Source organism: Apteryx rowi, unplaced genomic scaffold (genome assembly GCF_003343035.1).
Source record: "Apteryx rowi isolate R43461 unplaced genomic scaffold, aptRow1 scaffold_78, whole genome shotgun sequence".
Taxonomy (NCBI): domain Eukaryota; kingdom Metazoa; phylum Chordata; class Aves; order Apterygiformes; family Apterygidae; genus Apteryx; species Apteryx rowi.
Window position 1 is genome coordinate 2,204,249 of NW_020451071.1, and position 72,089 is coordinate 2,276,337.

At 43.0% G+C, this 72,089-nt stretch overlaps 1 protein-coding gene across 2 annotated transcripts; it reads right to left on the minus strand.

Moving 5' to 3' along the window:
- Window positions 1-5,887: 5,887 nt before the first annotated feature.
- Window positions 5,888-47,458, minus strand: SYT16 (synaptotagmin 16). Of its 2 annotated transcripts, XM_026088633.1 has the most exons (7): window positions 47,376-47,458; window positions 45,373-46,005; window positions 31,775-31,987; window positions 26,231-26,487; window positions 21,832-22,275; window positions 20,565-20,754; window positions 5,888-8,296 (listed from the first exon to the last, which is right to left on the minus strand). In XM_026088633.1, exons 2-7 carry the CDS (start codon window positions 45,932-45,934, stop codon window positions 7,983-7,985), a joined length of 1,980 nt encoding a protein of 659 aa, XP_025944418.1. In that variant the 5' UTR covers window positions 45,935-46,005; window positions 47,376-47,458; the 3' UTR covers window positions 5,888-7,982. The 2 variants fall into 2 exon arrangements, with proteins under 2 accessions (XP_025944418.1, XP_025944419.1); XM_026088634.1 differs by lacking the exon at window positions 31,775-31,987.
- Between the last annotated feature and the right edge of the window lie 24,631 nt (window positions 47,459-72,089).

The window sequence follows — 72,089 nt, forward strand, 5'->3', positions numbered from 1 at the left end:
CATATTGTGTGCTTGTATAGCTCAGCTTGGGAAAGGAGTACCAAGATCTGTATTACTCTTGATGCATCCTTAGCCAAAGGTAGGTCTCCGAATTACTCAGAATGCCAATCAGCTTGCTACCTGCTTGTGGTCTGTGTTAAGGATATGATGGCAATGAAAGAAAACAAACTCTAAAGGCTCATTATTCTTCTAAACACCAGGACATGCCCGAAGGGGGCTTACAATGCTGTCCTGTAGAAACGCACACCACCAGCTAGGCGTGTTCGCCCACAAGCCGGTGGAGGTGAAGCCCTGTAACACACCCCAGAACGAGCCAAGCACTGCACAGAAGAAACACAGAGTGTACACACACACACACACATACACACACACCAGCCAGTGCATCTCCAGCGTCCAGCTGTAAATGCAACAGTGAGACAGTAAAAACCTACACCTGTCAAAAACAGTATATTGTACCAATATAGAAATAGGCCAATATGCCCTAAAAATAACTTACTATACACAGTATATTCAAACCAACAGTCAAATATACATTGAAATGTGCTTCATGCAAATGCCTGGGGGCACTCTACCATAAAAAAGATTTTCATATATACATATATAAATGCAACACAGTATTTAAATGCTAAGTCTACCAAATGATTACTTCTTCATGAGTTCTCTTCACGATGAATAGGAGACAAAATTTTCTACTGGGATGATTCCTCTAAGTCAATGAAGTTACAGTAGAGATTGCAGCCCAGCAAAAGAGACAGCAGTGACAGCAGAGGCTTACGGGAAGGATGTGGTACTGGTCTAATTGGAAAACTTGTGCTTGAGATGCCACATAGTGACAGCAAGAGATTGAAAAACAGGTTTTATCCTGAGCACCATGAACATAAAATATTGCTGCCAGGCACGGACCTGACTTGGAGCAGATCTCTACAGATATTAATGAAAGGATACGGGAGATGTGATGGTGGAGATAGTGTGAAGGAAAAGCACCTGGAAAGTGTTAACAAGACACAACTGGGATGAGGATAACTGGCAAAATTAAGTAATTTTTCCCTGCTGCTAATGAGGAGAGAAATTTGCAATATTCTCAGGAGCCTGAGAAATGGAATTATTTGGCACAATAAAACATCTTCACTGGAGTTCAAGGCTCATGCTAGTGGGATTCAGCAAAGATTCAGCTTTCTTTTTTTAGTTCATGGAAGCCAAGGGAGTAGGAAGTTTGGGTCTGTGTTGGTAACAACATAAAGTATTATATTTGTTCTAAGTTACGCGTAATGTTCCTCCACAAGCTCTTTTCAGGACATTAGAGTTCCCTTCTCTTTTGTTCTTTTTTGCCTCTGGATCTCCTCATGCGCTTAAGTACCAGGTCAAATTTGTCAGATTCAGGTCTTGGTAAAGTGTTCCAGGGGTGCCACGGTCTACTGCAAACTGCTGAAGAAAATCCCCAAAGAACTGTCTGGAGCAAGATCTTGACCACAATAGCAATTTGAAGCCAAATCTGTCCCTGGAGTCAGAGTCAAACCTCAGGGAAGACGGTGGAGTTGTACCTAATTTGCCATCCACCGCCAGGTCTGGTTTGGTAGCACTGAGAGGTGGTGTTTTTGTGTCTGAGTGGAGCCGCGCTCACACACCTCCATCCCAGGAGTCACGGACCCACAGGCCTGGCCTTTCAGTTATGGTCCGCAGAGGGCACTGTCCAGCTTTGAACACTGTCATGCAAAACCTACGGCCAAGAACAGGTCTTCATCTCTCATTACTCCACTAGATCAGCCCACACTGGATATGATGTGCCTCCAGAGTATCTGGTATCTGTTTGATGCTCATCTGCTACAAATGGGAGGAAATTCATGAGCCAGAATGCTACATCCTCACTTCTTAGCACCCTGCAGGTTCTCCAGGAGCTGTGATTTTTGTTAAACCACACTTTTGTTAAGTAAGACCCAAGGCGCTACTTACCAATTTTCCAAAGCGATGAGCAATTGGCAAGTTTGAATTGATCTTGTTTCTCTCTGGCTTTTGGCTCTCTGTTGCATTAAACTCAGCCGTCTAATCACTTACCGGATGCAATGGGGCAACTATTCAGTTCTTTGCTGTGCAAGATCATACTGGTTACCATGGCCTACCTGTCTCACTGCCATTTGGCACAATCATTTTTCTTCTTTTTTGTCAGTGGCAAACTGTAGGATTCAGGTTTTGCATGTCCTTGTTACAAGGCAAGTACCCAAATCTCCATGCAGGTTCCCAAATGAGGATCGAAAATATCTGAACACTGGGCTTTTATCTGCCCTATGCAAGCATTGGGTTTCCCCTGCTCGGTGTGCAAAAACCTCTCTAGTGACAGAGCGTTATTTAAGATGTTTGGCTCTGCAGCCAGATCTCAAAATTTATCCTCACATGAGAAACGTGGGGTGGGGGGTGGGGGGACAAATCACACCTTCAACCTTCTATTTTGGGGGACCAGTAGACAGAGCACAGCCTGCAGCTCTCCTGTTTCACCCTCTTTTGTACTGTGTGGAGAAGAGAGGGATTGTAATACTAGAAGAGATGAATGGTATCTACGAACTTCTTTATCCAGGCTACAGTATTGACCTGTATCTGCTTCATAAAGGTGAAAAAACATGGATAACTGCGTGGGTTGAGCAGGAACATCTTCCTGCTGCCAGCTGGCAAACAGCTTGGGGATTACAGCATGAGGATTAATAGCCTTTGTCATTTGTAACTGCAGATGCTAACCTTACTCACATGACGGACCGATCTTCTTTGGATTCTGTGCCTGTTTGCTGTTCCAGAAAGATGACCTTGGGCTGCTGTGAGAGACAAAATATTTACACATTCATTTCTTCAGGCCTACAGCGTAGGCTGCAGAAAGACACAAGCTCACTCTGCATTGAAGAAGAAAAAAAGAAAAAAAGCTGTATGACTTCAGCRGATCTGGAGCTAGGAAATCATGCTGAGAAGCTGGATTTCAGCTCAGGCCCGATGCCACTGAAACCAGCTGTGCTCTTTTCTGGGGCACAGACAGAGCAAACTCGCAACTCCACAGCATCACAAATGCACCGAGCCAGCCCGGCCATCGCTTGTTGTTTTCATTTCTTGCACAAAAGCTTGTTAAATCTGCAGTAAATTCCAAATAAACACCCAAATCAGCTCTATTGAATTACCCTGTATGTCCTTCCAAGCTTTAAGATCTCTCAGCTTCTGGCTGCTTTTATCACTAAAGATCAGCCTGAAGACAGCATCACTGTCCGGGGTATGAGGAAGTACTTGCTGGGTAGTGCACGCTGAAAGGGAAAACCTGCCTCGTTCAAAGTGTGAGCTCTTCTACAAACCCCAACTTCTTTTTTTTTCTTTCTTTTCCCCTCAAACCATAGTTGTAAACATCACACTTAGCAAACTGGAAAGGAAATGCTCCTGCATATTAATTCCTGTTAATTCCTTTAGGCTCTGCAGTCCTTTTATAGAACATGGGACTTATGAAAAAGGAGCAAATACACAGCAGGATGTTTCCTCCATCGTAACTCTGTCCATATTGAGTTGAACRGGTGTCACTGTTTTGTAAACAATCAAGTCTTACAGCCCACCACCAACACTCAAACTCTACAAGCAGACTAGAGAGCATGAAGGCAAGGTCTTGAAAGTGAGTATCAGACCTTTAAAATGACTCCACGAGGAGCCAGCTACGCTTGAGCACTGGGATAATGCAATATGGAAGGTCCTTGCCCAGCCTTTCTGTCCATCTTTTCTGCTGAAGAGCAGGAGGTAGCTGAGAGGCAGAGGGATGAAGTGCAGCAATCATACAGATTAAAGGTGATGATAAATATGGGAGTGGAAAGAAAACTCTGCAGGCACGCGAGCTCCAAGGTCATCACCGGCTTTAAATGAAGGAGAAAATGAATTGCCACCAGAGGAAACGCCTGCTCCTCTGCCAAGTGACACCTTAGGCTTTATGCTGGGGAAGCGATCAATAGCAGCTGGCAGCATTTGGTTCTTTGAGTTCAAGAACATCTGAAAACACTCCTGACTGAAGATCGGTCGATTATGTAAAGCACCAAGTTACTTCTCAGGATCTGCCGCTGCTGAAAACACCCGTGAGCATCGTGTGCCCACCCCGGAACCGCACAGCACGCCCACCACCAGGGAAGTGCCGACAACCCCCAACAAGAGGGGTGAGGCAGGCCACAGCAGGGTCCATGTAATTAAAGACACTAGTAGAAAGGAAACCCAAACAAATCAGACCATGATATCAGGCAGCCCAGAGGAAGCCTCTTCAAATGGATGGTTCAGTTAGCTATAGCTGTAGCTCAGTGGGCTAAAAGAGGTACTCGCTTCTGCGGGCATCACTTGAAAGTCAGCATCATTACGGAGAAAATAAATGTCATGAGATCATTCTGTTCTGTTGTCAATACACATTAAAAACAAAAAATAAAGCAACAGCAGAGTACTTAGCAGGACAGGGGTGTGTGGGCTAGAGAGAGACCATGGAAGGAACAGACTGCAACTAGCTAAAAGATGCTGTTCAAGATAGGGAGAAGTTTCCAGAGCACTTGCCCACAATATTCCGGCTGAGAAGACTGGGCCAGTGCAATTAGTTCCTTCCCACACAATAGTTTTCTGGGTTTGGGGGTTTTTCTTTTCCCCTCAAGAGAAGAAGATTCAAATAAGCCAAAAGGGGATCCCAGGCAGGGGTGTGAAAGGGGCATGAATTATCTTTGAGAACACAAGCGCATTAAGAAATCTGCACTTGCACGTGGCCGAGCACTCCCAGCCTTTGCCTTCTGGCTCACGGAGCATCCCACGCCTCTGCCCACGGCTCTTCCCCCACCTGGAGCACTGCAAAAGCGGGGATTGGTCATTGGCGTCCCCATGGATGGAGGCCAGCACAGCACAGGGACATGCGCCTACTGACTGCTCAAGAGCTAAGTGCTGGGTGGGAGTCACGATTCCCAAGGAATATTTCTGGAAATTCAGTCTTCTCGGCCCCTCCAAAAGAAACGAAGGGTTAAAGCAGTGACTGAAAGGGCAGTGGTATTTACATAATAAAGACCATGAGCACAAGCCCAGCCTGAATCAATGTTAGCAATGACTAATTCAATCCATCAATGGGAAGAATTATGGRAACTCTGGAATATGGGAGAGCCGCTGGAAAACCGTCTTCATTTCACAAATAGTCCAAACTGTGAAGAAAAATAAATCACAAAAGCAAMAAAAATCCCAAAATACAGCCAGCAGGCACAAGCACCCCAATACTGTGCTCATGCCAGTACTCCTAAATTCCTCTGTGCTTCAGTAGGAACTTAATGAACCTCACAAACACATTGCTCAAGGCTCGGATGAGCTAACAGGTTTAACAGCAGCTCTGAAAGACCAACGCTTCTCTTGCCTCATCCCCTTTCCCTCCAAATTTCTCTCATAAAACACCAGGCCAAAATGTTGCTGCAATGATGCAGTAACCTGCTTCCACCTGGGAGCAAAGTTATAACATGTGCTCAGATACAAACTTAGTCTAAGTGAGCTATTTTCTCTTGCTTTCCTTTGACCTCCTATATTGTACACTGAAAATATATTTTAAAATTCAATTCCCTTTATCTTCAGAACAGATCTTGATATGAAAATGGTATGGAAGTTAAAAAACAGTTTACTTCATTGCTTTTTAAAATGATCTTTTCCAGGAATTTTTTTTTTAAACCACACTATTATAAATTTGGGTTATCTTCAGCTCATTTCGGAAACACCTTATCAACTTATACTTCTCCTTTACAGAATCACAGAATCACAGTTAACCATTATATTAAGCACAAGCAACACTTTTCAGATGCAAGAAGTTATGAAGAGAATTTCAATTAGTTTATTATACATAGACATCTCATATAATAAAAATTACTTATAAACACTTGTATATACATTTTGTGAGGTTCAGGGAAATAGGATGCAGAGATTCAAAAACACAACTGAAATCAGCCAATGAACCTTTTGAATGTGGCAGTTTCCTCTGTTTTTTTTTTCCTAGAAGAAAAGTACATGGTAAAGAAACACATAATCAGACCTATTCTGCTAGTTATGACCCAAGTGCTCATTTTCTCTCCTGTTGGTAATTCAGCAGCTTTAACAGTGCAGTCAAAAATGTATTTGTTTGCACAGTTATATTTGGGTTAGATACTGCTTTGTGGTGCAAAGCTCCAGTAGTGCAAAGCAGATATTTTGCCAGCTTATCCAGGCAGTGGAGGACAACCCTCCTGCATAGGATCCCACCAGTCTCACTGCAACAAAAGATGCTGGATTCAGACAGGTAAGTGAAAAGAACAGCACTGTAGAAGGGAATGAGGATGTTGTGGTACAGTGGGAAGCAAAAATTGGTGCCTGATTTCAGTAAACAACAAAAATAAACCAAGAAACGGTCCAGTACGGAGAGAGCTTTTCAGCAAGATATTTCCTGTGCCTCGCTATCGTCGGTATGAATGAAGAAATGCCAGTCCACTCCTAGAGAATGTGGGGAATGGAAAACTGGGCAGCTAATAGTATTTGCAAATCTTGGCACCTTACTGCCTACATACAATCACTGCACTAGAAGATTCATGTCCTCTGCTGTGTCACATGCAGCTTCACAACAGCTAACAACTGCTATACTTCCAATAGTCAACCAGCAGACCACTTCTCCCCCTGTCCCTTGACTCCATGACTTCAATTCGCACAGACAGGAACAAAGATTAAAATGGAAAAAGGCATCATAGTCTGAAAAGTAACTATATAAAAATGTCATCACCTCATCCAGCAAGCTTGCTCCTTCCATTGTGTCCAGTTAAAGGCAGGAAGGGCACTACCCTTCTCTCATGTTAGCTCAACAGAGCCAGCCCCTCTAGGAGATGGTCCCCTGGATCCTACTCCTTGCCTGTAGAAGAGCTCGCCCCAAAGATACGGTAACACAGCCTGGCACTCTTTACTGCTCAGTGCCAAAAATGCTCTCTTTTCAGATCCTCAAAAGATTTTACAGGATAGGACATTCAAAGAAAAGCCCTCAGCAAACTGAGCTGTGCTTAACTGAATCACTGAGAAACAATATTTAAAACCTCTCTGTGTCAAACTCGCAGAAATGCTTTTCTGAATGAACTTAACTTTTACTAAACAAGATAATGCATGGTCAGAACAATGATGCAGAAAAGAGCGATTTAGGCACAAAGGTGGATGTGCAGCTTGTTCTGGTCTTTTTTTGGTATTCATGACGACAGAAGCCATGAACTTCAAGTAAGCAACTAAACATGCACTGTATAATCACAATACAAAATTAATACTAGCTATCTCTCATGCAAACCTATGGCAATACAGGCTAACAAGTGCACAGGATACCTAACTAAAAATACTGGTAGTGTTTAGTCCTAATGAATAATATCAATTGCTAGTATAGGAGAACAGTAGCAATGTCTAGGCACTTAAAAGTTGACAGAGAATTCTGTAGTGCTTTCCCATGCTGCCTGAAAAATATATTATCCGGTCTGCAGTGGTATCAAATGTTTATTTCTAGGACTTAGAAACACAATAGTAAAGGAGAAGTGTGATCTGCATGCAGGCTAGACTAATGAGCTATCTGCGTGTCAAGAATATTTGCAAACATCATTAATAAGAATATGAGGAGAGAGGCAAGAGGAGAATTTATTCCAGAAGAAAATAGCATCAGTCTGTGATGACTGAGCCTATGACAAAATGAGCGAGACAATGACCAGAGAGAGGATTTTGTAGATTTTTCCATTGCTTTTCCCAATGGTTAATTATTTGGATGTGGAAAATGCAGGACAACCTGGAAAGACAAGAACTAAACATGCCTCCCAGGCCTTGCCACCTATAATCACCATGACAGCTGAGGCTGAAAAGTCAGGTTAAAGCATACATGACCTGTTGGAGCTCAGCGGTTGCCACAGGGTAACTGTTTCCAGCTGGCTGAGAAGGAGGGAAGAGCAGCCCACAGTCCCAGGACCTATGGGGTGCCCTGGTAATCATTAGGATTCTAGTAGCGTGTGCCACCTGCAGACCTGCATCCCCTTTGTTTCCTTCATTTCTTGCCAATGACTTTGTTCTTCTTCTCCACTGCTGTTCTGACCCATAGAAATCCAGCCAATCATCTCTTTGCGCTTCATGCTGCGTCTGTTGTATATGGAAATCATGAGAGTGACATCGGAGAGCTGGAAGAGGGCAACCTGGAAAATGAAAGTTTCCTTGTAGACAGGGTTGGGCTGCCCTCGACGGATGGAGGTCTTGCAACGAGACATCTCCTGGCCCACTGAGTTGAGCAGACAGAGCTTTCCGTAGGTGTCTAGGACAAAACATGGACAAAACAGAGGAAGTAAAATTTCTGGCATTGGTGATGGACTAAATGAAAGCACCAAGCAGTCAAAAAACAACCCAAAAAACTCCAAGCAGAACAGCTTTGTCTGCATAAGCACTAAACGACGGATGAGAACAGGACTGGACTGTTCTCCTTGGTAAAATCCATGGGATGAGGAGCAGCAGGTGAAACACCTCTTGGATTTCCTCTTATTGTGAGGAAGAAGAAAGGAAGGAAACTGAGATACGTGATTTGCCCCTACTCTCTTGTAAAAAAAAAAAAAGCTGGAAACCTGGCTCCCAAACCCAGCAAATCTGTCGAAGACTGGTCGAAACTATGAGCATCTCTGGATTCTGCACATCAAATGGCATATCTGCACCTTCTCCTCCTCTTCCTCACAACATAGCTTCATGGGAGCTGTCTTACAAGGGCTTCCCTTGGCTGCACTTACCTCTCATCACTTTCCTTTGGAAGGAAGCCTTTCTGACCTACTGTTTGGAATAGCAAACAAAAAGGGGCCTGAAAAAGACGGAGAGGAAACCCGCATACACAGTAAAATGATTTTATCTCACACTAAGGTTTCAGGGCCTGCTCCAAATTCTCATCTTACTTTTTTGTTGGACTCAAGGTCAATYATATTCACAATTCAAGCCAATGCAAGGAGTAGCAGTGATTAGGCTACACAAGGGAGGGATGGTCCATTTCAGACTTCCAGTAAATCCAGCCTTGAAACTCTTGCTGCCTCCTATATTAACTACCTACCTTCACCACTAATAGAGCATTTGCAGGCAAAGCCTTGTGGTACCACTGCTCCACAGGCTCAGCTCAGTGCAAGTTTTCAGCCTCGCTCTGTGCACGGTGGTGGCAGATGACTTGGTTCGAGAAGTCCCATTCTAACCCTTCGTAAATCTGCACCCGAGTTTCTGAGAGTGATTACTATTTCAGAGCGTGCTGAAGATAGGAAATAAATAACAAGCCACCGTCTCTTGTCTACAGCATGTCTATCCTTTTCTGTTCCCGATTGATGTGCTATTTTACGCACTTATCTGCTGAGCAACACAAGGTGTGAAATTACACTTCAGGTGTGAAAACACTTCTGTGTCTCAAAAGCAGGGCTCTCCGCTCCTCAAACTGTTCCACTGAAAAAGCTGTCAGGAGACTGACAATCGAGGAGCAAATTGTGAGTCTGCACAGCTGTACAGCTATCGAGTTACTGCGGAGAAAGTTCAGTCCAATCATTAGCTAGTGGTGCCAATTTGGCACCCAACGTAACATTGGAGATGAAGTAAATCTTGCCAACAAAGACCTACTCGTTAGACGGAAAAGCAGAGCAATTTCAGGCTTCACTCTGACACGAAATAGTTTGCTGACTATAGCTGAGAAGGAAAGAACCACTTTGAACCCAGACAAAGCAGAGTTCAGGCTCTAGGTACTTTACCAAGAGGTGGACCTAGCTCCCACAGTAATATTCAATTTTGGTGACACTGAGGGATTGAATTCTATTACAACTTCAGACCCATCAGAAATGAAAAACTCAAAAGATGACTCTCCTAGCTCAACTGAATGTCAAACCAAGCAAGATAACTAACAGATGCAATTTCCTGCAATACTTGTAGAGATGATACTTTGCACTGACAAACCATAAGGTGCATTAGAAGTATTCCTCATGCGGTGGTTTTGGTCAGAGGCCACTGGGAACTCCCTGGAATTAAAATTAAGTGAGGAATAGGAAGTTTGTGGATTTTTAATGTATTCAGCCTTTTTGTGAGGATGGGACTTCAAATTACTGAAAAATTTCAGCCAGGTTGATTTTGAAACACAATCAGCTAAATTAGGACAATTCCCCATTTAAATTTCACAGCTTGTTTCTTTCAAATTGAAATCTCACATTTTCTACATAATTTGAATACATTTTCCAAACCATTTGCAGGCAGAAAGCTGAAAGGGTTTGTTTCTGCTGGCACGCAAAAGAGCCAGGTTCTGGGACACRGGAATTCATGGAGAGGAGATCCTCTCTATTTGCTTCTGGCCCAATACCTCAGCTATTCTCTAGATACATTCTTGGTCTCTTTTCTCTTTCCCCACCACCCTCCGAGAACTGCTTTGCCGAGTGTGAGGCCTGAATGGGTATTTTGTTGGGATCAGAGGAGGAAATGGTGCTGGGAAGAGTTAATAAGGGCAGAGCTGGGCACGGAGCAGCGGTGGTAAGGCTCTGCCCTGGGCAGGAAGGGGCAGAGGGAAGCCACAGGTACCAGGAGCCCTGAACCCCTCCGCAGCTCCGAGCAGGGCATCCCCAGCTTTGCCAGGGCAGCGGATGGGCAGAGCAAAGAACTGGCATGCAGCCAGGAACTGCTAGCATACGCTCTCACTGCCATCCCATCTGAGCACGGGAATTAGCAACTTGACTAACAGCAGATGAAGTACTTCTTTAGCTCATCTTCCCATCCCACTTGAGGGATCGGTCACCCACGCACGCCTCTATCTGTTTTTCTGAGAAGATGTGGAGAACACTGAAGTCTAAACTTTCCTCTCAGTAAACCCTGCTATCATCCCTCCCTCCTACTGCTGCCAACATTGAGAGCTCTGGTGGGGTTCATCACACCTAACCGCAGGCGCATACATTTGAGCAGTCCCCCTATAGAGTGAACCAAAACACAGCCAATACCACCAATGAAGTATATRGCATAATTCAGCAGTGATCTAGTAAACCAGGCTACCATTTCAGATGGTTTAGGTTTTAACATTAAAGCAAGCACCACAGCTCAAACCTCATAGGATACTACTTCAGGATGGCCCCATCAACTTTCCAGGTGATGAACAGACTGGTTTCTTGCAGTCATAAAGTCTAGAATGTCACATCCCTGACTGAGGCTTCAACTTTAGCAAGTGAGGAGTAGCATAGCTAGCTTTAAAGAAATCCAAGGATTGCACAGATGATGATTTAAACCAATAGAGATTAAAATCAGAAATTATGTTTTTTTCTTTAACATACAACAGAATCTGTTACGTAATTCTGTGTCAAGGCCCTGTTTGCAAAGCACCAAGGTCAGYAGGAGTTATGCAACTATCATCTGGATAAGGTGAGAACATGCATGCTGGAAGGAGACTAAGCTCAGCGCAGAGCCGGTACCAGGAGACTTGGTCACCCCTGTGTAAACACAGACACAAAGCTGGTGGAGGTTACAACAGAATCAGGCTCCTATTCTTCTCAAATATATTCCACTGGGTGTATTTTACCAGCCAAAAGAATCAAGCTTGCCTGAACAGAAATAAAAGAGTAGGTGTGGGTAATATATTTAGCAGCTGAAATTTACTTTGCAGAGCTGGTGCGTATGAGGCAGAGCTGTTTTTCTGCTTCACTAACCGCATTTTAAGATTGTGGCTCACCCATTGCACTCCTGCAGCATCTTTTGAGGTGTCTCACTGGAAAATGCTTCCTAGCTCACCTTGTGGTCCACCTTGGTCCTCTGAGACAGAACATTCTCCCCTCTGGTTGGCTTTGCCAAACAAAACCCATCCTTGGATACGTGGTAAGATTGGTGGAACGACAGCAGGGATGAACTTGCCTATCTGCTGAGGAATGTATGTGTAAGAGCATCTACTCATTATGAAAGCAAACATTTTCCATTTAATTACATGCTCAGATTCAGTAATGGCCTCATTACTGTGGCATCTCAGCACTTTACACTCTTCAGAGTATTTACTTTCATGCCACCTCCGTCAAGTACAAAAGAAGTGAGACTAAGGCTTATATTTTTTAAAGTAAGTGCTCACCCTCCAGTTAGGCACCTATCTTGCTGACACAAAAAAGAGTCAGACCTCTAAATATCTGGGAGTGTTTGAGACTATGAAACTTGCCCACGGTTACACAAAAGTTTGCAAAGCAGCAGGAACAAAATCTAATTTTGCCAAGACCAATTTTAGCACCACTTCCTCTGAGTTCTCCCTTTCTAGACAGACTTTGGAACAGAAGTTCTTGTTACAGATCATTTTTGCTTTAAACCCATCTTTCATCTCTGGGACAAGTGGCCAGATGAAAGTTCATGTATACATAAAATATCAACACCTCTGCATTTAATACCAGAGCGAAAAGTAGTAAATCAAGGAACGTTGCAAGAAGCCAGACACATTTTGGGCTGGCGCTGCATAATCTTACTCCAGAGGTTTGGCCAAACATCTTCTCAGGCAGACTGCTTTGTCTCCATCAACACTGCCCCAACCATAAAACATCTCTTGAGAGCTCATCTGCAAAGGCAATCAGTTTATCTGCGATTCTTCTAATGACCCATTTCAGTTTTCATCCTTCTAAGGGAACTAACTCATAATGACAACTCAGGGGAATAATCAACTATAATTTATGTGTTCCTGTTTTTGGAGCAAGGAGCAAAGTGTGAGTTCTGCTTTCATTTACCCTGAGCTCCACAGTTATCAATAAAGCTGACCTGTGAATAAAAACATTGTAATACAAAAGTGTCCAATCCTATGCTTGATTTTATATTTAGAAAGGAAATAAACAACCAAAGACTCTTGACCTCTTGGTGTGTGGACTGCAGGGTATAATGCAGTGCTGTATGGACTTCCCTGCTCTCGCTCTAGGCAAGCTAGCTCATTTCCAAAAGCAGTATAACCATGTCAGCATGTTGCAATCCAGACTAATAAGACCTGCAATAAAACACAGCCTTGGGCCTACAGCTTAATTTCACCCAGCTGGCAAGCCCACATTCGTAGCCTATATAATAAATAGCAGCATGGTTTGGCAAACCAGGCCCAGATCTAGACTCTGTTTTATTCTATATGGCACAATTCAATGTCAGGTAGAGAGATACCTTAGCTACTCTGACCTGAGACCCAGAAGACTGTTGCTCCATTCATGCATGGCTTTACTTGCCCAGTTAAACCTGCAGTGGGGCAAAACTACTTTGAACTTGATTAACTGCAGCCATAGACGTGCATCAAGAAAAAAGTGCAAAGGAAAATTAGACTCAAAATTTTGTCTTCAACCCCACATTGTGAAAATTTGGATTAAGCCAGAGGCAGCTTGTGGCCTACTCTATTTACTATTTAAGAGCTGGGAGCTGCCTACCACCTCCCTGCAGAGCCAACTTTTTTCCCCCATTCCACCGAGTCTCTTCCACCCAGGTCTCCTCTCCATTGGCTGGCAGCTCTCGTGGAAGGGAGAGGCTGGGATCTGGCAGTCTTCACAATGTGTGAGCTACAGGAGAACAGATCAGCAGTGCCTTTACTTTCAAATGCAGCAGAAAGGAGCACATTGCTCCCTGGAAGCACCGTTTGGACTCAGGGGAGTAAACTGCCAGCATACGTGATCCGTTTTATGCAAGGTAACAGCCTGCAGGACTGTCCGGGAGGAAGGCCTAGGTCTGGCGGCCAAGCGAGGTAGCTTCTGGAGAGCCTCCCAGTTCAGCTCTTCAATGATCCTCCTACTGCTACRATGCCTCGTGTCCACTAAATTTTATAGCAACAACCCTCATCTGACTTCACCTGGGACGTGCATCAGGCTGCGGAGCCAGCTGTCCACAGCATGCTTCCCTCGCCACACTCTCCAGCCCCGAGGACACGTAACACTATTTTCAGTCTGCACTTATGCAGCTAAAGCATAATACAGATACCTCTCCAGATGTACAAGGTGTCTGTCCTCTAATGAGGGCAAACCATTTGCAGCACTTCATACAAAGCATAGTGAGCTTTTTGCTTAGCTGCTGGCCTCAGAGACGGGTGGGAACAATAACTGAGAGCATATCAAAAAGCRTTAATGCACGGCTTCTCAGCAACAGGAACAGAAACACCGCTGCACATAATGTAAAGGGTGCTCAAGCCTAGCCCTCCTCACCTACAGCAATGGTGCCCACAGGCATGGCTTTATTACACAGCCTGTCATCAGGTCTCCTGCAAACGCCGCTCTTCAGAGCCATTGCAGATTTGCATTAAACATTCAGCTCTGACTGAAATTTGGAATTAGCAGAGTTCTACCCTGGGAGCATTTGCTTTGTTTTCGACTTATTTGGCGGGGGAGATTCTTGTTTACTGCTACGGGAGTGGGGGAGGCATCACCGTACACTCTGCTTCAAATGCACTCCTTTGATTCAGGAATATTTTCACTTTATACACTGCAAATATACACTTTTCATAGACTTCCAGAAACACAATACTATTGCAAAATTTACTGGAAAATTGCAAGCTATCGTTGGATGTACAATTACCACAGAACATCCCCCACAAAAATCTCACAATTGCTTCCTAAAAGCCCATTGTTCTGTGGCTTGGTTTTCTGAGCCTAATCAATCTCAGGTCTTGCATACGATGGGAAGAGCTGGAGCAAGTCAGTCCAGCCAGCCCAACAGCAGCCAACACCAGATGCCTTAGTAAGTCTGCACAAATAAGGCATATACCGATTCTCTCCAAAAATACTCTCCCAGTGACCTAACTCACGAACTTCCTCAGCCAGAGGCAGTGTCTCTGTATTTAATAGCCCTCAATGGATTTTTCTTCACAAATTGTCCAGTGCTGTACTGAACTCAAGTAGACTTTTAACATCCCCCGTGTTCTGCAGCGAGGACCTTGACAGCTTAAGTATGTGCTGTGTGAAGAGCTGTCTCCTTCTCTTCCAAACCTGCTACCTCCTAGTTTCATTTTATGCCCCTTTGTTTTTGTATCAGGGAGACAATGAATAATCGTTCCTGATTCACTTTCTCAATGACACTTAGGATTTCACAGACCTCTGTGAATTCCTCCCCCACCTCTCTTTGTCATAGCATTGTAGGAGGCACAATCTATTCAGTTGTTGCTTGCATGGAAGCTGATCCCATGCCCCCGATTGTCACTCTTCACTGTATTTTTCCAGTTCTGCCATATTTCTTTTGAATGGAGGAAGCCAGAACTGTATACAGTATTCATTATGCAGCTGCATAGACATTTATAGTGACACAATGGTATTTTTCATTTTGTTCTCTGTCCATCCCTAACATTTGATTTGCTTTTTTCACTATTGCTGCTGATCCTTGGGTGGACATTTTCCTGAAGGTATCTACTATAAGCCCAGTATCTCACTCCTGACAGGCTCAGAGTCCATCCACATTAAGGTTTAATTCCATCCTCGCCTCCACACAATACCTTACATTTATCCACACTTCATCTTCCATTTCATTGCCCAGCTGCTCATTACTGTGACATCCCTTGCAGCTGGCCTCATCTTTACTATCCTGAACAAAACCTTTTCAGCTTATCTTATTGTAAGTTTATTCAAGGCATACTCAAGGATGGGGAATAAAAAGATACAGAAGGAGAAGTGGTCCTGTACAAGCTCACTGTGACACACTGGTAATTACTCAGCAGTGAGTAATTGCCCCAGCATCTCCACTGCTCTGTCAACCAAGCTCTCTCAACTGAATCCATCCCAGCTCATCCTGGTACTGGTCCCCCTTTTATAACTGATGAGATGAGAGCATAAATTAAAAAGCTTTAGGAGCTCAAGCAAGCTCCCTGTTCAGTGCCAGCTATGCTGGTTAAAAGTTATTTTTTTATTCAGCTTCCTGGTCTGAGTGCAGGCAATTACAGAAATTAACCTGTGCCTTAATTCTCCGAGTATGAAACAAGAATAATAAAACTTTCCTTCCCCCAAAAACATGTTGACAAGATAAAATCCACTAATGACTTTCAAGCACTCTGATACCAGAAGAACGAATACCACATAAGTACCCCAATTTTTCTATATGAGCATCTTCTGTGCTTCTTGGCCTTGCTATCGGTGGCTCAGGTAGTTGTTTGTTTTCAGATAAGTCTTTACTTCAAGAATTTCTCCTGTTCCCAAMAGCAATTCTGATAGCTTGTTCTCTCCCTCCTGTCTTTTCCAGCGTTAATGCTATTGTATTTGTTTAATGGGGTTAATATGCTGCTGGTATAATAATGATCATGTACGGATGTAATTATTATGTGCGATTAATTCTGCAACTGCTGAAAAGCTTGGAGGATTTTTCTTAGATGAGGGAATATCTTTACAATAGTCCTTCTCAAATTGCATTACACACAGACATAACCCCCAAAAGAAATGTGAAAGGGGAAAGAATGAAGACTGTGAATCAGAGGACAGAGCGCTGCACCCAGCAGAGCAGCAGATGAAGGTTAAACACCCTCAGGGCAGAGACCATCTCTCTGTTGTGTGTTTATACACTGACTAGCACAAATGATTCCTGGTCCATAACTACAGTCCCAAGGTACTACCAACATGCAAATAGTACGTAATTGGTTATAAATTTTTAAAGATATATCTGCCAGTGTTGTAGGCTTCTCTTGTTACCTTCTTTAAAGTAAACATCTTTTAAATGAACACACTGGCTTTTGTTCTTCTAAGAAGATACAATATCACACACCAGAATATGAACCCTTATGAAATCTGAACACAGGTTCATGATTTTTACAAGAACTGAAGAGAATTAAGTGCACAGAATGCAAGTCATTAGCACCAAAATAACTACGGTGTCCTCATTTAACAAAACTGTAGATGTTTTTCTGCATGAAGCTTTTTGGCATATACTGATAATTTACGGTCTGATGCTGCAGCCATACTTTTGAGTGCTCTTAAGTACTTTGAGTGATAATGGATCTATTTGTGTGATCAGGGATTGCAGACTCAGGCCTATAATGCAGCATTTTCCCCAGACAACTCCTGGACACCTGTCTTTGACCAAACTATCCTTAAATCCCACATACATGACCTGAAGAGAAGACACTGCCTGAAAGACTCAAGTCTCTGCAAACTGCCCGGTTGTTTCCTAACCCTCCTGTTAAACAAGTAATCATTGATAACCTTGATATTTCACTGACTCAGTTCAACACTCTGCATCCCATTTAAAAGCTGAAGTGAAGTATGTGTCCAGGGAAGACTGAGACACATGCGCAATCCCCCCACCTCCAATCTTTCTTCTCCAGAAAAGCATGTGTTTAACCTCTGCGGTCTCTACCACATTAAATCACCAATGTCCAAGTCCGGCTCCTGCTTCTGCACACAATACAATCCCTGTGCAATGATGCAGGGGCTGAGGAGGGAGCCTGCACGGTGCAGGGGATGTTGAGCTCTCCTGCCCGGGACCCCATGGGGCAGGGAATGGGGCAAGGTAGGAACAACACCACGGGGCTGCAATAGGACCACAGAAAGGTACCCTGCAGGCTGTGTGTGAGTGTAGGGTGGGAAGGGGACAAATTCTGCCCATTGCTCTCCCTCAAGCGTCTGCCCGGTGCCACTTCACCAAAAATACTGCACTCTCCGGTCAGTGGGGACAGAGCTGAATGGGCCCTGGACAAGGCAAAGAGTGTAAAGCAAAAATCCCAGTCTTCTGCCACCTGACTCCTCTCAGTCTTTCCATAAATGACTGCTCTGAGTAGCAGTTTGGGCTTGGCATTTAAGTGTCCCAAAGCACTATTATGCCTGAAATTCCCATGATACTTTTAAAGAAATAAATCATTCCCCTCAGAGCCTCAAACAACAGAACCTGAGGTAGGAAGTATTAGCGGAAACACAAGAGCTATTTTCTCGCCCTCCAGAAAGGGAGATAGCAGTTTTAGTTTTCACCTAGCGACAGACTCTTATTGAACATCTCATTCAGCCACCAGCATGTTTCAGACAGTAACAGCCGGACCTCACAGCACCCCTCCGCAGTGCCTGCAGGACTTACCAGCGAAATTGTCCCCCAGCATCTGAGACAAGTGCTGTTTGTTTGTTTTTTTTCTTCTTTTTAACTTCTTTCAGTTTCTGCTTCACTGGGTTTTCTTCTGCTCACTACACTACTGGGAATTTTACAGGTTCATAAGAATAATGTAGAAAGCAGGAAAAAACAAGGTGACTGAGTAAGAGAAGCAGGTTGTGACAGATTGAGAACTTCCCTGTAATAATTTATGAATTCCCGTGTTTCACCTAATAATTGGTCTAACACAGACATACTGGTTTAGCAGCACAGAAGTTGGTCTGGATACAGAAGGATAGGAAGGAATAACTCAAAATAGCCTTAGCAGTGGAGAACTGTTATGAAGCAATGTCAGGACTACTAGTTTGGGTGGCCGACACAGACTTTGTCTCGCCTACCGAACTGATTTAACTAGGTTTATCTGAAACCCCACAAACACAGAAAACAGAAAATTCAGGCAGGATTTAAAATGGAAACTCTCTCAAATGCCTCCTTTTCTCATATATTGTTTCTCCTCTCTTCTCATCAATAAACATACAAAATGCTCAGCAGGTTGAAAGATGCTTTCAACCAAGCTACTGCACCTCCTGTGCACCCATCAGCTATAAAAGTTGAATGAGACGTATAATCAAGGCAGCTAAACCTTCCCATGTTGAAAGCTAACCTGTGCGCACGAGGTTGATCTGCCAAACCCTATCGTCACCACAGGCCCAGGACAGATACAATTCTCCACGATTCACTGATGAAGACTTACAGGGTTGCTCATCTTACTGCAACACACAGAACTAAACAACATGCCCCCAGAAGGTCTTAAGAGACACTCATCAGGAGAACACCAATAAATTCCAGTAATTTGATCGTGACATTGAAGGCACTGTTTGCATCCTGGATGGGGCTAAGCAGGAGGTCAACTATTTGAGTTCTCTGCAATGAAGCCATTTCGTTTCTGGGGTAAGAGTGGCAACACTACTGATGCTGGACCCAGTCAGTTACCAGAAGAGTTGTGCAGGGCCTGATTTAAGAATGAAAGAGCTGCATAATCTTGACCTTTAGGCAGAAGAAAGACAAAACTCCAAGACCACAGGTAGATATGTGAAAATACACCAGAAAAACTTCAGCAAATTACCTAGGATGTATATCCCGCCTATTTTCATTTAATTTCTGAGAATAAAACCTTAGAATATGTCTACTCTGCAGTATATATAAACATATTAAGCTTGCTTGTTAGAGCGTGCGGTAAGACCCTAGACTTGGCCTGCCTTTACTTTAAATTGACCAATAAGGTCTCAGCTTGAAACCTTTTAACAGAATACATAAATGCAAGGAAGAACAAGTCTTTAAGTAACCCACATGGAGACCTAAGTTGCTATGGCTAATACCAGACTAGCTACGGCTACACTGACTTTGGTCCTGTCTTTGACTGTTATGCAGACTTGCCCTTAATTCTTGAGGGACTGGCTGACTACACAGATTATTTCTGTAGTACACTGAAGTAATTCAACATAAATTTAAGTTTTCATATCCATATACTGAAATATTGTTATATCTAGGCCAAAGAGCACAGCATCTGGCAAAAGCCATTATACCGCTTGGCAAGCTGTAGATATGAGGTCAAATCTAGCAAATGCAAGGAGCTGTCAAAGGCTGTTACCTCTGACAGACAGCAACAACATCACAAAAAATAAACACACCAACAGGCAAAAAAATGTTATTTCACATTTCCATGTGCTGCTGATTTCAGCCAGCAGGCAAAAAGACAAGACAACATGAATACAGAGCTGCCATTCCACCCTGAATGAGGCACCCCAGCAACAAAGCACTACGGGTGCATGACTCCATCTATACCCATGGTCATTAGGACCATCCATCCACCACCCTTCCCAAGGATTAACTGCAACTCAAACATTAAATGCACCTACTGCACGGCAATTCCTTTTTTCTTTTTTTTTTTTTTTTTAATTCAACTTTTGGAGGAAGAGGACTCAACTACTAGGACCCAGGAGAACTACTTTCAAACCTTTTTTCTCCAAAAGTTCTTCCCGTGTGACTCCGGGGAACTCACAGCTGCAAGATCCTCAAAGGGCCCAAAGCACTAGGTCAATGCTCAGCAGGAGAGCAAGTGGGAATAAAGCAAGTATAGCCCGGGGAAACATTTATGGCACTAGGCAGGGCCTCTGCAGGTCACATGGTAACATACAAGCATTTGAAAAGTGTTTCTTTCTTCTTATGAATCTGCTGTGAATTTCTCTTGTGCTTTGGGTATACACCTATAAAAGGGAAGTGTACTAGCACTCTTCCCCCTCATCAGATGTTTTAGAGGTAAATGCAATAAAGAAGGCATTCAGATATTACTGTCCTGTTGGATGTCCTTGCATGATTTCCTCCATTTACACTGTAAGATTTACCAACACACATGTTTGAAATAATGCTTTTAATTTTCAATCAGATACTCTGCAAGGAAACCAAAATCAGAAATGTTGTTATTAGATGTCTCGAGGAAGAAAATAAAAAAAACAAATTTTGACTCAATGGTATTATTTAATAGCAGTGGAAGTACTTACCAGGTGGCCTATTAATTGCAAGGTTTCGGAAATGGCTGCCTTTGATCATCTCCACTGACAGCCGCCCTGTAGTGGCATTGTACGACAATCCCACGAGCAGCTCTGGCRCCCCTCCATGCGACAGGGACTGTGTTGAAGAAGCGCTATCACTGTGAGAAATTGCTGACAGACTAAGCTGAGAGTCTCCACTCTGCAGGGAAAGAGCACTGAAAGTCTCATCAGGACATTCACTACCACCCTCCCTTTAATTTATATCTTGTAGCCTAGTTTAGTAAAGATCTCCCTTCAGAGATGACAATGACTAAAAATCATCTGCATGAATTATGATGGGGCACAAAAAGAATCGGAGCATCACTTTACAAAAACACATCTCTGAACTCTCTCTTTAAAGATGAGGAACTCTGCCTAATGTGTTATTACTAGTGTAAATCAAAGCCTCCGAGATAAGCATATATCCCAGTATGTTAAATGCAGAGTAAATCTCCTTGAAAATGATTTTTGGGTGGAATGCATTTAGCACAATTTTTTTTTTCTCGGTCACACACTGTGTATTTTTTTTTTTGCTTTCTTTTCTTGCTACCATGATGTTCTCTTCACCCCCTACTCACCCAGAGTATGATGTTTTATTCATTTTGCATGCAAAAACTCACACTGAGATTCTTATAGACAGTGAATAATCTCAGAGCTTGTCTACACAAATTGATTGGCATAGCGAGAGCTGGATGCAACTGTGATGTGGATGGAAGGCTATGAGGCAGCACAGTCACTTCCTCATCACATGATCAACCTCTCCACTTCAATCTTCCATGAAAAGTAACATCACTGAATATCTCTGGTAAGATGGAAACTGAGCCCTGAAGACACTCCACTGCACGAAGCAGAGATCCACAAGCTGGTGCCAAACAAGACAGCTCTTGAACTGGAAGTAGTACAGCTCCACCAACATAATGGTGCACAGGAACTACTGTCCTTGTCGAAATGAAGAACTAATTGAAGGTTCTGGGATCCAAGCTACTAATTCTGCCTGCCACAGCATGAGCTGTGTAGATTTACAAGCTTACTAGCTAAGCCACCATTAACAAGGCACAGCTTTGCGTAGGGTAGATACAATCTGTGCTTCCTCTTACTTCAGCTAACTTTTGTGATAGCAGGTGAGATACATGAGTTGCAGCCTAACAGCCCCAAATGAAACATTATCAGACACAGTTAGTCCCCGTTCACCAAGCACACAACTTTAAGGACTCCAAATTTCTTTCAGTAGACTTACACTCAGATTACTCCTTGGCTCCAAGACCAATGTCACCTTCACTTCCCCTTCCTGGCTGATGTTGCTCAGGTAGAACAACTGCTCTCCCATCATCTTCTCGCCAATCATCTTGTGCACCGCATAGAGGCGGAAACGGATAGCATGGCCGCTTAGCTCCTCTGGCTCCAGCTTACTAAAGGTAATTTTATCCTTGAACATGGGGATGGGTCCTCTCTGAACACTTGTCTTTCCCCTCTGTTTCTTGCTGGGCATCAGTACTGTGTGCACTTGCCAGGTGTTCACACCACTGCGGTCTTTGTCTGGGATATCCCTGGCCTCCAGGATAGTAACTACCAGCTTTTGACTTGAGGCCTTATAATCGAAGATGACATCTAAATCACCACATTTACAGATGGGCTCATGAGCGCTGCGACGAACCGGTATGCTGTTCATTTCATCATGTTCCTGTGAGGAGAAGGAAGAAATAAAACCTCCACTGGAGTTCAGCTGCCCTTTGTGATCCCAGCTCTGTTAAAAAAACATTGTTCTCACTTGTACTTGCAAGCGTAGGTAGCTGCTCTGCAAAACAAGGATTCCACTGTTTCTTGAAAGGCTAATGCTAGGTAATTGCCTGATTTTGTGTAATGTTTCCTATACAATCTACTAAGCAACAGCACTTGTTGAAATGTTTCTAACAAAAAGTTTCACCAACCTTTAAATGTTTTGCAGGAGATTGCTAATTTGGCAAAAATTCTACATAGGGAAAAACTGAAACAAAATTATCTTATTTTTTACTTAACTTCATTAATGTCAGTTTTGAGGGATTAATAAAAACTTTTTTCATCTTGTTACAAAAACTGACTTATGCTATTACTGGAATTTTTTCAAAACTGAACTATTTACATTATTGAAACCAAACTATTTAGTCAAACCTAGTAACTCTTTGGATATCTTGTTTCGTAGGGCACTGGAAAATTTCTGCACTATGTTCAGTTTGATGAGGGGTGGAAACCACAATGTCAGAATTTCTTGCAGAATGGAAATTCCATTTCTAAATGCTGCCCTACAATTCAATATTTTTCCCACAGTTAAAGCAATAATAATAGAGAAAAACAGTCTGATCAAATACATATTGATTCCTTTTTCCCTTTGTAAATCTCCCAAGAGAAGCATCTGTTCCTTCTGCTTAGTTTGGATACTAATAGATTCAGAATAAAAATTCAAAATATACAATCAAAACATATGCAAACCTATTCACACACAATCTTTTATCTACTTTTTAAAAAAAATCTTGATAAAACAAAATAAAAACCATGGATGCTCACCTTACCTTTTGATGAGTGGGCGTGTGCATTTCTGCTCAAAAGTGCTTTTTATCTCAGAGCAAGAATGTGCTTCATGTGATAAAGAGGTTGCTATAGTGATCAATGATTTGTATTTAAACATGAGTATACACTGTACTAGGGAAAGATTTTCGGTTAATAGCCAGAAGGTGAATTAAGGCCTGTCACTAGCAGTCTGAGTCACCCTCCTCCTCAAACATTTATCTTCTTTTGCATTTCAAGTAACACGTCTTTTCAACATAGGAATCTTATTGTTCAGAGCATAGATGATGGGACATAATAAGGATTCTGATATAGTTCCCCTGAGAAGTATCTAGGGTGGTCTATGTCTCAAAGAAGACGTTGGACAAGCCTTAAAATCTGTATCTACCTCCCGTTGATCTATTTTTCAATTGTTCATATTCATCTACCTTAAGTGCAAAGCTCCAGCTTTTCACATTTACATGAGTATTTATGGGATTTGTGCATGCGAATACAAAAGTCAGCGTGCACACATTATGCAGAACTTCTGTCGTACATCTTGCAGAAGTAATGTCAAAGAGAGAAGAATCACCTCTATTGGACAGCACACAAAATGACTTGGTTGCCCATAAAAATGTCTTTCTGTATGAACACCAGGCTTCAAAGACAAAAATGCAAGGCAGGCCAGGCTGCCTGGAGAGAGCGTGAAGTTATGCAAATGTAAGTGATGCTGTGTAGCTGTCAAGTTATTTTTGTCTGGTTGCTGAAATAATATTTAAGAAGGAAATGTAATGGGATTACACTTGATTCATGTTTCCCTCCACATGTTCATCCCTCCCCACTTTCATCTGTGCATTTGCTCTTGAGGAGATGGAATCAAGGCACGTTGGAGAATTGCTACTGAAGCATGGAGAAAACTGCTCACAGCATAACTTTGCTTTCATCTACACGCCTGAGCTGGAGAACGAGAACTCTTGTGCGTCATCATAAACCCACAGGTAAAAAATGGCCGAGAGGCATTTTCGTGTCCCAACGAAGCTGAGTGTCTCCTCTTCTAGCAGAGTGTAGAGCAGACTGAAGGCGCCAGGTCTTTGACGTGACAGCTAGAAAGGATCTGGATTTCAGGAAATCTCAAGTTGTACTACTATAGCTATGGACATATCCACTGCAGAGAAAACTGCACATACTGGGAAAAGGGAGCAAAAGAGAAATGCTGAACTCCATGGCAGTGACCTTTCCTTGGGCAGTCAGATGCCCTGGGTTGGCCCTTTCAGAGAGAACTGTGCTATCTGGGATTCACCGCTGCACAGGTTTGCAGCACACGACACTTACAGACGCTCAATCTTCTCTCTATTGAAATCATCGCCAGAATTCCCATTGTCTTTCCGAGCTCAGCTGGGGCTGTAAATGCTTTGTGAATGTACTAGCTATACAAACAAACTCGTATGCAAGCGAAGTGTGGGGTTTAGATACTTCCATTTGATTTTATTTCCTGCCCTCTTCCCAGCAGTGTTGTTGTTATGTCAAGCCAAATATACTGATTGATACTGTACGTCTAACCTAGTCATTCAGGACAGAGCCAATATCCATTTCACAAGGTAAAATGAGTCCATTTCTGCCAGAGAAACCTGAGAAAGCAGCTAATTATGGACTAGGCTTGAAATGGTACTTGCAGTTCCACTGCAGGGGCATAAAATTACCATTTTTGTCTCTAAAGAGAGGCCCTTTGAATGGAGCATAATAGCGCATGGACATTTCTGGCATGTCAGAACATTTAGTTCCCGCAATAAAAAGTCTTTCATTAATCCACACAATACCTTTGGATGAGAAGCTACTTGTAGTAGATAAACTGGGACTTGGGCATATCTGCCCCCTTACGCAATAACCATTGTTCGCATTTTTAAAATGCACATACCAGGAGCAAAATGAGGGACATATTCCAAAGACGTACAAGGGGAGGACACCTGAGATTTTGCAGCAGACGTGTACCATGGCAATGTCCATCGAATGCAGAGAAGGAGAAAGGAGCCTCAGGTAGGTCAACAAATAGCGTGTCAGAGGCACACAGCAAAGAGGGGTGAGGACTGCCACCGCACAGCGTTTCAATGTGTTATGGAGTATCTTTTGGGACTGGTTTGTACAGCAAGCCAAAATGCTGTTCAAAACACCCCTTAGGGCTGGCGCATACACACTAAGGAGTTGCTTTCCATCTCTTTACTCAGCTCAGGGCAACATGCTCTGAGGAAAGGAGCATTTCCATCAAAGCCTTGTTGCTCAGAGAATGGAGGTATTCATTTCTACAGCAGATGAGCGGTCTCTTGTGACTCAGGAAGATGTGACCTTTGTGCTGTTCTTTTAATATATCTGATGCAGGCTGGTATTTTTTTCAGAAATTAAATCTTGTGGTAAAATAATAATGAAATTGAACATATCACACAGAAAGAATATGACGGAAAAGGGGGATGCTAAGTCATCAGATGCTTACGGTATCTTAAAACCTGTAATGGTTTCCTGAGGCTTTGAAACGAAAGCACAGCACTAACTAATGGAGGGCAGAGGTGCTTCAACCTCAGACCCCATCTATCTTTAAAAAATGCCTCCTGTCAAAGGAGACCAGAGTGATGGCCACTTGGCTAAGTCATAGACACCCCCGCCAGTTGCCTCCAGCTTTCCAGATGCTTCTCGGTGTCTGAGCCATAGAAACCACCTGGAAAACGAGGCACGGATCTGACCCAGTGATCCCACACCACCTCCCTAGACACACAGTGTGCACACGCAGCCCTGTTGCCACTGCAGCGCATCCCAGGACGTTTGTTGTTAATTGACAGCAAATGCTGTCAGGCATTCAGATCAAAGACTGCCGTCAGAAATCAGAGGATAAAACAGCTTCTCTGAATGAGTCTCAGTAATAAGAGGTAAAACATAAGGAAAAGAGGAAACAGAGGTGTGTGCACTCATGCACACAGAAGTACCATTATCTTGCGCTGCGCAGATCATTTTTTCACTTCATTTCTCCCCTAACATTTTGAGCATCAGTGTTGCCTTCCCCCTTACTCTTCCCCCAAAATCCTTCAAGAACAGAGCTACTGTGTGCAATAAAGAACAATTCACTGTACCTCAGGACTCCAAGCTGATGAGCTGTCAGTAGCATCATTTCCTTCAAATCCTTGGTTGGTAAATGCCGTCTCGGTTTCCAAGCGTGCTTCCGCAGCTTGCTGGCTAACGTTATCAGCAATGCTGGACTCCATCCTAAGCCCTCTATGCTGCCTAGAACCCCTATGCTCAGTCGCTGTTCTTGAATCAGCAGATGTATGGTCATCTTCGCGATATGACAGGTTGTCTTGGTAACTCAGTTGGCTTAGTCCACCCAGATCTAATAATTTGCAGCAAGAAAATAATTTCAGAAGGATTAGAAGCAATTCTTTCTCTCCTCCCTCCCCAAATGTGTCTTTTTCTCTTCCTTTTCTTCTTTTTACCCTCATATACAGCATATGGCTGGCAGAGAGTTTCTACTTATGAGCGCTCCAGCACTGGACTTGTGAAATAACACATCTTGTATTAACCAACATTTGAATGGAGTGGACTTGGCTGTTCCTCACTCTCCACATCCTGAACAGTGAAACTGGCTGCCTTTGCTTGAAAAAGTTACCCACCAAATGCAATTATCAAAGGAGTGTTTGGGATGTTCAAAGTGCCTTGGAGCTACTTTGTGGTCCCAAATCAATCACTTCCATGAAAGCACAGATCAGAAAAATTAATGAAAAGCATAGCATATATAAGCCTGATGTCTTCCTTTTATCCAGGAGGAGGAGGAAAGGACAGGAGTATTCTGCAAACACTTTAGGAATAAAACGAGAAACCTCCTGACATCTAATGATTTTGATGACAGGTGTTGCTTTAGGTACAGAAAGAACCAGATTCTGCCTCCAGCACTTTCAAGCAAGCAAGGAGCGGTTACAGTGAAATAAAACAAGTTGTGCTTCCAGACAGCTGGCGAAAGTAATGAAATCAGAATGGTTTCCTTCATTTGGGGGTTGAAAAGTTTGCTCTCAAGAAGGACATTATTATAAAACAATCAATTCTTAAAGTTTGGCTTCCAGTTCAAAATTAAAAAAAATAAAAAGCTGGGTTTAATAGAAAACAATTAGTTTGTTAAGCAAACACGCTGTTTCTGATTCATATCTGCTCAATAAAAATAATGCAAGGGGAAAGGGGGTTATACTTGGGCACCATTTCACAAAGGTAGGCAGAAGTCTCTGCCTCTCTCCCTGGCTGCTTTTTTTTTTAAAAAAACAAAAAAAAACAAAAACAGTTCAGTGATTAGGAGAACCACCAGCAGTCTGTCTCCTTCCTCCTCCCAAGAAGGGTCTCACCTCCCAGTAAAATGCCTCAAGCACAGGCACGTCAACATAAAAATCTGAGACACCTCATAGTGTTGTAATTCTGGCACTCTTCTGAGACATGGGAGATGGTCCTTCAAGAAAAGAGGGATCCGAACTCAGATCTCTCAAATTCTAGGTGAGTGCTCTTCTCAGTTCTAAAATGCAAAAAAACACCTCTTCTCCTCTTCTGCCTCCCACTTGGTAGACCTAGCTCTGAAACTAAGAGCCCTCATTCCCCCCCTCTGCCCTGAGCTGAAACTCTTGAGTGAGGGTAGAAAGTCATTTGATTTTTGCTGTTGCTCCCTATTGAGCAACTCTACAGAGTCAGAAAACAGAAACAAGTAAACATAAGAATGCAAGCAAGAAATAAAATAACAGAATATCCACATATACAAATTTACTGAGACTGAATGGGTACAGGCTCTCCTTAAGGCATTTAATTAGCAAGGCAATGTCTAATACACATTTTAAACAGTGGGTCATCCATCAAAGCACACACCACACAGCAGGCTTTCAGAATAAAAAGCTACTGTAGTAAGAAATTATCCTCACACAATTGTCTTGTGGTTTTGACTCCTGCTGGGATAATATCTAGATCAATAAGAGAGGAATTTTCAAAAACTACATTAAAGCCATAAAGGGCTATTCATAACGGGAAAACTCCAGAAATATATTAACAGAGCAAGCCATTTCCCTAAGACTGAAACACAAAATGAATGTGTTAGGAAAGCAAATATGATATATAGGGAAAGGAAAGGAAAAGGTGATTCACCAAAACCATTTAGTGAAACAGTCTGGCTTTTTCTTTAAATTTAAGGTAGTTTGGTAAGTGATAATCACTTAAAAATGCACATATAAGAGGATCATTGCAGGTAATGGCCCAACTATAAAGACAAGGACAACTATACCTCTCCAATTATATCCATTCTAACACTACATTCACAAAAAACAGTCAAAACAGAAGTGTTTCATGTAAGGGAAAAGGTCATAGCAGTAAAAAGCCTATAATTTACCTGAGAGAACTTTAAGGAAGAAAATGTCAACTGTCTTATGAATAACTGATGTGAATAAACAGCACAGTATCAGGCATATGTTGAAACAGCATTATCTAAATATCTGAACTGTAATTAGCCAAGAGCCCCCACAGAGCAATAGCAGCCAATTCTAGACTTAAGGACAGAGAGCATCGCAGACTAAAAGAGTGTTTTTTCAATCCTGCCCCTCAAATTTTTTTTGTTAAGTCCCATGCGTATACAAGCCAGGAAGCAGGCAATGGGAATACTGGGGAATGTAAATCATCAATAAATCAGGAAAGCCTGTTTTCAAGATTGAAGAATTGCTATGAAGAAACTAGGAATTCTGTAAGATGAAAGGATGAACCCCACCTGCAACATCAGGGAACAGAATTCTTGCAGGTACTGGGCTATGGAAGCATTTCTCCAAAGATACGGGGAAAGTTTCAGCACATCAAATATTGAAAATTAGGCTGGAAAATACTGTGAAGACCCCTCTCACATTGGCAGGTAAATGGCCTGGTTAACCCAAAGTATCTTGCTTCCTCTTTTTCAGTGGTAAACAATCTCTGACTTCTTTAAAGCATTACTATGTGCTAAAGAAACAAATACTGAGAGGCCTCATCAATTCTTACGAGGCATCACCCAAGTTCAAAGATGAAGCCTGGTAGATCTAGCTACATTAACACCGCACAGTCCACTGAGTAGCAAGAAACACTCAGATGAAGAGTTTAATGTGTGCCTGTTCCCTGCACTGACCAGGGGGATGTTTGCTCTGAGGACTGCAGCGAATCACCGTGCTTTTGCAAGAAAAAGAATGTCTTGTCTTTGTGATTTTCCAAAATGAAAGAAATCTGATCCTGGCTTCCAGGCTGTACATAAACATGCTGAAAGTTAAGAGCTTGTTTAAATACCGTCCAGAGGAGGAAAGGATTTCAGTATGGATGTGGGTACTTCTTGACTTGAAATCCTACTAGCTTCTAGCAGTGATTTTCAAGCCCCTCTTCCTCAAAGCCAGGAACAGCAGTAGAGACATGGGTTAGTGGAACTGAGGGATGTTAGCCCTCATATAGTGGTAATTCTCTTTCCTTGCCCATGCTACAGCTCCAGTTTCAAATCACTCCTCAGTACCCCGGCACCAGGTGCTCATTGACACATAATCAAACAAGTCAACCACAGGGAAGTTGAGCAGTGTTCCTGCTCCTGGTTATTTTGAGATTAGCCAACAAAAAGTGCTAAAAAACTTCCCAGAAGAGCCTTTTAGGAGCAGAATCATTATCTAATTACAATAAATCTAAACAAAAATGGCTTGTAAATTTTAGGGGTTAAAGAGAAAAAGGATCTTAAATTTTAAGTGACATTATGCAATCAGGCCAAGATTGTTTAATTTACCACATGCTGTGTAATAGCATGAGAAGACTCCATGTTTCCAGAACTAAAATAGGCTCTTTATTAACAGGGTGATTTGCAGATAGGCTGTGGGTAGCTGGCATCCTAGCCATACAGCTCCCCGGAGCATCCTCCAAACACTTCCTTCCTGCGATGTGCACTCCTCTTTCCAACATCTATTCAGGTTACTACAAAGATTTTTTCATGGGTGAAAAGTTAAAGCTGAATGAATCCAAAGTGCAGAGTGCCGTGACATTGATACCAGAAACAGAGGGTCAAGAAAAATCTTGTGTAGGATGATGATGTGAGGAGACTTCGCAATATGTCAGGGCTGAATGAGAAAGAAGCTATTAAGGGCCCTCTGAGATGCTCAGTTTGACGTATCCCTAAGTTTGTTGTAGATCTCTTATTCTGTAAAAGAAAAAAACCTACCAGCTATATGAGTAAAATGTCTGTTAAGAGAGGACAAGTCCTTAAGAGCTCAGGCAGAGTCTAAAGTTGGTTTGAAAGTGCCATGAGCTCAGTCTGGACTCAGTACTTTCAAAAGATCCTTCAACCTCCCACCCAGAAGTCCAGAGGGATCTGCTCAGGTGAAACAGTGTTTGATACACTCTCAGGGGATCAGTGACAGCTTTACACCCACAAACCTTTCTACTTTGCTGATCATTGCACCAGCTAGGGAGTGGAATGAATTCTCACATACATGAAGTTCTCTGACCAGCATCTGGGGGTTAGCAAGATGTGGGGGTTATTTGGGAATTACCCCGACCACTCAGCTTTTTGTACAAACACACATCTCGTACCAGGAGTTGTGAGTGGGTGTAACTATCATGGTACACCTGGTAATGGTGGCTCTACACCCTTCAGAGATCCCTCTGAGTTTGAAGGACACCTGACATACCTATGGATATTGCTTTTATAGACATGTTTGCAATGAAGGGTCTAATCTTGAGCCCAATGAGGAATGGTGCAGAGAATCAAGTGTCTTCAATGAAACGAGGCTTCAGCTTCTGGTTTCATCTAGTTCCTGAATAGCTATTGAAATAATATCAGTTACCTCTGAAATGAAAAGTAAGAGCAACTCTGTGCCACGCTGAGACAGAAGAACAGTTCAACAGAGAGCCATAACTCAAAATGATCACATTAATAAAAGGATGCATTAAAATCAAACAACTGTATTTCAAAATTAAAACATTTTATGGAACTAAAAACAGAGGGCACTTTCATGATTCTTCTCTCTAATGAATTTCTCCAGATTTTAGAATCTGTTCAGGCCAATTTTCTAAGTAGCTACATTTTTAAAAGCATTTCATCTTTGTTTGTATAAAAGAGTCATTACATTAGTCTATAGAAGATCATAAAATTCTTCCCTTCTGTGCCATAAATTTTTAGTTTCTGTCATTGCCTGACATTTGGCATATGTGCTGGTAAATGATACAGCATAATTCATTCACTGTTCACCTTGTGTTTGCAAAGCTGCTATAAAAGGAGACATTCAGCTTCTGCTAAAAGGCTTGCTAAAGAAATGAATTAAGTAATACAGTTTAAAATTATCAGAACCAAGTCCTGCAGTCTTTACTCTGGCAAAATTGTCAATAAAATCCATGAAAATCCCTGTGGATTAGAAGCCAAAATTTGAAATCAATGTACAGTTAATGGAAAGATCTCCATAGACTTCAGCAGAGCTTGGATCTAGACTCTCCCTCCATAAGTATTTTAGAAATTAGCTGCAGGTAATGACTTAGGAAACCAAATTTAGCAAGAGATAAAACAAGATTCAGGACTTGTTCTCCACAACAGAAGAATCCTTTCCAATTTGAGGGCTACCAAACTTAATGAAGCAAACTTCTTTAATCTTATTATATGTAAGCAATACCTTCGCATTCAGATGCCTCTGTACTGTACTCCTCATGGCTGGAGAGCAAGCGGCTGAATTTGGGTCTATGTTCCAAACCCGCTTGTGTTGCTTTTTCAGATACTCCCGATTGAAAACTTTGTGAGCGTGACACAGAGATCTCAAACTGCTTAATCACCTCATCACCGCTGTCTGAAGATGTTGTCAATTCTTCATCCTCCCCGTAACTGTTTACTGGGAGAAAAACACAACTCAGGCTTTAGACAGTCTGTGGGCCTTGGTCCAGAAACCAGGTAACATGACACCCTTCCAGCTCTCAGAGGGACCTTCTGGGGAGAAAAAGGGGAGTACGTGTTCGGGGCGGACTGGAGAATGAAGCTGAGCAGCACCTGCTTCTTCAAACCTCTGGAAGGCCTGTGCATGTCATATTGTATCAGCAACAGCTACTTATGATCAAACCTTGCCCGATTCTGCACATCACCTTTTTTTTTTTTTTTAAAGCAGATTTTCAGAAAGCAGAAAACCACGGAATGAGACAAAACATACATAGAGAACCACTTATAAAATGATTACCATATGCAAAGACCAAGCAAAGCAAAGGACTTAAAAACTTTCTCATACTTCCTTTCCCCTTCAGCTCCTGCTAAGGCAGAGAGGAAACTTTCTTCCATACAGAAAAAACAACAGAAATGTAACCTGCTCTGAGCAATGCCACCAACACATAGTTACAACAGCACACGGCTAACAGGCACCGCTGCCTCCATCTGCCAGTCAGCAGGGGCACTCAGGAGAAAAATGTAAACTTTAACCTTTAAAAGTGAAGATGCACGCTGGAGCACTTCACCGTGAGTGCCCTTCCCCTCCTGCCACCAATGCATGCTTTGAACAGGAGATCACTGCACCCTCATGACTGCGTGAACATCCATCAGATGGGGCAAGAAGGATTCAAGACATACAACATATACTTGGCCGTGCTTTGTCAAGATGCAAACGCAGTGCCATTTTGCTCGTTGCCCAGCCATTGGCACCAAGGAGGTGGAACGGCAGGACATTTTAATTCACAAATGTGCCCAGAGGAAAGGGCAGTGGGGCAACGGGCAGTTGGCGTGCGTGTGCACATCTGTGTATGCGCGAACCAGCCAGCTGCCCAGCGTGGCCCATTTGCTGCTGGCTCTTGAGCATGAAGCCTACGGGAACGGTTGCCAAGACTKGCTCTGATAATTGCCATGGCAAACCCCAGCAGCTGAACAAATCAACGATGCAGGCGAAGGTGAGGAAGACAGTTTTCTCGGTGACACTCACTGATTTTGGAGGGAAAACACCTTCTTTTCCGCCCCAAATCTCACTTATACCAACCACATGGCTACGGGTAGGGAAACAGGATCCTGTTTCACACATGGCGTTAGGTCTATTAAAAATCTGCAGTATAAACCTAGTGGCAGCTGCTGTCACTGCTCCATGAATTTTGCTGCTGCCCCAGGGGCTGCTGCGCAGAGGACGGCGCTCGTTTCCTCGGGCAGAAGGAACAGAGCAAGGAGGTTGTCAGGACCTAAGGAAATTGTTCCCACCAACAGCTCAGCAGAAGGTGACCTCTTCTGTGTAGCCATGCTGGCGGACCTGACCCTCTGGTCTGGTTTGGCACAATTTGACAATAAGCCTGCTGTTCCTTCTCGAAAAATGATCTCAGCTGGAGGAAAAAGATAAATGCCTCTACGCTGATAAAAAAGACAAAGATTTTCAGACATCAGTTTGTAATGGTCAGTGACCAGCTACCATAAAAATTGATTATTTTTATACAAGCTATTAAAAAAAAGGTTTAAAATTATTTTAAATAAAAATTATTTCAGGCTATAACAACCCAATGGCCTAAATGTGCTCCAATCTATTCAAATAATCAAAACACATAAAACTAAACAGTCCTTTTCAGCCAACTGTGTTGTCAATTCACTACCTGCAGCTCCTGCAACATCTACAGAATTAATTTGAACAGTCAGCAAATGCTGATCAGTTTTATTTATATGTATATATATTCTGGGTATGTAAGATCGAAAATAAGAATTATTCCAGTTTATACAAAAGTCCACTTTTCACTCCAACAGCTTGCCAAAAATCCTGAGTAAAACATCATCTTTAGTAAATAAGACATGTCTATCACCATTTTCTAAAAAACCCTGTAACATTAATATCCTGCATCCAGGTACATGAGGCTGTATATTTAAATAAATGTGCATTAACACAGTGTGGAAATCTGGTTATGAAAAGAAATATCACAAGGGCCCTGTGGATCCAGCCTTGCGGGAATGCTTGTGGATGAACGCTCCCTGGGGTGACCCGCACGAAATTCACTGCAAAACAGAGCGGAGCCCTTTTTCTGGGACAGTCAATATGGCAGGCCTATTTCAGAAATGCTAAAAATTCAGACCAAAATTAAAAGTTAGAGGAGCTGTTTGGAAAAATTCCAGCCAATTCGCTATCTTCTGGGAAGCAGGGGTTCATTTGGAGCTTTTTTAGCTTTGCAGCCATGTGGAAAGCAGACACTAGAGCAACTTTGGAGCTGTACAGCTGCTCCTGAGATGCACCAAGTTGAACATACACCAAGAATGAATCAAGGATCTCCTTGGATAAGAGTGTGAGGAAAAAGGCCAAGCACTGCAGTTCCTAAGGTAACGCTATACCAAACCCACATGCTCTGCAGCACATGGATGGAGCAGGACATGCAACCTGTACTCCCCAAGCATTAGCCTCCCTTTGAATCTCTGAGCGTATTTGAAAATCTCAACAGTTTTTTGGATACCTCACTGAGAAATACTTCATTAGACTCATTTAAAAGTAAGTGGTGCAGGAGAGAAGACAGATACCAATGCTAGTTTTGTTTGCAACACTACTGTGGGGATTCTTTTGTAAATTAAACGTAGCAAAAATCTAAAATTAGTAACTCAATTACAGCCTTTAACCGTGATGGGGTTACTGCTGCTTTGTTGTCCGTTTCCGAGGCACTTGGAAACATTTTCATATGCAAGATTACATTGAATCAAACTGTAAGTCAAGTTACATCTCTGTCCCATCTGTTGAATTCATCTACTGAATCCTGCTCGGGTGAAGGGGAAGAGCATGGCCCAGTTTGATATATAACTGGCCTCTTGACTTTGACTCCAACTTTACAAATCCCCAAAGCATGACCGCATCACTTGTTATGACACTGGATGCTACTTCCTACTTGCATTTGGAAACACACAGGCTAATTAAACAGCGGCACTGGGGAATCTGCAGCAAATGCTTGATAGGCCTGCTGCTGCCGAATCTCTGTCTAAGGAGCAGACAGCTCCGTGTCAAGTTAATATCTCTGTATTAATACAACTAACTTTACCCAGGGGAGAGAAAAACATTCACCATTCAAATATACAAGTGTCCTGATTAGAAAAGGACAAGAGGGAAACATTTTCTACATCACCATGGAAACTTAAATAAAGGACCCATAATTACAATCTAAATTCTGGAAAGATAATGAATACATCTTGAGATCTGCAGATGTTGTGTAGAATATACATATTTCTAGCAACTTCAACTCAATTACTTATACGCAGCATCTGTTTTACTAATCAACTTCCTACCAATCATAGAGGCACATGGGATTTTTTTTTTTCTTCCCCCAGGGAAAAAAGAAGGATGACCTCGTTTTTTGGCAAGGTATTTCAAACTACCACTATTTATAAGGAAGTTTCAAACACCAGATCAGTGGGTTAGTTTGCAGGCATCCAAATACACTGAGCTAAAACATATGAAATAAATAATTCAAAAATTCGTTTCAGCATTACTAACTATATGGAATAAATTATTATTTACTCAAAGCTTATCCAAAAAAAAATTATCTAATACAATACATAGTGTGCAGTGTAATATACAGATGTATTGCATGCATCCTGTCTGCCGCATGTTAAAAAAATGGTCATTTTGGCTCAGCAACGAAAAGCTAGCAAATGGCGAACTTCTGCTTTCCTATATAACTAATTCTGCCCTTGTGTGCCCACTTTCTTGCTAAAGATTTTGATTCTGCTCTACTTAAGTCAGTGAGAGGTTCCTCATCGGTTTCAATGGGAGCAGGATCAAGCTCTGAAGGAAGCAGAAGTATTACACACACACAAAAAACTGTATTTGATGATATAACTAAAGACAATATCAGTACATCTATGCATAATGCATGTACTTGGAGGATCCCAGGAGCTCTCCGTGCAGTGCTCTTTGCTATTACGGAAGGAGCTGCGGAGGCCTGGCCTGAACATTTTTGTGTTCAGAACGACAGGAGAGAAGCAGTGATCTGCAACGGCTTCCAGCTCAGCAAAACCCAGAACTGTGCATGCACCAAAGAAGGGGGCTTTTCTTTTGGAAAATTGGAAAGGCCTGCTGCAAACAATGGAAGTGTTAAAGCRTCTCAGAAAGAAGGAACGTTTTACAAAGGGAACATAAGGCGACACATGTGGAGTTGCTGCTATCAATTCCTATGTAACTACAGCTCTGATTTGCACAGGGTCTTCAATCTGGAGTCGTCTTCTCACACTTGCTATCAATCATCTGAACCAGGAGTTCAAACGAAAGCACAAAGTAACCCAGCTACCTGATTTATGGGTTCGACTAGGGAAGAGAGCGCCCTGTGCCTTTATGCTCAAAACTATTTGGAGATACAAACTGATCACCAAAAAGCCTTCTTTTTATAACAAAGAAACAAAATCCAAACCATCCACCTAGATCTCAAGCGTACTGAATATGCATGGAGAATGCCTTGCGATATAGTAAACCTATGATGTTTCTGCATATGTCGTTATGGCTAAAGAGATCGTGCAAAGTGAGTGACTAACCACGGACTACGTTGACTGGTCACTTACTACCTAACAGAAGGCAGTCCTCTTTTTGCAACACACTGTTCTCTACCTTTTTGTCTGTCCTTGCCCTTTGCCCTGTCATGAGCCAAACCCGACTGGAAGGACATTTGCATGGGATGCAGGCAGAGAGATCACAGCTTGGCAGTTTTCATTTCAGGGGAAATTTCCAACAAAAAAGAAAAAAAAGCAAACAAAAGAAGTCAAAGAGGAATCAGAAACAAGACTGACTGCATTATTTGGCTCTAACTATCAAGAACCTCCGTAGCTGAATAATACAGTGGTCAGAGAAATAAACTCCAATTCTGCAGGCTGCTGTGCAAAGAAATAGGGAACTGCGCACAGAAAACAGCATGAAAATTAACATCTTTTCCTGTTGCTCTTTTCCTACTCCTGAATTTGGATTTTAAAAATAGGAACATAGGATTCAGGTTCAAATTGACTTTCACTTTCCTACCAGTGGTTCTTCCGTAGCTAAAGGAGATGGCAGCCAATAAGTTTTGCAGAAGCAAAATCCTCTCTGATTTTCCCCATCATGTACATTTTGCCTGTGGATTAAGCATGAGTCAGGCATCATTTATGCTATTGGGTTATATTAGCAGAGGTTCAAGGCAGGCAGGGAAGGGGAAGAAAAAGAGATTACACTGTAGGAGACACTGTTAAGCCAGGAAAATCCCTGGTGTGGATGCAGTTACATTTGTGAGTCAGACTACAGCCCTTCGTCAGCCTAGGTTAGGTTGCTTGAAGAAACTATGCAGCTGCACAGGCAGAAAAGCACCTTCTGGCAGCAGATACCGTGTCTAAACTGGGGGGTCTGCAGGGCACAGGCATCGCTGTACATGCTCGGGGGTGCAGGAGTGCAAATGCTCACGGACCAGGAGACTGCATAGATTGCCGGATCCCCATGGCCACTTCTTGCAACCCTGTCTTTCCCCCTAACGAAAAATAACTTTCACTTTATAAGCATTATTTTCATCACATTTTTTCTGGTAGACTTTATACCATGATGGGTTGAATTCCTTCAGGTTCCCCATCAGTCACCTCTTTTACTTGTTTGCTTGGTTTAGATACTCATCTCTCCTAACGCAACAGTCGCTTTGTAAACTCTCTTTCCCAAAGTTCATCCAGCCCCACTGCCTAACTGCACCCCTGCTCTCTCCAACACACGTAAGGAAGTTTCTCTGAACTGGCATCAGCTTCTCCCAGAAAATGACTTCCCTCCCAGCAGCATTCAGGCTGGCAAAGGAAGCGCCCAGGAAACCCAGGACATTCGCTCCTGCGCCTCCTTAAAGCGCAGTTCCCCTATGAGCAGCCAGCTCCAGCATATGCATGCTGATTACATACCACTGGTAACACTCAATCCTGTAACCATTAGCTTCACACCCACAAGTCTTTGTTTGCTGATTAACAGGGTGGGAATCAACTCCCTCGCAAAGATATTTGTTTGGGGTTGCTACGGATAACTACTGCACTGCAACAAGACATATTTATATTCCCACTGATTTTTCCAATTGAAACTTTCTGTTTGCTGCCATGGGATTGATTCACCGCAGCCTCCCTTTACCAATGCACTGCTGTAACACCGCTGTTTTCATGGCACACTTGGGAAAATCATAGACTTCAGCAGTGGCAAGCGAGGCTGTGGTGCAGCAAGGCTCACACACATCCAGGACCATGCTGCCACAAAAAGGGGCAGTCCTGCCCTCCTTTCCCTCCTTGCTTCCCCTTGTCCCAGTTTTAGCAATCATGTGGCCAACTCAGGTGATCAAAAAGTAATAGGGAAGGGGCTGGTAACACCCAGCCAAAGAAATGAGTGGATGCATTTCTCCGCGTGGTTGCACACTTGTTAGGCCTGGCAGGGAAAGGAGCCCAACTCTGTCACTGGGGCAGGACAACCTATTTCAGCTGCAAGGCAGTTTTAGATCAGCTACTGACAACTGCAAAACTGCACCCTCAGGCCCAATAGTTTTATGGCTACATTATTTATGATAATAGGTCCAGACCCCAAAGCTGACCATGTGACACAGACCTTGAGCAAACCTCTGCTCTCTCATTAATCCAAATGCAGGGCTTTCCTTCCAGCACCACAGCTCTCACACTATTTGCTGGGAAATGCTCCCACACAGATTATGCTGCCACAGTCTTCTAGAATGGAAGATATGGGCTTGCACCTCTTTCAACACGAGGAACGAACTGAATTCAAGCTCCCAGCTTTCGTTGCACTCACGGTCAGTGCAGCGGGGACCTCCAGGGACACTTCAGCTCACATCTCAGTGCTGAGCTCTCTAGACATGGGCGCACTTGTCTGAATGTCAGGAACCTTTTAGCTCATGAGAGCATGAGCCATTTGCACAATCATAAAACAGGATCTACAGATTTTGCTGTGGACTGGTTTGAGATTCAACCTTTCTAAATCATCCATCGTTAGACTACAAATGGCCATTAATGATGTCTCTCTAACTCGATCCAAGGGAACTGCTTCAGAATCATGCAAACAGCATCTGCAGAGGTACAGCCCAAACACACCTTCCTCATTACCTAAAAAATCCACGCAGCACAACACTGCCAATCTCCATGCATAAAACTGCACATTTTTTCCTCCTTGAGTGTAAGTTTCCTCTCCTCTTTCATCTCAGTCTTTCCCCTTAGTTTCTACAACTGTGTTTCATGAGTCTATGAGGCAACTCAAAATGAAGGCAGCTACCAAAAGGTCATTATAATAGCCAGAAATGATCTGGGCACAAGAAAGCCATATCCACACCCCTATTCTGGCAAGAGATGAGGACCAACATCAGCTCACCTTTTGGCACGGTGATCTCACCTCATATAAACACACACTAGCGCTTTTTGTGCATTTGTGCATTAAGCAATGCAAGGAGGCTAGGAAGAAACAAAGGACTGTCCACACCTCCAACAGTCCTAAGGATCATTCCCTCCTGCAAGCATTTGCCTGCTCTCATGGGTTTGCACGAGTGGTCTGCTACAAAGTGGGCCGAGCTAGCAACGACTGCAACTGCAAAAATAAGGAGACAAAAAGGACTGTAGTTTGTATCAGCACACAAATACTATGACCCAGCTCTGCAGCGAGTGCTGCTAGTATGTGTGCATGTAAGCTCCACCACGACGCAATGAGATCATTCACACCTGCCTCGCCTGTAGTAGGAGATGGAGGGTGAGGGGGCAGGGTTTCTAGGAGAGATGCAGCACTTCCCAGATGCTGCCAAGATACTGTTTATTGGTAAATGAAGCCTCTCGAGTCCTAAACAATCTTCCCAGAGGAAGACAAGAGTCGCAACTGCCATATGGGGAGTGGGAAGAGGATGCCACTTAGCAAAAGTGGATCAGAAAATACATGCACAAACACACACACGCTCACACACACAATTTGTTCTGTAACTGTGCTGAATAGTAACATCCATTTCTTCCTCTTAAATAAATCTTCCTCTAGATTTTCTCCATATAGCTTATGCAACCTTCTAGATAGCAAGCACAGATGACAAACGCTCCCAAACAGAATATCCTTCCTCACGCCCCTTAGAGAGCTGGGCAAGGAGCTTGATGATAACCCAGGCCGCTCTGATCCACTGGGGGCTTACAAAGACACCGTGTCTAAAATCACAGACTTTCCTAGTGGCAGTGAGGATGAACAGCAACGCTCTTAGTCAGGCCTAAGGTGAAGCTACCTTAATGGTAGCACCTTTGAAAACTTTTGTCCTGACCCACTGCTTGCCTTCATTCCCCTAGCTGTGAAGGTGACATACTGCAACTCACCCTCCTCCCAGGGCCATCGCATACTCTCACCACTGCTTAATTTTGGCATTCTGGATGACAATACCTTGTAACATGAAACTCTGAAAAGACAGAAGTGCAAAGGAGAATTTTAAATGTAAAAAGTAAAAAGAAATACGGTGCCACACTCACAAGGCCAAAAGTGTACGCACAAACACATGCTGGGTGGCTCTGAAATTTCCCAGAAAGAGAGCAAGTGTTCAGTGCAGACTCACGTCTGTGCTTCGTGTCAGGAAGCTGTGGGCTCTTACCGCATTCTTCAGAGACCAGATGCATATCCCCAGTCACGTCAGTGCTTTCTCCCACTTGAGCAGCCAGGAACGTATTCTGTGAGGTTGCTTTTGTCCATGTCTTTCTTTGCTTTCCTTCACTCAGTCCTAGTGGTGCTACTGATTCAGTGTAGCCTCTTTAAATGTCCTGAGTAACGAGTACAGGCACTGGTCCTTATCGGGCTCCCGAACATACATTCTAGCTAGAGCACTGGCTGACTCCTTAACCAGACAGGTGATAAAAGTCACCAACACTTAGGATCTTTAAGTGGAAACTGGCCATCCATTTATTTTAGTCTCAAGTTCAAGCAGAAATTTGATTTATCACGCATGCAATGTCTTTTCATTATACGTGCATTTTGCTATAAAGGTTTGCAGGACTTAATGAAAACTCACTTCTCACCTAAGGATTCCTGGCTGTATGAATGATTATTTCCTGAGGTCAGCAGTGCTCACATAGAGCAGAAAGAATAATTCCCTCTACTACAGCAATTATTGGCAAAATTCAGTGACCCCTGTTAAGCTGGAGGCCAAAGTAAGTAAATGCAATAGTGCTTTCTCGTTTTAAACACTCCCAGAGCCTCCATGTGCCTCCCCTTGCACATGTATTGAGGATAACTATCTAACCATCCAGAGAAGATTCCTATTAGGAATCTTCAAATTCCTATTAGTCAAACTTACTGGTATTCCAAGGTCTAAAAAATTATTTTAGTGTGATCAAAATGCAATCTTTAGCTAGCACTGAGATTGTCTAACTGAAAAATCTCCAAAGACTTTGTGCAATTGAAGTACAGGGCTCACCTATATACTACACCAGTGCTATGAGCATGGTGTCAGACAGCTCGGGAGACTCTTCAATCACAGAACATGCTGTGCAAAAATACTTCAGTTCTGATCTAAAAGATTCAGCTCTGCTGGTGTTTCTGTCTCCACACCTTTTCTGTGTTTGCTGAAACTGCTAACTCAATGGTCACTTTGACTTTTTATTTTCAAAGGACATGGGCCTTGAGGAAGAAGTGGGCTAAGACTGCTGCATTCTTTATACAATTATTGCTGCTCTTCACCTTTTTGTTATTACTTATTTTCTCAATGGAGTCATGGGGGGAAACAGACGGACTGGCCAGCTCTTCTCCTCTGCTGACAGCGCACTATTTTTAGAAGTGGCTTATTGCTCCACTGCTTTTTTTCAACTTTTAAGCCAAATGTACAATGATAGGTTTGGCAGCCACACTCTCAGCGGCCACCACCAGTCAGCTGATCAGCAGCATCTCAGCCGCTGAGGGAGGCAAAGGCTCCTCTCTACCCATTCCTGCTAAGGCAGGAGACTTGCTCTTTCAGAAACATTGAGATGAGACGATGAAGGAGGGTCTCAAGGAAGCTGCAGGAGCAAGTTCATCTGCATTTGCAAAATTTACAATTACACGATTTGCAAATGGTGGCAGGGAGCTGCATGTAAGAAGAGGTTTGCATTCCTGTCACTAATCTCTCAAACCAATCAGCCAGCATTGCAATATTTGCTGCTGAACTACCTCCTCGCTTTTAAACTGTGGATCAGAAGCATCTGAGGTGAAGAACTTTTCCCTGCATTTGTTTGAAAACTTGGCACTATATTACTAGCATCTTTTAAGTACAGACTAGGTCTCAGCAGCAGCCAAACCTGCACCCTGCTGATTAGCATGCCTTGGACTACCTAACAGACATTTGACTTAGGAACCCAAGAATTTCATTGCTCAAACACTTTATTAGATCCTTATGCCTAAAAATGGTTTTCAGTAACACGTGTGCTGCTTTAGCGCCTCAGAAAAGGTACTCTGGGAGCTACGAAACATTTCCTAAGAGGCAAAAATATGATCAAAAATATATTTGATAAAAAGGAGAAGGAGTAATGATGGTTTTTAACTTCAATTCTATTTTCTTTCATTACAGACGCATGCTGTAAGTTTAAGAATGGGGGATGACAACCGGATTTTGTGCCTTTAAAAAAAAAAAGCTTCTCATCTGTTTTTTTTTTTTTTTTTGCCTAAACCCGATAAACTGTATATTGGAATGACCTTGTAACAGGTTTCTGTGGCTCTTTAATCACCAGTGGCTGCTAAATGAAGCATGTCTATTTTCTCTGTTACATTACTATTGGCAACCAGGTCTTCAGTAAGTGCCCAGAAATATTTCCATGGCAACAAAAAGCATTCAGCATTGCTACTGTTTTGTGCCAATTTAGCTTTAAAACATTCTATTGTGAAGAGAAATACAGTACATTAAGTGAAATAAAGTCAAGATGCAATGTTCTGAAAAGAATATAAGGATAAACAGGAAACATGTATTTTGCAGAAATGGGAAAAGAATGCCAAATGCAAGGAAAAAAATTTTTTTCAAAGCTAATATTGATGCTACTGAACGCCTTTGCTGAATGTCAGCAAGTCCATATGCTCTTTTATATTGTCACTTTGGGTTAGGTAACAAAGCTAACAGAAATAAGGATACCTCAAACATCTTCTCTTGATCATTTTAATCCACGACTGAAATTTTAAGTTGTCAGGGTATTACAACCTCTCTGCGTCTAGGTTATCATCAGAACAGTTCATACTCTTGATGTTAGAGAATGAATCTAAAGGAGTCAGAGGAAATAGAGAGTTGAAAAATGAAAGAGAGAGAGCATGCATGTGTTTTGGAAGTGAAGGAGCACTTGTAAGAGCAAAACGTGTTCTTCCACATCAAAGTTCTCATGGAAGACGTTTTCAAACCATAGTTCAGTGCTTTCCTCTGTTTTATATAACTCAGTTCCGAGAAAAAAGGAATCAGGTCTCAGCCCTCTGTCTCTCAAGCAGGCAACTTCGTGACTATCAAGTCTCGAGAGCACTGGATGGCCCTTTCTGCAGTGCGTTGCAGAGAGAAAAAAATAAAAGACCATTTGAAAGCATTTGGAATGACATTCCCTCTGGTGTAAAAAATGGCACGATGCCTCTAAAGCTCCTCGTGCGGAAGCAGAAAGCTCCCAGCACAAGTGATGTAGGTGCGGGGAAGCTCCGCAAGGGCAGCCTTTCAGTCCTTGGTGCCTCCAGACAGGCTAGCGCGAAGGAAAGCTAATAATAAGAGGGAGCCCAGCAGCAACATGGACAGATGCTCAGCTCTGCCGTGTCCACGTGCATTCTGGACACTTGATCCATGCACACATGGCAAATCCAACCCTTCAGCTTTGTCTCAGTGCCTGTGAACAGATCCTGGGGTCAGGATACCGCACAGGCAGGGCATAGGGAAGGGGCCTGCGGGTACCAAAAGGTAGAGGAGCCATGCAGACAAAAGGTTGGGCTTTCTGCTCTAACAGATACAGCTCTGGGGTGCTTAACCAGAGAATCAGCACTTGTTCATTTGGGATATGACATGAGCAGCCCCAATTTGGAAGACAGAACAGCTAGACCAAAAGCTCTCCCTAATTATTTATTCCCTGGCCATAATGATGTGAGGAACAGTAATAAAGAAAGGAGCTAATTTTAACATTCATCATAGAATGCCATCAAGGTTTATATCACCTCAGTCTGGTATTCCTATTAAATACAAAAACAAATAGGCTGATTTTCTGCTGGCTGCACAGCAAGGCAAGGTACACAAAACTTCCCCAGAAGTCAAAAGCGATGAAAAACTCCTTGTCATTTTAAGGCAAACATTTTCAAGAGCACCTACCTCCTATTTCAAAAAATAATGTAGATATTTGAAACCAAGCTCTGAAGATCTTTAGTGAGTCTCAAGGTTTTTATCAGCTTCATATCTAGACCCCCTCCCCTTCCTCCTTTATTCCCCTCCTTTCTCAGAAAGGAAGTTGTTCCTAAAGAGTGGCTTTAGTCCACCACAACCCAAAGATGGGGTCAGCAGGGGATTCCAGCTTTCCTGCATGCTATTGAGACATGCACCTTCATCAGTCCTCTGTGACCTGGGGAACCTCAAGCCACACTTACAGCGATATCTGGTGAGTAGGAGTCAGGTGGCTGAGATTCAGTCCTGAACACAATTGCCTGAGAAGCCGTTCATGTCACTTAATGATCCTAAGTTGTAGTTAGGTTATTTAAAACTAAAAATATCAAATTTGGTTCTCCTTCCCATAGTCTCCTGCCTACTGTCCTCTTCAGACTTATTTGAAAAGCTGTGGGGGAGGTGGGAGGGGAGGAAAGCAATTTGGGAACCTTTTATCCACAAAATCATGAGATACGGCTAGCTTTTTAGTACAGCATTTCACAGCACATGGCACAGTAACATCTTGAGATTCCTGGCACAAAGAAACAAGGTTTGAGATTATATATATCTTTAATAGCAATGACGCAAAGGCAGATGGTTCTCAAAGCAAAGGCTTAAGGCTAAACACTCCCTTTGAAGGGTCCTGATACCTGAAGCAAAACATGGGGGGAACAGACTACTCTCTGCTGCAGCAATAGTGCCTGATTGCCTTTTAAACACATGGAGTTTCACCCTGGAGATTTCCATTTATTTCACTGAGATTAGTTTCAGAAAAGAGAGGAAATCAGAAACACAACAGGGAAGAGTTGGATTTTTCTTTGGGGTTTTTGTTGGTGTTTTACTTTAGCTGTGAGAAACAGAGATGACAGAGAACAAAATAAGCAGATTAGCAACCAAATCAAATTAATGCCAGAGAAGAGAGGCCTGGATAATACTGTCAGGACGCTTGCTAGCTGCTTACCTGCTAAGCTTGCCTTGCCATTATTACTTTTTAAGGAGTCACCCAAGCTGATGTTGTGCTCATGGTCTCTCATCTTCGTGCAGGCCTCGCCTTCTTCCTCAGCAATGGCAGGAAGCCGATCAAGCGGCTGAAGATCTTCATTAGTCCAGTAGGATCCGTTGGCTGCCAAAGACCTGGTGCTTTCAGCACACTGCTCTGGTAAGCTGGTGGCATTTTTAACCTGTTTTTGCCTCTGCAGACCCACGTCAGAGCCACAAGGGAGGGCTTGCGAAGCAAGACCAGGACCTGTTAGTGGAACATGACCATCTACTCTAGGATGCAAGTATTCCTCATCCCACAGGTCCAGGTGCCTTTCATCTTCTGATTCCTCAGAATAATGCTCATAAACTCCTCCATTATCCTCCAAGTCCCGGTTTCTCTCTTCCTCTGACTTACGACCTGCTCCACTCAAGCTCAGCAGCGATGCAGATATAGAGTCTCCTGCTTGTTGGATAGCTTCATATATTTGAGACATCCAAGACGACAGTGGCTGAAGGAAATTTTGAGCAGCCTCAGAAGCCATGTTTAACACTACGCCAGTATCTGATGATCAGTTGTTCAGTTTTGCCAGCATGTCACTTATAATTCAGGGAGCTATAGAATAAGCATCATAAGAGATTACTGTAAATTGCTTGTCCATCAACACTATGTCGACACACTATGTACTTAAGATGTCTAGATCAGAGAGGAGAAATGGAAAAAAAAGACTTCTACCCATTTCAGAATTTCACTAGAAATCCAGAAATGATGGACAAATTACATATATATTCTAGCAGAGCTCTGGAAGGCTCTCATTCACTTGCTACCACCTTATGTAAAAATGTAAACATAGAGCATCTGAGCAAAAGTACGTCTCCTAAGCACATGCATACTGGCTACAGCTGTCAACAGAGCTGGTACAAAAATACAAAACAACCTGCAGCCAAAAATCAAAAGAATTTCCTGGCCCTGACTTCCACCACACCCTTATCATTATCACATCCAGATGGGGAGCGTGGAGAATTTGGAGAGAATTAGGTTTAGCTTGATCAAAGTGACAGGCCTAAAGCTTGCAGAATGAGCCCATGGCAGACAACTATCTCAAATGCCACACTCCAGAAAGGATCTAAAGAAGCCCTCTCTGTCTACAGAGTAAAACAACCCAAATTTCTTTTCCCCTTCACAGAAGTGAACAAAACACAGGAGCTGGAATATTATAGATATGAAATTACTGGGAACAGAAGAGTTAACGAAAGCCTTGATATGATGTCCATATACTCATTATACACCCATTATAACCCTCAGTGGCTGGAATAAGCTATATCTTCACTATGGAAGTAGACATAGCCCAGATCTTTATAGCACTTCTTAAGTGCAGAGCAATTGTAAGGCAATTATAAAAGGTGGTATATTTTAATTGTTATTAAAGTAGTGTTATATCTGGAATAATCACATATTTGTAGAATTGTAAGTATTAACCTTTTGGACTGAGATAAACCGTGAGATATGACTTTTCTGAAGTTGGGGATGGAGACAGACTGATCATATCTTGTTTTCTTAAAACTCATCTGATCCTAAATAAGAATACAGGTATTTTTGTTTTCATAACTTGCAGAAAATTAATTTTTATCTAATATATACCTTCCCACATGAGATCCCTCACAATGATATCAGAACTTCTTTGATGAACTTACAGGAGGAAAAACCTAGAAATAGGATGATGGGTTTAGGAGGAAGGAATTAAATAGCAGGAGATTTGGGGCTAAGAGGCAACTTAAAAGAAAAAAATATAAGCTTTAAATAGTTAATACCAGCATTAATCTGCGTCTTGCTGAATTTAGAGGTTTCTACAACGTCAGTGTTTCACTCCCCAAGAAACGACTATTTAGCATGATGGCAAAAGCTTAGCTAGGAATAATCAAAGTATAAAAGGGAAAATACAGTATAAGCAGCAAGAAAATAATCTCAGCAGCAATGTATATTACCTTGTGAAATGGTTTCCAGAGAAAGGTAGCGGAAACCTCACTGTTTTGGATATTTAAATGAGCACGGACTAAGGAGATCCCACCTTCTGGAGGGAGCAGCTTTTTAGAGATGAGATCAGTGACTTAGAAGGTCTCTTCCTTTTGAACCACCTGCACTGAATAATTTTGCTCGGTGATGTTGATCTTGTTACGCTCTATTCTGTAGGCACTTTCAAGAAGGTTATTATCAGTTCCAACACATATTTAAAATTACAGTCCTAACAAAGGCAATAAATGAATTTAGGTGATTAAAGCCATTTTAAAAGCTGATGACTGTTACAAACTTCTGGCTCAGGGCACATGTTGTTCCAGTCTCCATCCGTCAACCACTGGCTGCTGGCTCAGCCCTAGGACCTGGGTAATGTCCCCTGCTATGCATTAAATCTTTGGCAAAGAACAATGTCATGACATAACCTCCCAGGTGAGCTGTTCCCTTCATTGGCCTGCCTCTTTCCAGTCCTGCCCTTGTCCAAGCCTCTCTGCTTTGCGTAATATGGTTATTTTCTCACAGACCTAAACTCATTACACACTCCAAATGATACATTTTCAGGACAGTGCAGATTTGCTATTCATAAGTCACCAGCACCGTAGAAGTTACTGGGAGGAGATGATACTTTGAACAGTGAGATTCCCCCAGGCATGGAAGGAGGTAACTTTGGGTGAGTAAGTACTGGATACAGGATGCATTTTTAACTTCTCACTTATATACAGGCAACAGCAAAGGGATCTTGGAGCTCTGATGAAGAGAGGACTTCTTAACCTTCTGCCTCTATCTCAGCAGCAAGGTATATGACAGCAGTAACCCTTGGAGGGATGCAAGCATGCAGGAGCGATAGCTAACCAATGTAGATATAACATAAGGGTGCTAAAATGAAGCACTGATCTTTTYAAAAAACAAAAAACAAAAACAGAACATAGGCTTGTGATCTTTTTCACAGGGAATAATTAGCTCACCTTGTTATTAGATTTCAGAGTAACACTCATCTGGTTCAACAGAACCATGCCCACTTCCTTCAGGTGCTGTGGCTGGCTGCCTGAAGGCTCAGGCAAATATCACAGTGCTGCACAATAGACTCCATGATCGGGAGGTTGTTGTCCCAACCACAAAGATTGAGAGAGTTTTTCAAAGTGAGATTTCAGTTTAGTCACAGAATTAATGCAGTGATTTAATATCACCTGTAGGGCTGGGATGTGGTCACCCAGTCATCTCAATAAGATGAGAGTTGAACTTGCATCTTTCATGTATCAGGTGAATGTCCTGAATATCTTGCTATCAGTAGGTTGGGGGCAAAAATGACACATACACACATCCATAATTCTAACCAAGACCTGAGAAAYTTGTCTGGATTAAAGCCGGACATCCAAAACAAATGTTTGATTTCAATGGATAGGTAACGGGCAGACATTGAAGTGTATATCATCGGAAGAATCTGAATCTTTTCATCATTATACCTGCACAACACGCAACCCAGCCGCTGACTACACAACCCTTACCAGCAGAAGTAACACAGTTTCCAGGATGCCTGACTCTGCTGAGTCTTTGCTTTGTTTTTCCTCCTGTAATCTCTCTCTTACTAAGGATGCTGTACTCAGTGATACGCTGAACAACTGGAGTTCAATCAAACTATAAATTGCTTATTTCTGGTCTTGCAGCAGATGGATAAAATGTGTAACAAGCTGCAGACAAGTTTAGGGGGGCAACGGTTTTACAAACTCTACAGAGGATCAAAGGGGGTTGATCTGTGTTATAGGCTTGCTGTTTCCCAGGAGCTCTCTCCCTTAATTAGCAGGCACTGTTTTAACGGGGTGTGTATGATACACTTCACAACACAGCCTTTTCAACATTACAGATTTTTAGTTTTAAATACTCTACAATTTCAGCTTGCATTAGGGGGGAAAAAAAAAAAGAACTGAGAAAAGCATTTGAAATGTGTGGGGAAAAAAAATCCATTTCTTTTTAAAAGCATTCATCTAAAAAGAGAGCGAAAAAAAAACAATTTAGTGGATTCACTTCAAATTCCATCTTCTAAAACTAACCACAAGAATTTTCTCACAGAATAGCCTGCTTAACTCAGAGTTGTTTTTTCTCCTCTTGGAAAATCAGATAGCTAAAAGGATCAATGTTAGGCCTCTCACAGAAACCATCACAACCTTTCCTATAGGCCATCTACAATCTATACTCCCTTGTCTTGATAGAATCATTATTCCTCGAGTAGCATTCCCATTGAGAGGTGCAATTACAGCATAGCTAAAAAAGACGACTATGAGCAGAATTTCAAGAACTACCAGAAGGCACAGGTTTCTAATATTAGCAAAATGTTTCAATCTTCTTGATATGCAGGCCCCTAAAAAAATGCCATTAAATGTGCAGTCCCTACAGAGATTTCCCTTATTCAGCCTACTGTATGGTATAGGCATGAAATTCCGCTTTTTAAGTACCCTTATGTGTGCCATACTTGTCCCAGGCCCTCTAAGACTTGTAGACCACAGGTTGAAAACAGTGTCCAAGTATATAGTAACTGAAAATTTTTCAAGTAAAATCTTTTTTTCCTGAAACACTAAATGAGGAAGAATTCCACAGCCTCACCTCCCTGCCTGGAAACGTACTGCCCAGCATAGAAATACAAGGAGCTCCCAGCTTCTGAAGATCAGAAGACATCTTTGTCATATCACCATTTTAGAAAGACACACCCCCTTTGCCACTGCCAAAAAAATTGTACCAAAAAGACCAAAAAGCTTTAACAGTTTGGGAATTTTGCTGAATCCAGCTTCCCACAACTGAAACTCAACTGGTGCTGGGTCACCAGTTTAGACACAACATACAACCAGGAGAATGATTCCTGCCTTCCACACTTCTCAAATTTTAATTAAGCCACTGATAATTATTTACCTTTATTTCCTGATTTCATAAAGAGAGCACCCAGCCCTCCATACCCACCTGGAATGCCACTGATCCATGCACAGGAGCTTTATTTGTGGGGGCACCTAGGAAATGCTGTATTACAGACACGCCATAAAGCCTGGCTCTAAGCCTAGGAGTAAAGACCTAAAATGAAGCCTGAGTCCAAGCTGTTGCCTAGAACATCAAGGGTCAGTGCACACGTAAGCCCATGAAAGGAGGAAGAGGAGAGGACTTGGAAGGGTATGATGATTAAGAGCTCTTTTTAAGCTACTGAAAATCACCATGAGCTTGATTCTCCTTTCAGACTGGAGTCCAATTAGCACACGTGCAAAATAGACAGATTTGAAACAGCCTCCACTGAAGGCGGGCAGTGGGGGCATTGGGCTGAGGAATCCTCTATCCTGATTCTGGGAAGACTCTCAACTCTGCTCCTCCTGCGGCTGCCAGAGTCATGTTTAACAAGATGCTAATAAAGCTCTTCATTTCGCACAGCGAAGGATAAGCATGGATTGCTATGCTGAAACTGTATTTCCAGTTAAAATTGTCACAGTGCCAAATCCAGCCTGTGCACTCGAAGCTGTTCTGTTAATCTGAGGCTCTTACAGAGGTGTTATCAGGAAAGTTCACCGAGGGTGCTCCAGGTTCACGTCAGCTACGAGCTTCGCTGCTGACTCAGTTTCCCTAAGGTAAAACAAAACAAAAATACAGAACATCTTGGTACTTTTCTGGCCTACATGCTATAAAAATACTACTTATGCAGCCTAATTAAAAACAAAAAAGAGAACAGAGAGGCACTTTCCAAGCGATCATGTGTTTTGTCATAATAGTTTGCAGCTGGTGATCCAAAAACTCCAGGGGATTCGAGGAAGACCTAATGGTTTATGTCAATAAATTATACACATCTCATTGGAAAATGTTCATGGGTTACAAATCGAAGGGTTATAAACCCACTGCTGCAAAGCACTGGTCCTGCATCCCCTGAAAGGGTGAAGTAAAAACAAAGATCAGATCAGACAGCAATGCACCCTGCTTAACAGGGTTTAGTCTAAGCAGGGGAAGCCTGCAGACTTACTCCTTATTCCCTAATCACCTCATGTCTTTGCAGGCAGCTCACTATTACTGATGCTGTGCCAAATTAGTTGTAAAAACTGATTTCCAAATGAAAGTGGTTTTGGTCAGGATATTTAACCCCATGCTGTTTTCTCTGTTCTTCCCAGTCCTTTGTTGCACGCTCTCCTTTTGCTACAAAAATAGCAACAATTAATTACTGACCCCCACAATTTTAGGGGAGTGGGGAGAAGCGGAAAGGGACGGCAGCAAAATTTATTATGCACATTTGACACTAACTGTTCAAAACTGTTGAGCCTGTTTCAAAAAATCCAGGTCTGTCCACAATGTAGAGGAACGGTGAAAAATTTAGGCAGGAAAAAAAAGTGCTCCCAGAAGTCCAGCATCCAAATATGTTTTATGCTCAGAAATAGCACCAGCAATAGGGCTGACGCACCGATGGTGATTTCTCATTCTGATCACTGGGCACCTTCCCCTTTATTTGGATTGTAAGAACTCTTGAATTTGGAAGTGTGTTTCCTTCACACTCATCTAGAGCTTACAAAACCGGGAACCTGCGACTGCATGCAGAGATGCTGTTGCCGCTCTCAGTTCCCACCTTGAGTGAATCTTCAGGAAGGAGAAAATGGAAACTCCTTCCTTGAGCATAATATTTAGCCTAGATATATCAGAGAGCTAGATTCTGTCTTGACACTGGTGAACTCCAGAGTCACTCAACTGAAGCCAGTTAAGTCCTCCAAATCAAAATAAGGTCTTTCGCATTTAAATAGGCACATGTCACAATAGGCTCACAAAAACACAGTTCTGTGCTGAGTGGTGGCACAATGAACCACCAATGAATAACTTTTATTATTTGTATTTGCATTTCTCAAACTGAGGATTACAAAGAGGGCATAAAGAAACTCACAGACCGTTGGAGTATTAGAAAAGTGGTGTTAGTAGTGGCAACTGAGTTCTCTGAAGGCAGAGGAGTGAAAAACATCTGTAATTATTGGATTAGGGGAATGAATGTATAAACCTGCAGTCAGAAATTACAGCACATTCTGTAATTGAGCTGCTGTCATTCACTGGCTTGCATGAAGACAAAGGAGCCAAAAGGAAATCACAAGTTCAAAAGGCTGGAGAAACACCAATTTACACCACCACTCGAACCCACCCACCGGTGCTGTCAAGCTGTTCTCATAGAGCAGACCCAATAGACTGAGGCCCCACTCCTCCTGCAATCACGCTACCTCGTTTGCAGTAACTAAGCAAGCCAGGGTCAATCGGAGCAATTACTTGCATGGAAATTAACAGTGGGGGAGCACATCTAGCTGCTTAATGCAATGAAGTTATTTTAGAAACATTTTGAGGAGTCACCCAGTTACTGCTACTCCTTCTTCCCACACACACTCCACCCCTATGGAGTCTGCACAAATTGCTCTGCATGGACCCCCAGTAAGCGGTGCAGTGTGCGCTGYTTGGGAACCACAGTCCTGAGTGGCAAATGCAAGAAAACCATCCCCTCCTTTTTACCCTCGGTGGTAATGGCAATAATGTGGTAATGATGCAGTAGTGATATCTACATTGTGGCCAGGCCTGGATACCCTTGTTATCTTTGCGTACATGCATGGGTAAGTCCATACTTCCCATCTCCTTTCACTTCTGCAAGGTCAATCACCAGTTCAGCTGGTCGTGCTGAGAGACTGAGGGGTCACTGGTAAAGCTAGACCTAGTTTCAAATGGTTTAAAAGAATTCAGAGCCATAGAACAGGTCCAGCAGTTCTTCTTACCAACTTAGCAACTGTTCCCACAGCTCCTCTTAACTTTCATTTAATTCATTCTAYCTCGTTTCAAACTAGACTCTCTGATGTCTAGGGCAGGCATCAACGGCAACATTCACATGGTCCCATATCCATGACCCACTCTTCCTAAGAGCCTCCATAAAAGCAATAGAGAGAGAAGGCAATTTAGAAGAGCAGCTTCATTTGGCACTTGGAAACTTCCATTTCAAGAGCTCATCTCCCTCCCTCCATGGACTGCTCAGGGAGTCTAACACCCTGGCTAAGCTACCTGCCCCAGCTAGGTGACATGAATAACCCAGACTCGTTTTCAATCTGCACCTTGGCAAGGACAACAAAGCCCAATACTACAGGATACTCGGTGTCAGTGTTAGAAAGATCAACTACAACTGTATGCCTTTGGAAGAGCACATTCTTGTCTTTCTGGCTTACCATGCTGTTGGAGGAAGCCAGTTTACCATACATACCAGATTGTTACTGTCACACTGCACCCCCATTACTTGTCTTTTCTCTACCTTGTGCCTGAACAAACATCAAACTAAGCCTACTGCTAACATATGATGGTCTCAGACTCTGCATATGACAGGTTCCCAGTGCCTGGCTGGGCCCAGAAGGCTATACTGCAAAGAAAGGGCAACATCCAGGCAGTGCTGCTAGCATTCTTGGCTTTGTTGAATTTTATAGGTGTTGATGCTTTCCTTACAGCCTCAGCTACAAGAGATGAGTGCTTTATGTAAGAAGTGCATCTCCATTTATTTATTTTAAGTACACTGCTAGCCCTGGAGGCTAGAACAGTGGTTGTGTAGAACAGCTTGAGAACATGAACTAAAAGCATTCTCAAGGTTGATAAGACAGAAGAGAAAAATGGAAAAATGTTTCTTCAAATCTCATGATGTTTAAGCTGATTTCACGTATCGTCATGGCAAATGTTCAAGGCAAGGTACAACTGGAATCTTTTTGTATGAAGCAGAGTCAGAAACCATTTTTTTTTCTTTATAATGATATGACCTAAGGCCCAGGGGAAAAAAGATTAAGGTATAGAACAAAGTGTGTGGTTTTCTTTTCTGAATCACAGCACTGAAGCGCAGCTCCTTAAACAGGGGTTTGCCCAGTGTTGTCACATGTTTCTGTAAACAAGTTCATTTCAGACATGAACTTTTGAAACAAAGGGCTCAGCAAAACTACAAATACCATAAGTAAGAACACTATCACCACCTCTTGATCATGAAATTCACACTTCAGGAAGGGACGCCAAACCATCACAGCATCCAAAGAGGTCTCACATGAGACTCCAGTGACATCTGTCAGGCCTTTGAGGGAAGCCCCCCTTCCTTGCACTGGGAGATGATCCAAGGGGAAATTCCCCTCCCTGTCCACCTGAAAGATCACCAACTCTGTGAGGAACCACTCCAGTGGACTCTATTATGACCAAGAGAAAAACGTGGTGTTTAATCTTTCTCTTACTAAGGAATTGTGCACATGAACTACATTGAGGCTCTAGGTTGCTCCAGTCATCTCAGGACTCCTCCATGCTGCTGTCACTTCTCTTCTGCACATGCTGCAAGCATGACCAAGCAAGCTTGATATGTATGAAGTTAACTCTGTGCTACCCTACTCTTGGCAAAGTATTTACCAGCTTCTTTGTCAAGCTTTGCAGCCTGCTCTAAGCTCTCTCTAGCAGTGCTAAATCTATCCCAAATAGACTAAGACTGACTATGTCCAGATGAGCTCCAGCTCTTGCAGTGAATGGATTCCTGCAGCTGAGTGAGAAGCAATCAGTAGCAGCACATCCAAGCTCAAGACATGGGCTCATCCCTAAGGTCAATGAGGCAGTCAAGAATACAAACCACAGAAACCTCAAGTATCAGAAACATTAGCCATTGTGTCCCAGTAATTAAGAGGCTTTGTCCTGGAGTCTCCTGAAAGCTTCTCAATTAATTCTTCATTTTCACAAAGATCTTTCCCTTATCATGTTCCTTTCATAAGGACACAAACTATGCAACTATAATCAAATTCGGAACCAGACGACCAGGTGTATCCTAGAGCCATGATGATAGAAACATCTATTTTGTTCTGTCACATCGTCCATTCCGAAGTCAGACTGTATATAGTAAGGCAAAGACAACAAAAAAGACTTTGCACAGATACCTGACACTTTACCGCACACTTACTGAATGCCACCCTGTGCACCTGCAAAGTGCAAAGCAGACAGGATTACTTATGTTCCTATAACAGCTCTCTCTCTATTGATATGTAAGTCAACACTCAACTAGATCCAAGGACAGGAGAAAAACAGTTCATGCATCAAATCCAGATGCACCTTCTCAGGCTATAGTCTTAATTTGTATTTGCTGTTGCAAATTCAGGTTTATCCTACTGTAGAATCAGGACCTCCTTGCAATAAACACCGCTCATCAGAACAAAGAAGCTGAGACCAAAAAAGTGAACCTTATCAAATACGTTACATGCCATAAACACTCTCCCATCCTGCTCTTTTCTACCCAGCAAAAGCCAGATTCTGGATTATGAGACAAAATTCTTGCTTGTCAACATTGCCCTTGGGAGGACAACCTCATTAGGCAATTATGGCAATCAAACAGGCTGCCACTATCACAAACTGCAACTGCTAGCCTGGAAACAGGCTTTCCTGACTTCCCAGCCACAGTTCAGGCTCCAGGTTTCTATATTTGCCAGATGACATGCTGTCTTCGCCCTGAGTTTCATCTACTCTCTCATGCTGCTGTCCTCTGCAAGCATTAGCATTTCCTACACACATATTCTATATTGGCCTTACAAGCATTGAAAAGCTATGGCAAAATTTAGCCTAAATATAGAGACTTGATATTTTTAAATAGCTCATAGCTCCAACTCACCAATCTGATTTTGTTTGAACGGAAAAAACAGTCTCCAGTTTTAAGTCTCCGTTTTAATTAATGATTACAGCACATTCCTCTACCGTATCAGATTTAGCACCTCATTAATGTGTTTGGTATTTTGCTTGTACGGCACAGCTGTAGTTAAAGTTGAATTAGTGTTTCCATTATAAACCCATGTTTTCAAAGGTTTATTACTCAGACACATAAAATTTACTCTGAAATGAAAATTGCCATCGAGTGTATCAGCTGGGAAGCAGTTTTTCGTCCTTCAAAATTTGGAAGGAACAAAATAACAAAAAAAGCAAGCCACTCTGTTTATTAATAATTCACATTTTAAAAGGCACTGCAAATGCATGTTTACATGATAGCCTGTGACAGCTCCATAGAATGTCAACACCCACACATTCCTGGGAGATGTGTCATCTTAAAAACTGAAATAAAAGCCACAGTCTTATACTACTTCAGGGGAGGGACAGAGAAGGGAAGGAAGACTTAAAAAATAATAATGATGAAGGAAATTTAGTGAAAAAACAATAATCTTTGCTTAGAAACATTTAATTTAGGACTTTTAAAAGGGAGGGGAAAATCTTTAGYGCCATCCGCATTTTCAACTTCTTAGTGCCATCAGCCTGGTCGTGGCTTACTAAAGCATTTAGCAAGAAGTTCAGTCTGACTGACCTCCGATGGCACGCAGCATCCAAGCCTTCGCTCGTTCCCAAGTCCTGGACTGTTGGGGTATGGCCAGATTGTGAACTTTCCAATAGCCATGCTGAACTCAGTGAACAAGGCAAAATGTGCATCAAAAAGCCTCCAGGAGGTCCAGGCTTTGTGACAGTGCCCTTTTACAATTAGCTTTAAGACTGAACCACTAAAAAGAAGCAGACCTTTTTATYGGGAGGTTTCTGAGGCAACTAACTGGCTGATTATTTGGATGATTATACTTATGACATGCATATTTACAAACAAATGCATGATGAAACTACCAAATTCTCACTTACCACCATTACCAAAATGGATGAATTTTTGATGGCTGACAAGCATTAAAACACTATTTTTGTGACATAGCAAAATTCCCTGATGAACTCTCTCACTGTTCTTTTGACTCCAGGACTCATGGGTTTACCCAAAATATAATGTTTCCAGACTAGAACTAACACATGAAAGAGCCTGTAATAGCTACTGCAAGAGAACAAAGACAGACATATCCTTCAGTGACAGAAAGGCAGTGCCGTTACTCAGAATTGCTCACATTTTCACTGGATTAACAAAATACTCCCATAACAGACAGAGAGAGCAAGGAGTGTGCTTTCTCCCAGTGTTGCTCCCCATTTCTCAAGAGATTACTCCAGACAACAAAGAAAACGGGAGCCTGGTAAGAACTTGCTTATCTATTTGATCCAGTTTTGGAGGTTACTATAGTCTATCCAAAACCCTACTGTTTTCCCCACAAATAACCCTAGCCAACACATAGCTCTATCCTTGCAGTAATCAAAGCCTCAAGAAGATTCTGTACATCAGAGGAGGTGCAATACTGTGATACTTACCAAGGCCCTCGTGATCTCTAGACTTTTCCTTGTAGTGTTTTCGTCTCCATTGTTCCTCCAGGCACAGGAGCCCACCTATCTTTTCAAAACAGAGCTTCTTGTTGATGAAGAGGAAGAGGACTGCAAGGAGGATAATGAAGACTCCAACAGCAGACAAAAACCCAATAGCCTCTGGAGTAACTACAACAAAAATTCGGAAAGAAAAATATCAGTGCAACCGGGAAGAACTGCCTCAGAGAAAGACATGGTTTAATGACATCTGTATCTGTGGCCCTGCTTTCTCTTCCTCTCCCCAGAAGAACTAGAAATGAAATTCAGCAGAACTTGGACTTGTGTTAAATGTATGCAACATTCATATTGGGCCAATCTACGGAGGATATCAACCAGAGGGTACATTACCGACCAAACCTGATTCTGATCAAGGTCTTCATTTCTGTCACACGTTTCTGTTCTGAGGAACTCCATCAACACAGAGGCTCTTACTAACTCTAACAAGCCTTCATAACAGTGAAAAATCCACTGGCTTCAGGAGAGGCACTCACAATTTGGCAAAAAGGACTCAGCCAAGATAGGGCAGTTTGTCATGAACCACTTCTACACAGCCTGCAGTAAATTCTCACGGGGTGGCTGAGGTGAGGACTTGCTGAAGGGAGTGAAGGGTTCAATACCTTTTGGGAAACTTGCATATTTTCTCTAAAATCATCAGACTACAGCTCTGATACTCAGAAAACTTCATCACATTTACTAAGAACCAGCTTAATGTCTAGCCTATGAACCTCGTTAAACTGTTACTTTACCCTTAAGTAAGGGGTAAATTACTGTACTACATAATTACCACTCTTGGTTGCAAAGAACCAGTCTCCAACCGAGGTAATTCAGTTTAGTTCCTTTAGGTTTGGCCACATGTAACTAGACACAGTGGATCTGCACCAGCTGACAACCTAATCCTGTAAGTTAACATCACTGTGCCAAATTCTACAGGAATAGTCTTATTTCCATTTATCACATGCTGCCTGTACCACTGGGTCTGCAACAAACCACAGGCGCCAGCAGAAAAGCTTTTAAAGCCATTTCACCTCTCTCACACTTATCAAAATGCCAAAACAAGGGACAAACACTACATAGATCATTGGGTGCAAACAGCAAGGGCACAAGCGTCAAAAACTGTAAGTGCCATCTGCAAAAAAAATTTGGCTTGTTATTGTGGTAATTACTTCACCAGGAAGGGGTGAAGTTCAGCTGTCCAGTTCAAGTCAAAGACCCCATAAGAGTGGAACATCAGGGGCACACCAGGAGTGACAACGGCTTGCAAAGCTACAGCTCACAGATGAGATAAGCAGGAGGAAAGTATGTAAACAGAGCCAGCCCTGCCTGTGACACATCCCACTGGGAGTTTACAAGACTTGACTCAGCGAAAGACTCAGTCTAGAAGAGCTGAACTGTCTCCACTTACAACCCTGATAACACAAGCTAGGATCATAATGCAGAGAATTAAAAAAAAAAAAAAAAAAAAAAAAAAAAAAAACCACACAGGTAATATAGGCCAATGTGGCTCGATTGGAAACAAAAATCACAAATGCACAGGAGCAGCCCACATGCGAAACACACAAGCGTTTGGGACCGAATCCAGAGGAGTATGGGTTACACAAACTCTGGAGCTGGCTCGGACCTTGCTCACTGTAGCCTGAAGAAATAAGAGTAAAGTGCTCTGAATTACGGCAGCTTAAACAACAACAAGATGAAGTCTACATTTTCCTTCTCTGGCGACTGCTTCTACGTCCCTCTTGTGCCACACCAGCACCGAAAGGGGACTGTGAGGAGAGCGGGTCTCGCTGTCAGGACTGGCACTTGGTGCCATGGCTTCCCTGGATGATTTGGCAAGCAGGTACCAGTCCTATCTCCTCCTTCACACCTCAACCCAGGGAGCAGGGCTGGGGATGTGAGAGTGGCTGGAGCCACATTCGCTCTAGCTATTTTCAGCTGCTGAAATCACCAATAAGGGGCTGCTAGAGCCAAAAATAAATCAAAGGCGGCAAGTATAAATCAAAGAAGGCATAATCCCAGAATATATGAGACAGCTTGGCTGGGTCCCATCACTGACTCCTTCCTTTCCTGAGCATAGCATAGGCAGGAAGAAAGATTTGGTCTCTATCCCACATATAAATTCCTTGGATCTCCACATATCTGCATACGAGAGAGTGTGTGTGKGGGGGGRGGGGTTAGTTTAAAATCTGCAGGTTTTGAGCAGGTATGGAGCAAACTGAGCCTTCAAAACATTACTGTCAGCGTGAGTGATTTCATTGCAGAGGGCATGACGTAGAGGGGTTGCAAGGACGACTTATTATTTATTAAGCCCTGTTATAAAACTAAGCTCTGAGGCCAAGGAGATGTCAATGTCCACAGATTTCCCCTTCTCAGAGATGACACAAGCAAGCCACCAATATTTTTAAACACTGACTGGCCTACACATGCTCTGATGTGCTACAAGACCCCCCTGCCACAGAAACCCCCAAAATACCCATTTTCCACCAGGTGTGCACAGTACCTTGCAGAACACCAGAGGAAAAAGCAGCTAAAGAATCAATCCGTGAGAGACCAGGCATCCTGAGGGAAAGCTTGGAGACCTATTATGAGCTACTACCCACTCAAACTAGAGGATCTCAGACTGGCATGAGAGCATTACTGCCCATTGCTCCATTTTGAGAGCATAGAGGAGAAGGGATGGCGTGGACCCATCGCCATACATCCTGAACAGCAAAGGTTATCAGCCCTCTATCACCTGGGATAAGATCCCTGCACCATCCCGCCCTTCACAATAGGCACCACGGAAAAAGGAAAGGTGCCCCTGCAGCAGGACCACCACAGTTCACGCAAGATGTTCTACCTATGTGCACAGATTGGTCCTGCAGCAAAGCACAGAGCCCACCTCCTAAGGGGGGGCGGGGGGGGTCTGTTGGACTGCAAGGAGGCAGCTGGATCCTGTCCCACGACTTTAAGCAGAAGTTTCCTCTTCTCTCCCCCACATTATCCATGCTAGATACTAGAGGTTTGTGCCGCAGCGTCTCAGAGGGAGGGCTGTGAGTTTGCACCTGAACGCTGTCTCACGTACGTGGGTAGAAACGTTACAATCTGTGCACCTGGCTTCTGCTGGAATTGCRTATCCCTCGGTGATGGGAGCCACGCTGGGTCGCTGCGCCTCCGTCAGCAGGGAGCAAACACACTGCACCTGCATAYGGTCCTGACCACATGGGCCATCTCTCCTCTCAACCCTTAACTGAACGGCTTTCTTTGCAAACAGGAAATTCTAGGCTAAGACTATGCCTGAGAAACTACTTGAAAACTGACTGAGGCCAGAGCTCCGTTCTGGTCTGGGGCCTGGAAGGGTGCTGAGGAGGTACAGCAGCAGCAATGCACAGACATCGCTTGTGTTACAGCATCTCTGGGGCACATCTGAGTTTCTCACATACGTAAAAGGAAAAACCTCCAGCCACAAACAGGCTAGTCTTCTCAAACCAGAGRTCCCAACTTCAGTGACTGGCAGACACCAGCACAGACCTCAAGATAAAAAGTTGGGTTCTCCCTTGGATCCTGCTGTGGGTCATCCCTTCCTTCAGGGATCAGATCAGGAAACTGATCCAGTTCAAAGGGAAAAAAGCTAACTAAAGAGAAAGGTTGTGTTAACTCAGCCCMGTTCCCAGCCCTGTTCATGGCGCAGCTGGCACCAGAGAAAGGAGCAAGCAGGAGCAGCGAGGCAAGCAACGAGACGGGAAGTCAGCTCTGGTCCTGGAGGCAGTAATGTCAGCCCCGAGGTTTTGTGTGACCACAGCCTTGCAAGGATGACAAGACCGTGCCTGAGGGCACGAAGAGGAGAAGCAGCGTGGCCTGTGGTTGAGGCACATGTGTGAGATTCTTGACGTTTACCTTCAACTCTTCGTTCAAACCTTGCATACCCAAGGCCAGGGAAGGAGCTGGCTACTATGTGCTTCGTGACATGARCAGTCCATTTAACCAGGACTCTTTCTCACTCAGTTATTCATTTTTAACCTAAGAAATTAATGCCATAGACGCCTTTGTGCAATGCCATACTGGATCCACACATTCTGTAACCCCGGATGAGAGTGCAAGCCGAGAAACCACATTTACATTCCTAGCAGGTTGAGGACATGTGTAATTGCATGTGCTCCTTTGCATACACTGTTTAAAAACAGAGATGCAATCTGAAAGGCCCCAAGGTAGAAAAGGGGAGATCAGAGATGGATGGGAGATGAACAGGAGACATCTGATAGAGGATGTAGAAAGCATAAGATATTACCATGGTATTCCCACTTCAGTCTCTCTCTCAAAACCACCTGCACACCACAAGGTGACTGCAGAGTAGAGACTGTCTGGAAGAGCACAAGGAAAACATCGGCCACACCATTATATTCATTGAATCCATTTGGGTATTTGGTTTGTGACAAGTGTCACAGCAACTCCACTAGCACGCTGGGCCCCTCCAGGCAGACCAGGAAAATAAAGTGTCACAGTAGTTTCACTTGGAGATTCTACAATTAGAAAATCTTAATCCATTCAGCTTTGCAAAGGTTAAATTTTGGACAAAATCCTATTCCAGACAACAGCTTTTTAATTCCATTTGATCTCAAGCTTCCTGCAAAAGGAATGTTTACTGATACTTTTTAATTACAAAAAAAACATAAATTGTCTGTTTTACTGTCTGTGCTAATTACATTTCATTATATATTTGGAGTAAGCTATGATTTTCCTGCTGGTTCCCATGACATTTTTCATTATCAACCACTAATTGTCTAGCATGCACACAGCATTGTGAACCAAGTAGGCTGATGCGTGGGCAGAAGTTCTAGCGAAAGCTGCAAGGCAAAAGTAGTGTGTATTATTATTATTAATATTATGGTGTATTAGAAAGTTTCCACCTACTTGCATACCTACATACCGTCATCCCTGTCAACAGTGTCACAGTGCGGCAAAGCATGGGAGGCCACCTGTAATAAGCCTTGCACTTGGCAATAATCAGCAACTACTGAAGGGAAAATATGTGGGGCCAAATGATGACACACTGGAAGTACAAGTTCTTGCTGGGTGCAATGGGAACACAATGACAGTTTCTGTCACTTCCTTTATTCTTTGCCCAAAGCACATGGGTGTCAGGATCTAGAATGGAGTCACCTTGCCCATCCACAAGCTGAGGTCAGGGTCATAAAGGAAAATAGTGTCATATGYGGATTCCTGAAGGGATAGGATAGCTAATAGGAAATTCCTGAGAGAGCAAGACAGAAAAAGGCTAAAGGGTTTTTTTCATCAGCCAGTGTTTCTGTAATAGCAAGTGTTTCCGTAATAGCAAAGCCCCTAACAAATCCATCTCTATGCAAGCTCAGAAAGTGCTACAAAGGGTAACGCAAGTCATTGCATGCAGCATTTCACAAATCCAGATCAAGGCAGAGTTGTAGGAGCTGATTCTTCATACAGCAAACTGCCAGAACGAGGAGCGCATGACCACTGCTCCCCGGACCATCGTTATCAGCATCGGACAGGTGGCAATTCTATTCATGTGCACCACACACAGAGTACACAAACACTTCAGAAATAAATGTGTGTTTTCACAGGATTGCAGTTCTCTCCTGATATCTATTTCAAATGAGACAAAGCCCGACCTTCCTAACAGCACTGTGAGGGAACAGTTGTATAACTCCTCCTCTTCTCCTCAAGGTGATCCACAAATACATTATCAGAAATGCAATCAGACTAGATTCAGCACTTAAGCAGAAGGGTGAAATTCCCACCCAAGACAGGGGACTTGCCCTGCAACCAGGCTCAGTTTCACACGCTTTATTTTTATGTGCTGATTTATACACCAGATAGCAAGAATGAGGAAGTTCTCCAGCCCTTTTAAGAATATGAAGAACTAAAAGATACACTGAGCCTGATGGTATTTCTATTAAATTTGACTGCAAAATTTGATTGATCAAAGGGTAGAAAAATGGGTCCATTCATAGTTGTTATTGATGTGTTTGTAGGTCACCTTTAAAGATTTAAGCTGCCCTTATGGCATATGACGTGGGCATGCAATTTCTAAGGTCTCGGGGACAGCAGAGCAACTTCATTTCCCTTTCTTCTACAATCTGCAAAACCACAGTATTCAAACACCTTGCAGTCTTCAATGTGCTTATCCTCCCAGCAACTCTGTAAAGCAGGGAAATGCTAACAGAAGAGTTCCACGGAAAGGTAGCCAAGGCACAGAGGGGACAGAAAATAGTGGAAATCAGGCCCAAGAGAACAAGGTAGAAGAGTCCCATCCATCTGCACAGGTACCTCAGTGTCTACAAATACCTTACTTTTCACCCCAAGACTGAGGCCCCCGTAGTAGAACAACCACTGCACTTTCCTACAAATGACAGCACATTGGTAGATGTGGGCCTCTAGGCATCTCCTCAGACACCTCGAGTTGCTTGAAAGCCACAGAACTGGCACTTCTTCCCTTCAAACCTGATTCTTCTAAGAGACACAATCCAGTACACATGCTCAGATGACACTTGACAGTTCCTGACAACACCGGGTTTAAGGGAAGGCACATCAGAGGACATGGAGGTAATGGCAGTAAGTTAAGGAATTCACCTAAGAAATGGAAGGTCTGAGATAAGTTCCCCATAAACCCACATTTTTCTTTTTCCAGCACTGTGCTCTAACCATAAGACTACACAAAAGCACCCTCTACTTTCTTGCCAAACCTGGGTCACTACACAACCAGTTTCTAGACCAGCAGTAGAGCCAGCATTAGTATGCCTAAGTTTTCAACCTGTTTACTGGGGTTCTTGATCAAAAAGGGCAGACCCAGGCTCACGTTCTCAGGACTCAGTCTGGACTTACCAAGTATCTGCTGAAAGATAAATCACCAGAACACAAATACTGGGAGGGGAGACCTCAAAGCAGCCAGCAGCTTAGCTGTGAGAGCCACAAGCCAGTGGGTGAGAGCCCCAAGTTCAAGAAGGTTTTCCTTGAGATTGGGTCTCCAGAGGGCATATTTCACTATATATGACTCTGTGGTGGCACTGATATGCCTTCAGTAGAAGTTCCACTCTAGTCTTGAGCAATGCTCCTAACAATGTTTTTAAGCAGGCAGATACAGTTTTGTGAAATATTCTGCCTTCAACAAAAGGCATTTTCTAATTAGAAAAGATGAAGTATTAGTTTTGCTAGATATCTTTCAAACAACTCTGGAGCACTAGTTCAAGTCAACAGCAAATACAAAGCATTTGCAAATTATTATGCCTGATGTTCTGCATCTAGAAGAGTACTGGCTCTCACCCCATTTCTCTGCACATAAGCACACACACCACAAATACAAAGGAAAAAAGGAAACAAAAGCGTGTCATATTGGACAAGGGAGTATTCACTCTGTCTAACAGAAGTGATTCAAGTTACAATCTAGGCCTCTAAAGGGTGATTCAGAGACTAATTTTCAATCTTATTAATAATCTCAGAAAAAGGCCGCGATTCAGCAAGGTATTTAAAATTCACTGAAGTTAACAGGGCCAGGGAGACTGAGAATTTGAGCAGCACAGCACTTGAATTGCCATTCACATATTCAAAGCAGGTCCCCTCCAAGTCAGAGCTGAAGAGGTTTAACAGGGGCAGCATGAGGAACCTCAGGTTACCATCCAGCCCACGGCCCGTCTGTGTCACCACTGGTCCCAGCCTAGCTCGTCAATGCTTCCAAGCTAACGTGGGATTATCACCACTTCCAGCTGCGCACACAGACCGAGTCTCCCTCCCTGGGACACAGGGAGCACTTAACTCTCCCTGACCCCAAAACCATCCTCCTGAGCAGCCCCTCGCRTGTACAAATCCTTCCCCAAAACTCTACTTCAGCTGCGGGAGCTTGAGGCAAACAGTGGTGGAAAAGCATGGCACAAACCTTTAGCAATAAACAGTCTTACTGTGCTCAAGAATCAGAGACGAAAGCAACCATAATACCCAGATAATTCCTCCTCTCATTTACATTTCCACGAGTCCAATATTCATGACAATTTCAGGCTGGGCAGAGCAGCCTGAATCCTTCTGTGAGCCCCACTGCGCACAGCAGTGGTCGCACTCCCTACCTCCCCTGGAAAAGCAGTCTTAAACTCTCTTTTCTCTGTGGTCTGCTCCACTAAGATGCTCCATCCCCTTTCTTCCTGTCACTTCTGCCCCAAATGCAAAATTTTGATAAAGAAAAAACAGACGTTCTCAGAGTTGGGCCAACAACTGAGATAATCAAAAACTGCTAGCCTTCACAACTGTTAGTCTCAGTCCATCTCCAGACCTGGAAAGAAAAATTAGAACTGGGCAGAAAATCATTTTCCTATTCCACAAGCATCTCTGAGATCTCCTGTTCAGCACTGGGACAAAACTAAGGTTTTCAGAAAATTATAAATGAATGACACAAGACACACAGAGGCACCAACACATACAGCCCGAGGCAGCTCAGAGATGGACGAGAAGAACGTTCCAGGGATCTGAATTTCAGTGTCTTGGTAACTGTCCTCATCATCAACCCACTGGGACTGGTAACACTATCTCCAGCTAGAATTATCTAAAGAGAGACTGAATCTACATGCCCAGTGAGTACTCTGTCTTCTAAGAAAAAAAAAAMCTTAAATCTTTGCCCTGTCATTTCCTCTCTATCTCAATACTCATCCCAACCTCCGAGCTATGCTCAAATTCTCAATTTTGGTTGCTGGAATGATTTTCTGTTGTATAAATAACCACAAGGCAGGGCAGTGAGGAGACTAACTTGGTGGTCAAAGCTTTCACCTAAGATGTAGGAAAGCAAGAAAAAAAGCCTTTGCTGTAGGGATGACTATTTATACAGTCTGGATTAAATCAAATGAGAAAAAGAAGCTAATCCGTAAAAGACAATCTCCTGCTGCCTAAGGCTCTCCAGTTAGAGATGACAGACCTGTATTTAAACACTAAGTCTGAACCAAGCAGGGCCAAGTCTTGAACTTCCACCTTCTGCGTGTCCTTTGACTGACTTATCTCCAGACACCTACTGCTGTGGCAAAGGACAGCTGGTTTCTGTTGCCTTCACCATATTGTTCCCCAGTGAGGAATTCCGTCCTGAATAAGGACAAAACTTGGGTTTAGGAAAGGTTTTTAAAGATGAGGTATTTCTTAGAAAATTTGTAATTCCAACAGAACTATGTTGTCTGACAAGAAGCCGTTTCCTCAGAAGATTCCCAGCTAGCTCTTACCACAGTAAGTTTGTCTTTGATCATGTCCGAGGCTTGTTTTCAGTCATAGTACAACACAGAGTTCATAGACAGATACATTTTGTCAGAGCTGACATCACCACTGCTTTACGGGTAGAAAGGAAAGACTAGGGCTGTCAGTCTGCCACCTTTCTTGAACACTGAAGTCGCACTTCCCCCCCCCCCCCTTTAAAGACAACTTCTTTGTTGCCATGGTATCACTAATGCAGTATTTTGAGACAGGGAAAGAAGATAACTGTGCATCATCAGTGACACATCTATCAACTGGCATCCACTCAAAAAAGGGTAAATAAACAAGGATGCTAATGTAGACTTTTAAAGGCTTCTCCACCCTTTTTAATTTCTCTCTCTCATATACACAAACTGCAATTGCTGTCTACAAAGGGCACAAGTTGGTTTTTATGACAGAGAAGGTCAGAATTTGTCTCTCAACAAATAATTCCTGGTGATTTTTTTTATTCCTTCTCTTCTCCCCATGTTACATGATACCAGCTGAAGAACACACTCATAAGAAAAAAAACAGAGCACCTGCACATTCAGAAAATGCCTGCCTGGCTCTGCACATTAAATCATGTAGTGATTGCTTCATAATTCTCACTTGCCCACTGATTTCCTCCTGAACCAGCAAGGTATCTACTGCTGAGCACAACCCACATTTATCTCAACCGTAAGAGAAACCAAAAGGGCATGCTGATGATGCCTCCTATATACTATCTTCAACTGACCAGGTGTGGTCTTGTTAGCCTTGTAGCATGTTTTCTATCATCCTCAGAACTACCTTAAGGGAACCTTTATTAACTTAGCAAATCAAGGCCCTATACTCAGCATGATGGCATTTCTCTCCTAGACTGTGTGTACGGGAACATTGCACCAAGTCCCTGCCAAAATTTCAGAGGAAGCTCTACACACCACTGGGCCAACCCTACTATCTTGTACAACCAAAGAACAGTCAAAGTGAGAAATGCATGTGTCCCAGCATACTCCAGGACTTTGAGTGTACAGTGAAGTCCAGATCAATGAACAGGTAATGGCAGACAGGAGCAACTTTCAGCACAAAACCATTGCTTCACACGCACCTCAGCCCTGCTGCACTGTCTCAGTGGAGTTCACAGTGGTGACAAGCTGAACATTTCATCTCCCAGGTGGTGCAAAAGGCTAGAAAATGTAATGAAATGAAAAATTTTATAAGCCAAATTTATCAAGGCTTCTGCAACAGAGGAGGGAATGGAGAGCAGCAAGCAAAGCACTGATGAAAAGTCAAACTGGAAGGATCCCCTGGTATGGGCCAAGAATTCAACAGTGAGCACAGAGTCCTCTAGTAAACAAAAATAAACATTTTACGTTAGGGAAGGAGAAAGATGAAATGAAGATGGAGAAGAAAGAAGGATCTCAGTTGCTGCTTCTCTCTTATTTTGGGGGCTAACAAAGAATAAGTTGTCTCCACTCAAAAATGAAGTGCTCTCTCATCTTCAGAGAAGAATCTGATTGGGATCTTTATGCTCTCACATAGTTATTTTTCTCATCCACAAAACCCTGTTCTTATTTCCACCGATTTGACCCAAGGCAGAATGACTCATCACAGTAAAAGGCTGGACAGCAGCTTTTTTTCAAAGACCTAAATAAACCCTACTCCATCAATTGACCAAGGACAATGTAGCAGTAAACCTCTTGCTGAAGGCTGCGCGTGTTGCCTTGGCAACCTGTCTGATCTCCATTGCTCCAGGGATGGGAAATGTGCTGCCAACAGGAGATTTCAGCTAATCAGACCAAATCTCTTAATAGTTAGACGATTTCCCATCTGTGGAGAGCAGGCCACGGGCCCACAGAAAGCAGAGCATCCTCCAAATACAGCCCTGGCCCTTCTTCGACCTGTTATTTGTCAGCTCTCTGTCGGCCATGGACATCTCCCAATAGTTACGTAAGGAGGGGAGGGGGGTGACAAGGGGCCACGATGTCCTCTGAAATCTGCAGGCAAGCTCCACATCCCACTCTCCAGGCACCAGCTATCCCAGAATGGGATTATGCGACAGGGATTGCCTGCCATAGCACGAGAGTGGGGCCCTTCTAGTCTTGTGTACCCATCCACACGCTGCACGAAAAAAACATTTTCGAGAGTGGTAACACACACTCCCTACTTGCTCTAAGTGCAGCCTTCCCACTGCGCTCCGTCGCTTTTTGAGCACCCATTGAACACAGCCAAGTAACAACAGCAGTGACGATCTGCTGAGAGAAGGGTGACAATCGTGTATCACTGGTGGCTAGTTTTGCCTTGAAAACACAATCAGCAATTGATTTCTTTTTTAAAATAGGAACAAGACCATCCTTTCTCCCACTCCTCTAAAGGTTTCCATCCCCTGAATTGAAGCACAGTCACAAAGACAGGCGATGAGTCTTGCTTTTTGCACAGCCAAGGGGCCGCAAGCAGAGGCCCGAACAGCAGATGGGAGAGGAATTTCCTACACTCTGCTGCTGAGACAGGAGTTGGTGGAGAAGAGATTCATGTCTGCAAAAAGCCACCAATTACCACTTAACATCCCTCAGCATTACCTCACCTAAGGGGCTAGCATGGCCCTGACTATGACCTTTCCGCACCATTGCAAAAGGAAGTTTGGGAGTCTGCAACCCAGCCCAAACAGCACAGCCCAGTCAGGGCTTTTGGGCTCTCCCTCCCCTTCCAGGGCATGCTTTATCGTACCTCAGAAGACATTAACCCATTGCTCTCTGAACCTAGAAACCACAGGCCCTACACTGAATTTTATTCCACACTTGGTGCTTGCTGCCACAGYTGTCAGGAAAGTGTGAGGGACCCTTAGGTCATTTATGCACCAGTACGAAGGGCATCTCCACAGTGAAGCTGCCTCCCATGCAGCTCCCTGGGACGTGGGCTAGCTCCCGACCGCAGGATCCAGCTCTTGAGGAACAGGATGGAGGAACTGCTGTTTAGAAAGCTTGGCATTTACACAGGAATCCTGAAGCGGAAGAAAGCTGCTCATAAAAGAGGGTGTGTTTTCAAAGAAAGAACATATCGTGGAAGGTTTCTAGGCCGCTGGTATCGACCAACTGACCTACGCCCTGGGAAAATATGTTCTAACAATAATGAAAGCCATTAAAACAAATGCTTGGGGGGAAGACGCCTGCGGTTTCTAGATTCACTTATTTGACAGTGAAGAGCTTAGCGAGTACTGCTGCCTTCTACCATGTCACTGGGAGCTTTTCTCTAGCCGCATTAGTATAACATTAGCATAACAAACCAGCTAACTTGCTGCCAGAGCTGCAAGGGGAAGGGCAGGGACTGAGATCATCATTCAGCTAGCCAAGGACACTGTGACAGGGGAAAGAAAATGAAGTCCCGSGGATATAAGGAAGTGGGAACCAAAGCTAGCTTTAATGGTTGGGAAAATGACTGGGTGCCTATACCTACTTTCCCACCTTATTCTGTTTTAAATCAGGCCTTCTGTCTATTACCGGCTCTCTTCAGTCTTGCTTAATCTCATCTGAGCCAAAAAGAATGAAAGATGGATCCTGGGGGTCTCATGCCCAAAATATCTCTCTCTACAGGGCAAGGGTGGAGAGCCATGGAAATCAAAAGGACAGTTGTCACTGATCTAGTGGGGAGMAGGAATGAACTCAGAGAAACAAATGCTGGTGATGCAAGACTGCCTCCACAATTCCTTTGAAAAAGCAGAGAGCAGGATCCCAGCACTATTAAAGCGGTGAGAACGGCCCCCTCCAGATGAAAGCGACCACAGCTCTGCCTCAGATGATTCATTTACATTAACAAGTTTCAAAAGCATCTGCGAGCAGTTTCTTTCAAGCAAAAACTGTGACACTGGACCATTCTCAGGGTTAAAATGGAGAGCCACATCACTTAAAAGCCAGAAGAACAGTGAGAAGGGGGGAGGCAAAAAAAGGAGACCGTTAGCCACAGCAGATGCAATGAAGACACATTAAAACAGATTCCACATATTTCAAGGGCTTTTGCAGTTCTGAAACGTCAGTCTAGCTGCTGCGAACAAACATCTCCGCACACGTTCTGCAAAACTTGACATAAAGGACCACAAAAATAAAGAGCAGTATGTTCCTTGGATGTTTTCAGACCCAGGGAATCAAGTTATGGGCTCTACTTACTATTTTATTTTCATCTCTTCAGCTATTCTCTCCCACAACCATCATGCTATATTTAGGCCCTTTTCTTAACCATCTTCAGTTGCACATGCCTGTAAGTATCCATGGCTTCCCTTGTACGGTGATCAGATGTGCCCTCTGCTTAATGGCAATGCAGACGCTCTGCACTTGTTATACACGATGGGTCTAGCATTATGGTCTTGCTATTACTTTACAGTAAAATCTTAAATGACAGCAGGAAATAACATAATATCAAAGCAGAAAACGGAAGAAACAGCTAAGTTCTGTTTCATTATTTGCAGTCTCCAGGATCTTTGTATTACCCACTTTAAGAAAGCCAATAAAACATGCAAATCCAAAGTAACAAGCATTCATAACACAGGATTTGTTACAGAAGTTACAAAAGGCAAAAGTTACCTTCTCACCAAGAAATAGCCACAAATCCTTCAAAACACCAGACTTACCTAATTGACCTTACATAAAACAGCAAAACAAGTCAAACAAGCCATGAAATTTCCCAAGAACACGCTTCTCACAAATAACACATTTCAAAGCTTTCATCCTGGGACAGGTTGCTAAATCCTCTGGTTCTGCGGAGTTCACACAAGCTGGGCAAAGCTGAACAGAAGCACAATCCTGAGCTCTGAAACCAGGAGTGGTGCTCTTGCTCTTTTTCTGTACGTACTTGTTGATTTACCACCCCAAAGAACAAGGAAGGCTGCTGGCTGGTAAACATGTGACAACCACCGAAGGAATGCTAGCCAAAGTAGTAAGAGATAAAACAGCCTAAGCCACTTCCAAAGGTGTTTGTTTAAAAACTGCTGCTCACCTGTAGCTTTCCTGACTGCCCCGCACCTGTGTGATTACTGCCTCTTTACCTGAACAATTATCCTGCTGACAAATTTGCCTAACAAAGGAGCAAATTGCCATTCATTTATTATGAAAGTAATGTGTGCAGCCCAGCACTGATCCTAATGCATACTAGATGATATACCTATTACACACCCACTGTACATACAAATAGCTGGGGATTTTATCTTGGAGAGTCTTTCTTATAAAGCCATGCTCCACTGCAAAAAAGTCATAGAATACACTTGCCTGATCTGCTTGGTT